The sequence below is a fragment of the Castanea sativa genome, chromosome 3, assembly GCF_040712315.1.
Source record: "Castanea sativa cultivar Marrone di Chiusa Pesio chromosome 3, ASM4071231v1".
Classification (NCBI taxonomy): Eukaryota; Viridiplantae; Streptophyta; class Magnoliopsida; order Fagales; family Fagaceae; genus Castanea; species Castanea sativa.
This window is the reverse complement of record NC_134015.1, coordinates 32630765-32688625: the sequence shown is the minus strand read 5'-3', so window position 1 is coordinate 32688625 and position 57861 is coordinate 32630765. Positions and strand designations below refer to the sequence as shown.

At 36.2% G+C, this 57861-nt stretch overlaps 2 protein-coding genes across 2 annotated transcripts; one reads left to right on the top strand and one right to left on the bottom strand.

Moving 5' to 3' along the window:
- Positions 1-30061: 30061 nt before the first annotated feature.
- LOC142629540 (E3 ubiquitin ligase BIG BROTHER-related-like) lies at positions 30062-35225 on the top strand. The gene is made up of 7 exons (XM_075803548.1): positions 30062-30550; positions 30742-31105; positions 31217-31266; positions 32315-32356; positions 32452-32576; positions 33482-33590; positions 34981-35225. The coding sequence occupies exons 1-7, from the start codon at positions 30287-30289 to the stop codon at positions 35026-35028; spliced, it is 1002 nt and encodes a 333-aa protein (XP_075659663.1). The 5' UTR covers positions 30062-30286; the 3' UTR covers positions 35029-35225.
- Positions 35226-50940: 15715 nt separating this feature from the next.
- Positions 50941-51492, bottom strand: LOC142628830 (uncharacterized). The gene has a single exon (XM_075802868.1). The coding sequence runs from the start codon at positions 51490-51492 to the stop codon at positions 50941-50943; it is 552 nt and encodes a 183-aa protein (XP_075658983.1).
- Between the last annotated feature and the right edge of the window lie 6369 nt (positions 51493-57861).

Here is a 57861-nt window from a genome sequence, read left to right as displayed (position 1 = left end):
CTGGGACCTTTAAATAGGAGTCCATCAATATCGTCGGGATTGATAAGGGGCCCACCATAGTACATATTTATATCAATCATCTTCAGTTGTGATTGTAAACCTATTAGAGTCAAGTGTAATATGTTAGTGACAAATTTTGTCTCTTTCATATCAATTACAAAACCTATTACAACTTGTTACAACATACAATACATGTATGAAATTATGTCCCAAGACCTTAACCAAATTTGCATATTGATGATGCACAAAAATCAGTAGGCTGAATGCTCCAAACTTTATTGACAGTTGGGTGACCTAAGAAGGAAGAAAGTAACTATCAAAGGTGATCAGGGTGAACCGGCCAAGGACCCTTCGACGATTATATCAATTTTCTTTCTAGAACACAAGGATAGTGAGTGAATGAATAGTAAAAATGTACCGTGGTTGGATGAGACTCGGTCCTTTTATAGAGAGTTCAGAGTGAGTCTACTTGTTGGGTGCCACTAGCATTATGGGAAATGTGTGGACTTAGTGGGGAAAGTGCAGCGAACTTCATGGAATTCACCCCACGTTTTGAGATGTGGGTTAGTGGTCTAACCATTTGAGATTTTAAAAAATACACAGAAATTTACTAAGTGTTTGTTGGTCATTCATACTTCAATATGGTATGGACAACCATACCTCCTTTGGATGACCAGATCCTTTTTGGACAACTGGCGACTTGCTCGTAAGTCCACATTTTATATTTGTGGTGCATATTTCTTCTTTCTCCTTTCTGGAGTCTGTTTTGGACGTTTCTAGTTATGGACGACCAATATGGACAAAGAGCTAATTATTTGATTTACCATCAGTTGCCCCCTCGTCCATAGGTTGTCCATACTCTCGTCTTTCTTGCTTTGTGTCGCTTTTTCTAGATTTTAATTTTTCTGATTTTTTTTTTATACGTGGAACTTTCTAATCCGTTGATGGGTTGTATACGTGGTGTCCTAATATTAGTTGGAATCAATCGATGTAGATGTTGACACATGGCTAGATCATAGCGACCAAGAGGTCATGTCGTTTGGTTTCAAGAGGAGGCTGCCACATTGAGCCTTCTGATTGGATCAAATCGCTTCAGTGACTCACGCAATCACCTATAAATAGCTCAATACCTCTCTTACCCTCTCACTTTCTCATATTTTCTCCTCTGACATTCTTATCTCCGTCATCCTTCACGCCTCGTCTAGCAGTTCTTTTCTGTCTTTAGTCCTCTTCGTCTAGCATCAGGTATCTTGTTCCTCTTCGTCTATAGGTTTTCTTTTAAGAATTCATTACAAATGGCTAAAATAGCAGTGTCTTTGTTTAGTAATAGGGATGATAGGGAGATAGACGTGTACTATAACAAGAGCAATAGTATAAAGGGTAGTAGTAGCAAAAGTATTTCTGAGAGTAGTTCCTTGGATGAGGTATATTCATCTGGGACCCCTGGGATTCCTTTAGAGGTATTCTAGGAAGAGATGAGGAGAAGGGCAGCGTCAGGATCATCTGTTGGCCTGTCTACCACTCATCCATCACCCATTTCTTCCATTGTTCAGCTAATAGATGATGCTATGGTCTGCTGTGCTTTGAACATACCATTTTCAATAGACACAAAAAGATTACACAAACTCAAGGGTAAATACCAAATCGTTAACGATATCCACACTCGTTTTGCAGCTACTAGGGAATGGTGTTGTGCTCCCAACTCCCCCGGGTTGGGCATATATTAGGCTTATATGTTAGGTGGTCTTAGACTTCCTTTGAACGCTTTTGCTAGGGAGATTTTAACTAGGTTAGACATTACCCCCAATCAACTTAACCGCAATGGCAGGTGAATCATCATGGTCATGTAAGTATTGTGGAGGGAAGCTTTTGAGGGGAATCCTCCTCTTACTATGGACGAGTTTCTCTATTGTTATAAACCTTCTAAAATCAGCCAATCCCTTGGCTTTTACCAGTTTTTTGCCAGACTGTAGGATGATAAGGTCTCTTCCTATTGATAGAGAGTGGAAGAATTCTATTTTTTTTTCCTGGTCTTTGGGCCAAAGACCCCATCGAGGTTGGTAGGGATACTTTCCCTCCACTAGTTGGTGATTAGGGTCGTTTCCCTCCCGAGGGTATGTAACCTCCCTTTTTTTTCAAACTCATCTAAATCTTCTTTTCTTTTCTCATTTAACTTCGCTTCTCTTTTTGAAGCTATAAATCATCCAAGCTTAAACAACGTGCTCTTAGATAGGGTTCAACGGGCTCGTTGCTCCCTGGATAGGAGTTTTCAATCTTTGACAACTCTACATCGTCTTGCTCGCTAGGATTTAGGTCTTGAGCCATCTGAGAAAGCTTTGTCATACAAGACTACAAGTCGTCGAAGTAAAATTTCTTTTCTTTACATTGCTTTGTATCATTTTTGTTTTATCAACCCATTCTGAGCTTGTTAGAAATGGCAATGATGAAGGAAAACAAATAGAAGGAACTTGTTGGTGGCAACTAGGTTGTCCAAACTGAGGACGTTGCCCCTATCCAAACTCAACCAAACGTCTCAAAGACGTTAAAGCTGGTGCCCCTTGGCTCCTCAGAGAATAGGAAGGCTAAGTCTAGGACGATTGATGTAGGGAATCTCCCCAGTCATTGAGATCCCAAAAGGCCTAATGGGGATTCGCCTAGCCATGGCAAAGCTCTTGTCATCGGGCTTGATCCTTCTTCAGTTGAAAATCCTATTGTAGTCCTTCCTTTTAATGTTCCTTCTTCTGAGGCTCCCTCTCATCCTAATCTAGAGCCTTCCACAATTCCCCCTGCAAAAAATCCTACTACTGCCTCTCACACTCCTCTAAGGAGTGAGGCTTTGGCCTGGAATAGGTTCAAGACGATGGTGAAGGAAAACAATGTCATGGCTTGCTATGACATGTCTGTGAAGGAGTTTGAATGCTTCACTGTCCATGATCTATTCAAGGTATTTTCCTCGTCTATAGCAAGTTATAAATTTCTTTTCTAAGTCAGGTTTTAACATTTTACTCTTTGCAAGTCATGTCCAAGTTTATGGCAACGTCTAGGCAAGCCACGAGCTTGGACAAGAAGAAAATTAGGCTGGACAAAAAAGTTCTTGCCATGAAGAGAGAGTTAAGCAAGCGAGCTAGGGAGAGGTTGAAGCTAGAGGACCAAGTAAAATGTCTAAAGTCCGAGGTGAAGGAGTTGAGAAACTTGGCTAGAACTGACATCATCAACAAGGAGTCTCGTCTAGATCACCTTCGAAACAAGAGTGACAAACTTTCCTCATCTATGAAGAAGGCCAAGGACGAGGCAATCAAAGAGTTCAAAGCTTCTAATGACTATACAAAACTCCAAGATGAGAATTATGTTGCTAAGTTTGAGGACTTCCATCAAGATGCATGTGAAGCTTTTCCTAGAGTAGATTTAGACTCCATAAGGCTTTGTGTTGTTGCTAAGAGTTCTTTACTCCCAAGCACCTTTAAAGATGTTGATATAGATGATGATGCAACGACCTTTGATAAGCCCAAAGACGATATTCAGCCTATGGATGCTGCTCAACCCAAGGACGATACCCCCACCAATTTATCCCAGTAATTTCTATCTTTTATTATAAGCAACTTTCTCTTTTTTTTTAAAAAAAATTTTAAAAATTTGGGGTCCGTCTTTTTGGACCATTTTTAATTTGCTTAAGTACATTCACTTCGTCCATGGTTTTGGACGTAAGTTTCATACATTTGCCTTTTCAGGCTTAACTTTCAAAGGTTTTTAAATGGTGGTCATCTACCCTTTTTATGAACAAGTTAATTTATGTTTGTTTGTCCATGATTGGACGATTATTTTCATCTCTTGATGTTTGTATATATTCATCTATGTTTTAGACTTGCTTGTTTAGGGATCTATGGACATTTGTCGTCCATGACTATTGTCTATTTTATTGCATGCTTTAATTCGTCTTTCACTTATTTAGCATCCACAAATATATGTGGGAGGTGTTTGTTCCTTCCCTCATTTTCTTTAAGGTTTTATAAACCTTTTTGGTGTTTTGCCTTTCCATTGTCTAAAGGTGGCTTGTGACAATACATCTCTGCGTCCAAAGATTTTACTCATCCATGGCTTTTAGCCTTTCTTATGGACTTTGATTTTGTAAGGGATTAAAAACACTTAGGTAGAAAATCCTAACTGCTTTATATACAAGCTAAGAACTTTGTACATAACCTAATAACATCCAAAAAAATTGCACATGCTAGTAGCTAGTGTTTTTTAGGGAATTCAAATACTAGAAAACATAAAATGCTGCTAGAAAATATAAGTGCTAAAAGATAACATAAATAGATAACTAGTAGTAACTAGCAGTCTATAGGGGTTAAGGTTGTTCATGCTAACCTTTTCGACGAGTCTTCACTAATAGTACTTCCTCAAGTGCTCAACGTTCCATGGATGCTCCAACCTTCGTCCATCCAAAGCTTTTAGGTAGTACGATTCTTGTCTTTTGGAGTTGATGACTCTATATGGTCCTTCCCAATTAGGTCCTAACTTTCCATGAATAGGACCCTTAGTAGCTAAGAACACCCTTTTTAGGACGAGGTCTCTAATGTTGAATTGTCTAGGTTTAACCATTGCATCGTGGTACTTGGTCATCAAATTCTTGTAGCGTGCTACCCTCTGTTTTGTATCCATCCTCACCTTGTCTATGAGATCGAGGCTCATACGAAGCTGCTCTCATTCTCTTTGTCTTCGTAGTGGGCCACCCTAAAGCTTATTAGTCCAACTTCTACGGGTATCACTGCATCAATTCCATATGCTAACTTGAAAAGAGTTTCTCATATGGGAGTCCTTACTATCATCATGTATGCCCAAAGGATTCTAGCTAGCTCATTAGGCCATATTCCTTTTGCCCCCTTAAGCCTAGTCCTGCTTATTTTAAGCAAGGATTGGTTTGTAACTTCTACTTGCTCGTTTGCCTAGGGATGGCAAGGTGAGGAGTAGTGATTCCTAATTCCAAGCTGTTCATAAAATTCTCTAGAGGGTTTGTCATTAAACTATCATCCATTGTCTAAGCACCCTAGGAATTCTAAAATGGCAAACGATGTTCTTCTAGACAAAGCTTTTGACGTTTTATTTAGTGATCTTTGCTAAAGGCTTTGCTTCCACCCATTTAGTGAAATAATCAATTCTCACCATTAAGAACTTCATTTGTCAAGTTCCCATTGGAAAAAGGACTAAAGATGCCAAGTCCCTATTGGCCAAAGGGCTATCATTGGGGTAATATACTCTGATGGTAGTCTAGGTATGTTACTAAAGCGCTGACATTTGTCACAAGCCTTGACATAAGCTTTGGCAACTGCTTGCATTGATGGTCAATAGTAACCTATGCAAACTATCTTTTGGACAAGGGACATTGCTTATGAATGATTTTCACATGCTCCTTCATGTACATCTCTCATAATGTCGTGAGACTCGTCTAGAGTCAAGCATCTCAAGTAAGGCTGAGAAAAACCCCTTTTATACAAGAATTTTGCTACTCTGACCCTTGGCTTCCTTGCTTTTTCTTTATCTTCAGGGAGGAGTCCATCTTTGAGATATGATTCTCATAGTGATGGAAATATGCATATACGCAGCGGAAAAATAACGGATCTACTTCATTCATAAAAGTTAACATGTATTATATAAGTTTCAGACTTTGAGTACAAGAGAGTGTACCTTAGAGTGGTGAATTTCAAAAACGAAGATCATAAGCACTTAGGAACACTTTCAATCTTCACTCCAATTCCACTAACGCCCAAAAAGTGTGGTCTCTCAATCAGTTCCAAAAGGAGAATGTCAAAGTGTCTAACACTTCTTACACCACTTCGCAATAGTGTTCTTACAATTCTCTACAGAAAATTCTGTATGTTTCATCCTTTGTATCTAACTGATTATCTAATTGGGCTAGCCTTTTGGGCCTTTTCAATTGGGCTTAAGTGTGTGGCTTGGAGTAGGACCAAAAGGGACCAATAAGACACTAGCTCCAATGGGCCTTGGGCTTTTCTGTCAACTCTTGACAAGTCCAAAGTTACCATTAACTATATTTAATACCACTATATAAATATAGTTGCACTCTAGGCCTTATTTATAAATTATATCCCAAGACTTTATTGTACATGCAACCCCTTCATAAAATATTTGTAGTAACACAAAGTCATAAATGTAGACTGCCACTTTGTAAATTATATCTTATCTTGAGTACCCGGTTTAATCCTTTAAGTTATTCATCATATATTTATGAAATCCAATTCCATAAATATATATTTCAGTAACTTCTTACCAAAGTGGTTAGGCCTAACTCTTTGAATAACAAACCCATTAAACTTATCTCAAAGGAATATTTTGTATCTCCATTAAGAGACTATGAATTCCATCTTGAGATTATATGCTCCATCAACACTAAATGTGGTTGCCCAACATACTGAGATTTTGACCGTTACTATAGATCTCACTCCTGATATATCAAAGCAACCTACACCTCATGATCAAGTCCATTATTCTCTCAAGATTAAGAGTTCATGCAAATATAAGTCGTGAGTTTATTATTCATTCGACAGTCGTTAGGAGAATAATAAATCCCACACCGGTCCAATTCAATATGTTTTAATTCTTAAAATATATCAACATATCAACTAGAAATCTCCATTTCCATGATCAAGACAAATTATCTTAGTTGATATGTTATAGTCTTCACAGATGAAATGCCCAATTTCATCACTGACTACGAACTAAAATTCTGAGTTTACAAAAAACTTGTGATTTATATCTTCTGTGACTAAATCACATACTATGCATCTCATGGACTATATGATAATGTCCCTATATTCATGTTACCATTATTATATATAATAATAAAACAATTTTATTAAACACAACATTAAGTCATACATAATAATATACATAGCATCATACAATAAGATTTAAGGGCACTAATCCTTATTATCTCCCACTTGCCCTAAAGACTATTGTGCACTAATCTAAATTCCATCTCCTCCAAATGTGACTCGAAAGTCCTTTGGGGTAAGGTTTTGGTAAAGGGATCCGCTAGATTCTTTGCACCATCAATCTTTGCTACAACTACATCTCATCGAGCAACAATGTCTCGAATGATGTGGTACTTTCTTTCAATGTACTTTCCTTTCTTGTGATTCCTTGGATCTTTGGATTGTGCAACTGCTCCACTATTGTAGCAAAACAATGTAATGGGAACTTGCTCAATTCTCATAACACCAAGATCAGAAAGGAATTTCTTGAGCCAAACAGCCTCTTTTGCTGCTTCACAAGCAGCAACATACTCGGCTTCCATGGTGGAGTCAGCAATACAAGATTGCTTAACACTCCTCCAACTTATGGCTCCACCTCCCAAGGTGAATACACAACCCAACGTGGATTTTTCTAAAATCTAGATCCGACTAAAAATCTGAATCTGTATAGCCAATGGGAATCAAATCCTCACACCAGTAAACAAGCATATAATCTCTCGTTCTCCGTAGATACTTGAGAATATGCTTTACAGCTTGCCAATGTTTAGGTCCTGAATTTGATTGATATCGGCTAACCATGCCAACTGAATAACAAATATCCGGTCTAGTACAAAGCATGCCATACATGAGACTTCCACAGCATAAGCATAGGGAACTTGTTTCATCATATTTTCTTCCTCTTAAGTCTTAGGCCTTTGGTCATCAAACAGAGTAACTCCATGTCTAAAAGGAAGTAATCATTTCTTGGAGTTTTGCATGCTAAACCGTTCTAGAACCTTATCTATATATCTAGCTTGTGACAAACCTAACATCCTATTCTTTCGATCTCACCAAAACTTGATCCCTAGAATATAGTTAGCTTCGCCTAAATCCTTCATATCAAATTGGCTTGACAACTATACTTTAATCGATGACATTACTCCTACATCATTTCCAATGAGTAGAATGTCATCTACATAAAACACTAGGAACATTACTACTTTGTCTTGATGTCTCTTGTACACACATGGTTCATCAAGATTTTGTTCAAAACCAAATGATTTGATTGCCTAATCAAATCTGATGTTCCATGACCTAGATGCTTGTTTAAGTCCATAAATGGACCTTCTCAACTTGCATACCATATGCTCTTAGTTCTTTGCTATGAAACCTTCCGGTTACAACATATAGATTTCTTCTTCAAAATTGCCATTTAGAAATGCAGTCTTGACATCTATTTGCCAAATCCCATAATCATAATGAGCAGCAATGGATAAGAGAATTCTGATAGATTTAAGCATGGCTACTAGCGAAAAAGTTTCATCATAGTCAATGCTTTCTTTCTGTGTATACCCTTTCGCCATTAGTCTTGCTTTAAAGGTTTCAACCTTTCCATCTATCCCTCTCTTCCTCTTGCAAACCCATTTGCAACCAACAGGTTTAATGTCGTTAGGTGCCTCTACAAGATCCCACACATGATTGGAATACATAGAATCCAATTCAGATTTCATAGCTTGGACCCAATAAAGTGCATCTATATCATTTATTGCTTCATCAAAAGAGTAAGGATCTAATTCAGCCTCTTCTGAGATAGCTTCATAAGTTTCTCCCAAACCTATAAATCTCACAGGAGGCCGAACAATTCTCCCATAACGACGAGGCACCTGTGTACTAGACATCTCATGAGTAGTATCTTGTGGTGTATCCAATACAACCACATCATCCCTAGTTTTATCCAACGGTTGTTGATCTATAGATTCATTCATTTCAGCCAATACAACTCTACTTCTAGGAGCAAAATTATTCATATAGTCATTTTCCACAAATCTAGCATTTGTACTAACAAAAACTTTGTTATCATTTCGACTATAGAATAAATAACCCCTAGTTTCTTTTGGATAACTCACAAGCAAACATACTTCTGATTTTGGTTCCAACTTATCAGGCTTCCCCTTTAGCACATGTGCTAGACAACGCCAAATGTGAAGATACCTCATACTAGGCTTATGCCCATTGCACAATTTCATGGGTGTTTTGGGAACAAATTTTGATGGAACTAAATTCAAAAGATGTATTGCTGTATCTAAAGCATACCCCCAAAAAGAAATTAGTAAAGTTGAATAACTTATTATGGACTTAACCATTTCCAAAAGAGTCCTATTCCTTCTCTCCGCTACACCATTTTGTTGAGGAGTTTTAAGTGCAGTCAATTGAGATATAATCTCATTTTGAATTAGGTAATCCTTAAAATCTCCAAGAAGGTATTCGCCACCTCAATCAAATTGAATGGCCTTTATGCGTTTGCCTAATTGATTCTCAACTTTAGCCCTAAACTCTTTAAACTTTTCAAAGGCTTTGGACTTCCATCTCATTAGGTACACATAACCATATCTTGAGTAATCATCCATAAAAGTGATGAAGTACTCATAACCTCCTTTTGCTTGGGTTGACATGGGACCACATACATCTGTATGAACTAATTCAAGCAACTCTAGGGCTCTTCTACCTTTTGCATTAAAATTTCGTTTGGTCATTTTACCTTCCAAACAAGATTCGCAAACAGAAAATTCATCAAAGTCCATGGGCTGTAAAAGTCCATCTTTGATTAGTCTTTGAATCATATTTGAATTAATATGACCCAAACGCAAGTGCCAAAGATATACATCATTAGAAGGAAACTTTCTCTTTAATGATTTTAAATGAGAGTTACTATCTAATTCAGATTTGTATAATTCATGCTTATCAGGAGTTAAAATATAAAGACCATCCACAATATTGCCAGAACAGATAAACATTTTATCCTTCTTTATTACAATATTATCTTTCAGGATAATACAATACCCATGTTTACCTAAATAAGTTGCAGAAATTAAATTCCTACGAACATTAGGTACAAACAGACAATCTTCCAACATTGAAACTCTAGAACTGAAACATAAATTAAGCACTCCAACAGATACAACTGGAACTCTACTCCCATCCACTAAGGTAAGAAACAATTCCCCTTCATTCAGCTTTCTGGTCTCCTGGAACCCTTGCAAAAAATTGCAGATATGATTAGTACAACCTGAATCCACACACTAGGAATCAATGGGATTCTGTACCAAACATATTTCAAGAAGAAAAGAACTTTTCATACCCTTATTCTTGACAGCTTTAAAACTTGGACAATTCCTCTTCCAATGTCCTTTCTCACTACAATGAAAACACTTTCCTTTGAGCTTCTTTCCCTTATTAGCAATTCCCAAGGCAATTTGTTTACCCTTTTGCTTAGTGAAGTCCTCCTTCTTCTTCTTCTTCTTCTTCTTACTTTTGCCTTTCGACTTAGGTTGAGAAGTAGAAGCTTCACCCACATTGGCTTCAACACTAGAAGTACCAAGGATGCCTTCCGCTGCCACTAACTCAATCATTAATTCAAACAAAGAATAAATGTTTTTGTTCATATTGTAATTGAGTCTGAATTCCTTGAACGATTCTAGTAGTGGCTGGAGTATCATATCCACTTAGGATTCTCCATCAATGTCGGCACCTAAAACCTCTAAAGTATTCAGATTAGAGATCATTGTAAGACAATGCTCTTTAACTGAAGTACCTTCAGCCATTTTGGTATTATAAATTGCCTCATAGTTTCTTGCCTTGCTGAATGGCCTTGCTCACCAAACATCTCCTTCAGACTATACATAATGTCCGAAACTAGTTCTACATCCTGCATTTGATGCTGTAGAACATTTGAGATAGATGCTAAGATATAGCACTTGGCCATTTCATTAGATTTCTGCCAACGATCATATCGTTGTTTTTCCTTAGAAGGAGCATCTAATGAAGGAAAGCTAGGACATGGTTGAGTAAGCACATATTTGTGCTCTTCAGCTGTTAAAACTATGTTCAAATTTCTTTTCCAGTCAACATAGTTGGATCTAGTCAGTTTGTTTTGATTAAGAATAGAAACAAGTGGGCTAAATGATGCCATGTTCAAATCTAAAAATAATAAACATGAATATAATAAGTAAACTGGACATTATCAATTTAGCATATAAACATATAGTATGGAACCTTAATAAAACCATAAAATAATATACACAACGACAACTCAATCCCATGTTTAAAATTCTTGGAAGCAAGTAAATTATAAACACTATGATTGATTGAGAACTATTCTCATTATTAGTGTTATCACGATAACTCTTATCAAACACTAATATTTTGCCATTTTTCCTTTAGCCTCTAAGTAATAATGACATAACTCCGAAGGGAGGTTAACATTAAACTTAGTCTAGTGTACACCATTGACTGAATTCTATGTAAGTCATTAAGTAACTCCACGGTAGCGTGGTCATTCTTAATGTAAAAACACATATTATTCATCATTAAGAAGTTTAATCTGTAGTACCATGAATTAAACACCCTTCGAAGGGAGCAAGGCATATACATCAAGGCGAGGTGCTTAATCACACTACTATAAACCAACAATGGAGGCCGTGAGATCCAACCCTTGTATCTCTCTCCCACTAGATGTTTTAAAATAAAGGTTTGTAAAATTTAAAACATGCATAATCTAATTACACATTGCCTTGCTCATTATATATGTAAAAAACACTTAGATAAAATTCTGAACCTTCAATCCTCGATCAATCGAGAAAAGTTCTGGTTGCTTGATTGATCCTCGACAGATTCTCGATCAATCGAGAAAAAGTTCTACAAAGCTCGATCGATTCTCGACAGATCCTTGATTGATCGAGAAAACTTCTGTCAACTCGATAGATGCTCGACAGATTCTCAATCGATCGAGTTTCGCAAATTTTGAATTTTCCAAAAAAAATTTCTAGACAGTTTTTAACGTTTTGATGTACAAAACAACCATCATATGATCATAATGAACATAAATTGATATGAAAACTGAATTACATTGATGCTATAGCCTTAAAGTTTAGTTTAACATACTTAAACTCAAAATTAAACAACATCATAACATATATATCAGTTTTTATCAAACAATAATTTCAACAACCATGCAGAAAACTAATTTCTAACAACATGAAACTATTGTCATTTATTCCAAAACTCAAAACATGTTAAACAAATATGAAAATGAAGACCGCTCTAATACCATTTGATGGAAATATGCATATACGCAGTGGAAAAATAACAGATTTACTTCATTCATAAAAGTTAACATATACTATATAAGTTTCAGACTTTGAAGACAAGAGAGTGTACCTTGGAGTGGTGAATTTCAAAAACGAAGATCAGAAGCACTTGGGAACACTTTCAATCTTCACTCCAATTCCACTAACGCCCACGATGTGTGGTCTCTCAATTAGTTCCAAAGGGAGAATGTTAAAGTGTCTAACACTTCTTACACCACTTCGCAATAGTGTTCTTACAATTCTCTACAGAAAATTATGTATGTTTTTCTCTTTATATCTAACTGATTATCTAATTGGGCTAGCCTTTTGGGCCTTTCCAATTGGGCTTAAGTGAGTGGCTTGGAGTGGAACCAAAAGGAACCAATAAGACACTAGCTCCAATAGGCCTTGGGCTTTTCTGTCAACTCTTGACAAGTTCAAAGTTACCATTAACTATATTTAATACCACTATATAAATATAGTTGCACTTTAGGCCTTATTTATAAATTATATCCCAAGACTTTATTGTACATGCAACCCCTTCATAAAATATTCGTAGTAACACAAAATTATAAATGTAAATTGCCACTTTGTAAATTACTACATCTTATCTTTGAGTACCCGGTTTAATCCTTTAAGTTATTCATCATATATTTATGAAATCCAATTCCTTAAATATATACTTTAGTAACTTCTTACCAAAGTGGTTAGGCCTAACTCTCTGAATAACAAACTCATTAAACTTATCTTAAAGGAATATTTTGTATCTTCATTAAGAGACTATGAATTCCATCTTGAGAATATATGTTTCATCAACACTAAATGTGGTTGCCCAACGTACTGAGATTTTGACCGCTACTATAAATCTCACTCCTGATATATCAAAGCAACCTACACCTTATGATCAAGTCCATTATTCTCTCAGGATTAAGAGTTCATGCAAATATAAGTCGTGAGTTTATTATTCATTTGACAGTCGTTAAGAGAATAATAAATCTCATACCGGTCCAATTCAATATATTGTAATTCTTAAAACATATTAACATATCAACTAGAAATCTCCATTTCCATGATCAAAACAAATCATCTTAGTTGATATGTTATAGTCTTCGCAGATGAAATGCCCAATTTCATCACCGACTACGAACTAAAATTCTGAGTTTACAAAGAACTTGTGATTTATATCTTCTGTGACTAAATCACATAAATCACATACTATGCATCTCATGGATTATATGATAATGTCTCTATATTCATGTTACCATTATTTTAGATAATAATAAAACAATTTTATTAAACACAACATTAAGTCATACATAATAACATATATAGCATCATACAATAGGATTTAAGGGCACTAATCCTAACACATAGTCCAATTAGCTTCTTTGTCTATCTGATGCACCTCGAGAATGTTTTATACTTGGGATGTATTGGACTTCAATCTGTTCATCAACCAATTCATTTGCGGAGGCTGTTTTAGCTAGACCATCTGCTTCCACGTTTTCTTCCCTTGGAATCTGATGAAACTTTGCCGTTGTGAAGCCTTTGATGCAATGCTTGACTTTGTTCAAATATCTTTTCATTTGTTCTTCCTTGACTTCACACGTTCCATTCACATGACTTATGATCAGTTATGAATCTCCTTGAACGACCACCAATTTGGCTCCCAATGCCTTAGCCAAATCTAAGCCCTTAATTAGAGTTTTATACTCAGCTTCATTATTAGTCATCAAAAACTATAGACAAACAGCCCACTCTAGACAATCCCCTTCGAGTGATTGTAATATTAGTCCAACTCCTCTTACATGTCGAGTGGACGAACCATCCCATGGACGATCCATTCGTTTGCCCCTTGGTCTCTAGTCTATTGGTCATAGGCTAGAGTGAACTCTACAATGAAATTTGAAAGTGCTTGGGCTTTTATTGCTTCCTTTGGTTGATACCTTACGTCAAACTCACTAAGTTCAACTACCCACTGGATCAGTCGTCCAACTGCTTCTAGCTTGTTCATGGCCTTCTTGAGTGGATAATCTATCAGGACGTTGATGATATGAGCTTGGAAGTAAGGCCTGAGCTTCCTTACTACTATCACCAACGAAAAGGCCAACTACTCTTAAGGCCGACTCTACAACTTTGGGGGCCTTAGGTGAAAATTTTAAATTGGGCCTTTTTTATATTTAAACATTAGTCAAATAAAATATATTGAATTTTTTTATTTAAAATCTATTTTTCTTGCTTTTTGAAATGCAAAATTACTAATTAAGTTTTATTATTTAAGTTCCTTTAACATTTCTTTTTCAATTGATAATATAGCTAATCCACTTAATCTTTCTTTTTCAATTTATAAAACACAATTTATAATTAAAAATGATAATTTAACTAAAAATAAATTTTAAAGTATAGAATAATAGAACTTGGTTATTGCAATTTTTCTAAAGCCATGACCAATTTAAAGTCTAAATCTACACATATAAAAATTAATTTATTACATGGTTCAATAAATTAGTGTCACTATAATACAAATGAGTTGATATGATACACATCAAATTATTAATTGGTATGATAATTTATAATAATTGATAAATTAAGAAAACATGTTGTCCTATGACTGTGGGCTGTGCAGCCTATGTAGCTTGTGCAGTGTGCAACTGTGCAGCCTGTGCTGCTGTGCAGTACGCAACTGTGCAGCCTGTGCTACTGTGCAGTGCGCAACTATGCAAAAAATGTGTTGTCCAGTCTGTTCTATGGCTATGTGCAAAAAATGTGTTTTCCTATGACTCTATCAATCAATCATGCTGTGAAATAGACTAAAAATATATATATAATTTAAATTGAATAAATAGCAGGCTCCTCAACTTCATTTACGAAAAGATAGAGAGGGGGAGAAGATTACCTTTGGTATGTCCAGCCCACGTTGCCTCTTTTCAATTTTGAATTTACTGTGAATTGAAGGGAATCAACAAAGAAAGATTTCAGGCTGGACTGAGTTTATAAAAAAAGATCAAGAATCAAAATGAAGAAAAGAAAGGTAAGAATATAGATGGAAAGGTAGAGAGATAGGGATGAGAGATTTTTCTTTTGTTTTTGAAATTTATAATATCTATTTTAGCATATTTCAAGACAATTACGTTGTATTATTAATGAATTTGTCTGATATTAATTTTGATTTTAGCATATTTCAAGAATGAGTTAATAAATTTGTCTCCTAAAATTTAATTTTGTTAGCTGAAGTTTGACTATTTTTGTTTTTTTCCTTTTTAATCTTCTACATTTTAGGATATAATGGGGCCTTTTTAATGCATTTTATTGACCAATAAAAGCACTTAAATTTTTTTAAAATTGAAATATATAGATAAATATATTATGTATATAATTTTTTTTTATAAGTGGGGGCCCACTACAAAAAAAAATGCCTATTAGCGACCAAAAATTTTTGACGGACTCAAAAAGCCCTCTCAAAAAATCTTATTTGTGATGGCAAAATAAAGCCCTCACAAATACTTGGTAAAATGTGAAATATTTGTGACCAACAAAGAAAGGTGTCGCAATCACGTGTTATAGCCGTCACAAATACTAATATTTTGGAGGGAAATTTTCCCTCCATATTATTTGCGAGGGAAAATTAAAAATCTCTCACAAAAAGTGTATTATTTGTGACGGTTAAAAAAAAAAACCGTCACTAATACTAAATTATTTGCGAGGGCTAGGATCGACCTTCACAAATAATCATTAAAATGTCAAAAATTTTAAAGGGAAATGTTCCCACCAAATTATTTCCGAGGGACAATAAAAATTCCTCGCAAAAAGTTTATTTTTTGTGTGGGTTAAAAATATGCCCTTACTAATACTAAATTATTTGTGAGGGCCACAATTGACCTTTGCAAAAAATCATTAAAATATTTTTTTTTTTTGTGATAAAAGTTATTCTAAAATTCAAAGAAAAATAAAAAGAAACGCATAAAAGTTATAACACTTTGTATTCTTTAGATGAACCTTTTGTTTACAATCCTAAAAATAAAAATAAAAAAAACCTTTTATATATATCCTATATAAGAAAAGGTTTGTCCTTATTTTATAAACAATTGTATCCATAAAAAAAATGATAGCACTTTCAACTTCAAAATGGTAGCTTAAAATTCAAGAATTTCAGCCTTTTGCTCGCTCTCTATCTATCTCTCTCTCTCTCTCTCTCAAAAGTGAATAAAAATTTCTTCCCATTAAAATAATGCATAAAAGATGAGTTCATAGATCAAATGGTAAATTACATCCAATTGGCATGAAAATTACCATGCATGTTAAAAACGTATAGAACATGTAATCGAATGGTTGGATTTTCAATATATGAATTCAATAATAAGTTATTGGGTGATGTAACATTTTTTAGAGTTACATCACGTGTAACTTGAACCCAACTCTATATTTCTTAATTCAATGTGAATTTTGACAAATCTACCGTTAGATTACATTATCTTCATATATTTTTCATGCTTATAAAATTTCAAGGTGATCAAATATTAATTGCTATGTCATCAATCAATTGTTTAAATTCAAGTTTTTGTAATTTAAAATAATGCATAAAAGATGAGTTTGTAGATCAAATGGTAAATTACATCCGATTGGCATGAAAATTAGCATGCATGTTAAGAACATATAGTGCATGTAATCCAATGGTTGGATTTTCAAAATATGAATTCAATAATAAGTTATTGGACGGTGTAACTTTTTTAGAATTACATCAGGTGTAACTTGAACTCAACCCTATATTTCTTAATTCGATGTGAATATTGACAAATCTACCGTGAGATTACATTATCTTCATATATTCATGCTTACAAATTTTTCAAGGTGATCAAAGATTAATAGGCAGTCATCAATCAATTGTCTAGATTCAAGTTTTAGTAGTTTAAAATAATGCATAAAAGATGAGTTTATAGATCAAATGGTAAATTACATCCGATTGACGTGCTAATTGGCATGCATGTTAAGAACATATAGAAAATGTAATCCAACGGTTGGATTTTCAAAATATGAATTCAATAATAAATTATTGGTTAGTGTAACATTTTTTTAGAGTTATATTAGGTGTAACTCGAACCCAACTCTATATTTCTTAATTCGATGTAAATTTTGAAAAATTTACTGTTAGAATACATTATCTTTATATATTTTTCATGCTTACAACATTTCAAAGTGATCAAAGATTAATAGTCATGTCATCAATCAATTGTTTGGATTCAAGTTTTAGTAGTTTAAAATAATGCATACAATATGAGTTTTTAGATCAAATGGTAAATTACATTCGATTGGCATTAAAATTGGCATGCATGTTAAGACCATATAGAACATGTAATCCAATGGTTGGATTTTCAAAATATATATTCAATAATAAGTTATTGGGTGGTGGAACATTTTTTAGAGTTACGTTAGGTGTAACTTGAACCCAACTCTATATTTCTTAATTCAATATGAATTTTGATAAATATACCGTTAGATTACATTATCCTCATATACTTTTCATGCTTACAAAATTTCAAGGTGGTCAAAGATTAATAGGCATGTCATCAATCAATTGTCTAAATTCAAGTTTTTGTAGTTTAAAAAAATGCACAAAGATGAGCTTAAAGATCAAATGATAAATTACATCCGATTGGCATGAAAATTGGTATGCATGTTAAGAACATATAGAACATGTAATCCATCGGTTGGATTTTCAAAATATGAATTCAATAATAAGTTATTGGGTGGTGTAACATTTTTTAGAGTTACATCAGATGTAACTTGAACTCAGTCCTATATTTCTTAATTCAATGTGAATTTTGACAAATTTACTGTTAGATTACATTATCTTCATATATTTTTTATGCTTACAAAATTTCAAGGTAATCAAAGATTAATAGCCACGTTATCAATCAATTGATTTTATATTTGTTGTTCTAATTAATTTTTTTTTCTAATTTTAGATTGTGTTTGTGTTTTGATTGTGTTACGTTACACATGAGAGAGAGAAATGAGTTCGGTTGAGAAGGGAGAGAGTGAACAAAGAGGAAAGGAGCTGATTTTTTGGATTTGCTCTCCCAAAAATGACTTTGGCTAGTCTAGTGGAGATCATGGTTTTCAAACCTGAACCGTTTAATGAATCGTAAAAGGGAGAGGTTCAAGGTTTTTTTAAGGTTGGATCAAGGTCAAACTGAGGTCAAATCGTGATGATATCATAATTAATTTAATAATTATTTAAATATAAATTAATATATCAAATTAATATAAATACAAAATTTGACTTAAATAATCCCTAAATAAATATAAAGATCTATATTGCAAATGTATTTTTCATATGATAAATTAAAAAAATTAAATCAAAAGCAAACATAATAAATAAGCAAGTATATAAGTACATAACAATGTCATAATTTTTTTTTTTTTTTAAGTTTCTAGGGTATTTCGGTCATTTTTTGGCTTAGGGTGTATATTGGTCATTTTTTAATGCCTAGGGGGTATTTGATTCATTTTTAGTTGCTAGGGGTATTTTGGTCATCATCTTAGGCTAAAGGAGTATTTTTAGTCATTTTTAGGTTTCAGTGGTTTTTTGGTCTTTTTTTAGGTTTCAATGGTATTTGGCCTTTTTTTAGGCTTCAAAGGTATATTAGTTCTTTTTCATGTTTTGGAAATATTTCAGGCATTTTTTGGGTGGTAGGGTTGTTTCGGTCATTTTTTAGGTTTATCGGGCAAGTTGGCCTTTTTTTAGTCTTAGGGGTATTTTAGTCATTTTCAAGGATTACTAAATTATATTTTATTAATTTCGGTCTTTTTAGGCTTCAAGGGTATTTTGGTCATTTTTCATATTGTAGGGATATTTCAGTCATTTTTGGGTGGTATGTGTGTTTTAGTCTTTTTTTTAAGTTTGTGGGGGTATCTTGCCCTTTTTTTAGTCTTAGGGGTATTTCATTCATTTTAATGATTATTAAATTATATTTTATTAATTTTGGTCCTTGAGTTTCATCTTATATTTTTATTAATTATTAAATTATATTTTGTTAATTTTTAGTATTAAATTATATTTTATTACTTTTAGTGCTAGGAAAAAAATCCCTAAAGGCCTATTACGGCGGTTTTAAAACCGCTGCTATTGGTCTGAAGTAAAAAGATAGGACTTCAAAATTTTCAAAAAATTTTTAAAATTTCATGACTTATTGTGGCAGTTTAAAGTCGTTGCAATAAGTGAAAAAGTCGCCATAATAGGTTTCAAAATTATTACAACGGTGTTTTTCGATGCAATAAGTTCCATTTTCGTCACAATAAGTGTCTCGTACTACTTAAAAATTTTCAAACTTCCCACTTATTTTTTTCAGCTTCCCACCACTTTGGCCTCTCATTTTTGTCTCCCACTTCTTTACTTCAAATATTTTCCTCTCAACCACATTTTCTCTCCCTCTCCCCCTCTCTCTCTCTCTCTCTCTCATGGATCTTAGCCCACTTCCCCTCCTCTCTTCTTCTTTACTCAAAACCCACCATTTCTTTTCCAAAATTTCAAACACAAAAATACTACCCAAAACCACAAACCCTACCCAAAGCAAGGTAAGTCTCTCTAGCACTTACCAGCTCTCTCACTTGTATCTAGCTTCCAAGTATCCAACCAGTGGAGACCATTTTTTGGAAGAAAAAGACTCTTCCTTTCGGTGAAGCAAGGTTGGAGGGTAAGTCCTTTTTTCTTCTTCTTCTTTGAATCTATGGGTAGGAAAATCATGTTTTGGACTGAAAATTTGTGGGTTTAAATCAGAGACCCTGATTGGGATAAAAAGTTTTTTAAAAAGCATTATTCTTGATGTGGACAACACTATATGGGCACAAAGAAAATGAGAAATTCGATTTTCTCCTTTTGTATCTAGGAATGAAAGTGGGTTTAAGTTATGCCTACCATCTGTTCAACGAAATGCTCCAATAACTCGCTCTCTTTTGTAATGTAGAGCATGTGATGCTTTGTTTTTTTTGTTCCTATCATACTTTAGAGTTGAACGAACAAACAAGTTTCTTTTTTTCTTTTTCTTTTTTTTTTTTTAATTTTTTTCAGTGTGACTTGTTTTGAAAATTTAAGCTAGCTTATTAGAATCAGTATTACATAGTTGTAGCTTTTGTAGTGCATTTAAGTTTCTTTTTATTCATTAATGATTTACAGGTTTCAACTGACCTAGTCTTAGTTTCATTGATCTCTGAGTTTTGGTAGTGGAAGAATAACAAGAAAGAAAAATGGATGGTAAGGGAAAGCTACTACAACTTTATAGATTTCTCATATGTTGTTCTTCAGTGAATTTTATTTGAATATATGGATAACTACTTCTGAATTGCTCATTATATGAATTTGTTTTCTTGAGAAGTTTAGGGGTTAGTGTTTTATGCAAGGAAGTCAATACCGTACCGGAGGTTGTACCGGTTTGGCCACCGGTACGATATATTTCGGATACCGGTCAATACCGGTGTACTGTTTCGGGTTTACCGCTATTTTATATATATATATATATATATATATATATATATATACACACACACACACACACACCAAAATCTCTAGAACCATGTTTATAAACATATAATATTTCACTTATATTATAGTAAATATAAAAGTTTATCATAAAATATTACCTTAATTCAGAACAAATTATTCATAGTTTTAGACTTTAGTATCAATTAAAAGAAAAAAAAAACACAATATAAAAAATAAAAGCTTAGTTGTTCATTGTATACTAAGAAAACAAATAATACTAATAAGTTACCATTATGTCCTTACAAAAATTCAAAAATTACAAAACTAAAAAAAAAAAAGCTTTTTTCTGTACCGACCGGTACACCCGGTACCGGCCAGTATTGCCCGAAATTGGCCGGTACGTGGCCGGTATGGCCGGTATTTTTTCCAGTACAATATAGAAGTGTACTGGTACTGGTGCACTAGCCGGTATGGTATGTACCGGCCGGTACCGGTACAGTATCGACCACCCTGGTTTTATGTAAAGTTGTATTTGTCGCTTAAAAAACATTTATGTGCCATCTGACATAATCTACAAGTTGTTGGAAATCTGAACATGAAATGTACTTGCTCCATCATTTAATATGTATGATTAAAAGAACAAGAACTAAATTGATGACCAAAGAAACATGTTTACTAGCTTGGGGTTCTAGTAATTAAGGTACTTTGGGTGTAAAAAACTTATGCTCAGTTGGCTCTTAAGCATTGCCAAAACAAACATCAGCAACAGAGGATTATAATTTTTGTGGGAAGGTAAAAAATCTGAGCTTTGAGTAGCTCATTCATTTTTGTTTATATCTAACATTTTATTTTCTGCCCTGTGTTTAGTCTTGTCAAATATGACAAGCAGGCGTTGGAGACAATTGGCAAGAAATTAAAAAAGAACAGTGTAGCTCTTGATATCATTGACTTTGGAGGAGAGGATGATGAGAAACCTGAGAAGCTGGAGGCCCTCCTTGCTATTGTTAATGCTAATGACAGCAGTCATATAGTTCATGCTCCTTCCAGTGCAAATGCTCTTTCTGATGTGCTTATCAGGTGGGATCTTGTTCTTTTCTTTTCTTTTTTTTGTAAAATATTATTAGAATTTTTTTTATTGGAATAATTTGGAAATTTATATTTGGATGTCAACATATATTAGTAAGAAAAATCTATTAGAAAAAGTTTTGAGGGAACGAAGGGAAAACATGGTGAGGGAGGTGCATTAATGCTAGGAGAAGGCAAACCAAGTGAAGCTCAGAGCCCAATTGGTAGGATTGTGACAAAGGCCACATACAAATTAATTGGGGGCCCAAATACCATTGTTTAAGCAGGATTTGGTGCTCACAGCATGTATGAGACCATGGGACATATGTCCTCGAGATTGGGCAAGAGTCTTGTTTAATCTATGTTGCACACATTTTAAAAGGACAATCAAAATTAGGTCTTGATTATGGTTAGGCCCCTAGTGATGAAAAAAAATTGAGGGAGAGTGAATTGAGATGCTTTGATTATGTTCATACATGGGTAGCTTATGCATTAGTAAAAAAGAGCGAGTTGATTCAAGTTGAGCAATCAAAAAAAGGTTGAGGAAGACCAAAAACAACATTAGAATAAATAGTAAAACATGACATGTCAATTAAAGTTCTTTTTTATTTTTAATTTTTTTAGAAAAATAAACAAACTAAAGTTAATTTCACCAATCGTGATATGCCATATATTTGATTTTTTTTTTTCACTTAAAAACTTTAGTTATTTTATAAAGAAAGTTAAATAAATATATAGCAAGTTTTGATTATAGGAACATAAAAAATAGTAGTACAAGGACTTATATTGGAAGTCCAAAACTTGTTACATAGTGTGTGCAACTACTAATAATGTCATCAATAAATTTTGGACTTTACGGCCTTTTGTGATTAAAATCTTGGATTAATGAGTTTGCCAAGTATTTATATCTTTTTATTTAAGTCAAGTATAAATGAGATTGATACTCTCTCATCGAAAAAAGTATAAATAATATTTCTTCTAAAAATAAAAGTATAAATAAGATGGACTTTAAATACTTCAAACCATAGATTATGTTGAAAGATAGTCCCCTTCTAAATAAACATGTTGTTTATCTATTTCTTTGGCAAAATTTAACTCGTGTATATCTACAATTGCCTATGTATATATATCACGAGGCAAATATATATATATATTTTTTTTTTTAGAAAGGTAAATGATATCTTTACCTTAATATAATAAAAATATATATGCATCTATTCTCAAAACTGGGCATATCTATAATTTAAAAATATAATAATAAATAAGAGCATTCACAATTAATACAATATATGCCAAATGTAAGGAAAATTTAGCATGTGAGGACCAAAGCAGCACAGCAGTCGGAATGCTAAACATGTAAACTTGTAAAAAAAATTTGCCATAGTGCCACCGTTCTAAAAATTCTAATATATTTTAATCCCAAAATATCTCTCTTCACAACCTCTCATCCCCAAACCCAGCCTCTCTCTTCCTCTCTCTCTCTGTGTCTGTCTCTGTCTCTCATTCAATCCTCACTATCTATCTCACGGTGGTAGTGGTGTTTTTTTGGGTGATTTTTTGTGGTGATATTGGTGTGGGTCTAGTGGTTTGCTTGCAAGATCGGCGAGGATCTGATGGTCTGGTAGTTTTGGTGATGGGTTTTGGCTGTGGGTTTGATGATTTGCTTGCGAGATCGGCGTGGGTCTATCAGGTTGCTTGCGAGACTGGCGTGGGGCTAATGACTTGTACACAGTTAACGTTTTATGTCACTATGGTGACTTAAACCACATTATACCATTTTGAGCCGGAACACATTTCACACATTAGTAAAATCCTTAATAATATCGTTGAGTTGCTAAGTTGTTATCTGTAGAAATATGAATCCTTGAGGTGATTAGTGTTGAAATAAAGTTAGTTTACATAAATTTACTTCTAGTGAGCAATGTTAAGTTTACAGTAAAAAATTACATTCTTTCGATAATATGTTGGGGTGGCAAGTTGTAATTGATGGAAGTTTGTCAGCTTTGGTAAAATAGGTTGCATGTGTCTTAGACAAGTGAATAACTTTTGTAGCTGTGTTCATAATCAGTGGGGGAAAACATCAAAATTGAATTCAAATATGTCACACATTAGTTTTGACTATGGTATTATCATTGTTTTTAGGAATATGAATATTGTAATTGGCATAATCAATTGCTAATTAGGACAGTCTTATTGTAATTGTTTTGTCATAGCACAATGCGTATTGCTCATTCTAGCTAATTTAGAGATGGGTGAGGATTTGAATAGAAACAAATATTTCTATGCAGTTAGCATTTTTTTTTTGGTTTTAAATAAGCTTTAAAATGTTAATAAAGTTGCATTATAACAAAAATTTGGAAGGGAAATTCACAGAAAACGGCTTGTTTGTTCTGAACTATGTAAATGGTTTTGAAATGAATTAGTTTGTAATGTGTTCCTTAAGAGACCCAGAATTCCAGCACTTGGCTAGTTGCTTACAAGCTTCAACCTTGCCTAGGATTCTGGGTCTGATCTGATGAATGATGGCATTGATTCTCTGATAACCCTGTTGGCCTGCTTTTGATTTGCATGCGAGATTCGTACGGAGATTTGCAAGTAGCTAGCTAGCTACCAATTCACTTTGATTCACAAAAATAGCAATTTGATAATTAATAGTATTGGCCAAGGTTTGCATTGGGTGAACCTATTGTAACCAGTGGCTAGGTTTGGACTTGAAGTTTCACTTTTGTTAACTTCAAGGGCCAAGATATATTTTTCTGACTTCAAGCTTTGGATTATATATAGGGTCTTGTTGACTGTTGCACATAAATCCGGAATTGTTATATTATTTTAATTTATATTTAATTTTTATAGTGGTTTAAGTAATCAAATTAAGTTATTATCGTTGTTAAATTAAAAAAAAAAAGTTATTACTGTTGTTTATGATATATTATTATATGATTAGATTTGATATAGTAATATGTGTACTTATTTATTGAAGCATTGATACAAATACAAATTCACTTTAATTGTTTCATTTTAACTCATGTTTAATGCTTTTTTTTAAAATTATTTATTTATTTATTTTAAGGATGGTACTACCAAAGATGAAGAGTACAACTCAAACAATGATAAGGAGGTCGAAAACAGCTTGGAGGGTGACTCAGAGGAAGACTAATATAGATCTTGGCATAATTCTAGTTGTTTAAGTTTAAAATAAGGTTTAATTTCAGGATTTCTTTGTATATTCTATATTTTAAAGTTTGAACTTATATGAATTTTTATCTTTCGATGGATCATTTTGAGTAATTATTGTACTATTGTATCAATTTTTAGTAATTATTGTACTATTGTAATATGGTAGTTTAACAAAAATGATATAAAATAAATTAAAAATAAATAAATAATAAAATATTTCAAAAATTATATAAAATATTATCATTGATGACATAAAAATTTGGTCATAAATGAATTTATAGTGACAACAAAGTCCCTCGCAATTTAAAGAATAGTGACGCCCTTTAACCCCATGCAAAAACGTTTTAAGTGACAGCTTAATGTCGTCACTATTATTATTCCTAGCTAAATGCGAGGGGTTAAAATCCCTTAAAAATAAATTTTAGCGACGACATTATTTGTCTTGTCATTAATTTGAAATTCGGAAATAACTAATTGCGAGGGTATAAAGGTCCTCACAAATAGTTATTAACGATGACTGTTTTCTCTCGCTAAAAATAAGTTACGAGGGGTTAAAAGCCCTCACAAATAAATTTTAGCAATACCATTATTTGTCACTAAAAAGTTATGTTGTCAATTTAGAATTTGCAAATAACTAATTGTGAGGGTATAAAGGTCCTCACAAATAGTTTTTAACGACGACTGCTTCCCCTTGCTAAAAATAAGTCGTCGAATTTTCTCGTCGTTTGGTAATATATTTGTGAGGGCAGATTTGTTCAGTAATGACAGTGGATTGCCCTCGCAAATTATCTATTTGCGAAGGTATGGTCGCAAAATCTCTTTTAGCAACAAGAGCAAATACGACGGCCTTCGAGGGCCATATGCCCTCGCTAATAACTTTTTGCGACGATATTTGAATTTTTGTGAGGGTATTCTATCCTCGCTAGTAGACTCTTTTTTTGTAGTGGCCTTCTTTTATTTGGGGGCCTTAGGCGATTGCATCAATTGCATCACCTATTGAGCCGGCCTTGACTACTCTATTGGGGGGTATCATCCTTTAGCTCCTCTTAACGTCTTGCTGGTGTAGTAGACGGGCTTCTGGGCCTTTCCTTCTTCTTTGACTAAGGCTTAGCTCACTGCATAAGGAGAAACTACTAAATAGAGGTACAGTTCCTCACTTGACTTGGACGGGCTCAACAAGGGAGTTGTTGTGAGATACGTCTTGAGTTCTTTGAATGCTTGCTGACACTCGTTCGTCCAATTGAAAGCTTTCCTTAACACCCTAAATAATGGCAAACACTTGTCAGTAGCCTTTGAGACAAATCTGTTAAAAGCTGCTACTCGTCCAGTGAGACTTTGCACTTCTTTGACATTCTTTTGTGGCTCCATGCTTAGTATCGCTCGGATCTTATCACGGTTTGCTTCAATTCCCCTTTGTGAGACCATGAAACCAAGGAACTTTCCTAATGAAACTCTGAAGGTGCATTTGCTTGGATTCAACTTCATGTTGTATCATCTAAGTGTGTTAAAAGTCTCCTAGAGGTCATCTAGGTGCTGTGTCTTCTTTGCGCTTTTAACCAGCATGTCGTCCATATATACTTTAACATTTCAGCCAATTTATGGATGAAACATATGATTAACCACCTGCATTTTTCAAACCAAAAGGTATTACTTTATAGCAAAACAAACCTTTGCTTGTGATGATGGATGTTTTCTCCTAGTCTGCCTCGTTCATCTTGATCTGGTTGGACCCTAAGAATTCATCCATGGAGCTTAGTAATTGGTGCCCAGCTGTTGAATCTACCAGCTAGTCAATGTGTGGAGGGGGATAATTATCCTTAAGGCATACTTTGTTCAAATCTATGAAGTCCACACATGTCCTCCATTTGCCATTAGCCTTTTTTACCATCATTACATTTGCTAGCCAATCAGGGTAGTAGACTTCACGGATGAATTCCGTTGTTACCAACTCCTGGACTTTTTCTTTGATGGCATTGTCTCATTCTGGGGCGAACACTCTTCTTTTCTGACAGACGGGCTTGTAGGATGAGGACACATATAAATGTTGAGTAATTACACTTGGGTTAATCCCAGGCATGTCTTCATGGCTCCAAGCAAACACATCCTTGCTTTTCTTGAGGAATTGGACGAGATCTTGCTTCGTCTTCTCCCTGATTCTAGTAAACTTTTCCGGGTTGGATTCGTCCAAGGGAACATCTTCCAATACTTCAATTACCTTGACAACTATTTTTCTTTCTTCAATATTCATCATCTGCATCTTCCCGTCCATTGCTAACATAGCCAAGTAACATTCTCTAGCCACCAGCTAGTCTCCTTGTACTTCTTCTATGCCGTATTCCATCGGGAATTTAATAAACAAGTGATAAGTAGATGTTGCAACTCTCCAACTATTCAAAATTGGCCGTCTTATGATAGCATTATATGAGGACAAGCAATCTACAACGAGGAAGTTTGCTTCCTTATTGATCTGTCATGGGTAAGAGCCGTGCCTATTGGTAGAACCTTCATTCCTCCAAACCTAATCCAAGGCACATTCACAATGAAGTAATTCCTTGCTAATCCTCATCTGCTGAAAGGCCAGATAGTAGAGGATATTTGCAAAACTCCCATTATCTACTAACACTCTTCTTGTTGTGTAATTTGCAATCGTCAAAGTAATAACGATCGCATCGTTATGAGGATGATGTAATCTCCTTGCATCTTCATCTATGAAAGTGATAGCTAGCTCGTCTGCCTTGGACATCCTTGGCGAGCGGCCAATGAGTTGAACATTTTGAACTACCCGTAAGTAAGTCTTTTTGGCTTTAAACGAGCTTCTGGTTGATATTCCTCCCACAATAACCATTATTTCTCCTAGTGGTTGACGCATTAGTTCTTCTACTTTGCCCTTTTAATGGTAGCCTTTCATCCTTGTGGTCTTGTCCAAGGAAATTCTTCAACTTTCCCTGCTTCATAAGAACTTTAATTTGCTGCTTTAAGTCGTAACACTCATCCATGTCGTGTCCATGATCTCTATGAAAATGGCAATACTTACTCTTATTTCACTTACCGGGATCCCCCTTCATCTTCTCTAGCCACTTCAAGGAAAGATCACCCTTGATCTGCATCAGCACTTGGTTGAGCAGGGCATTCAAGGATGTATAGATCGAGTATTGTCCTGAGAAAGATCCTGCTTTCTTGCCATCTCTATCTCTCTTTTCTCTTGTTTTGGCCTTCTTTGGATAAAGGCCCTGCTCTAGATGACGTGCATACTCAGCATTTGCTCCTTCAGCCTTTTTCTTCTATTTAGCAATGATCGCTTCTTTTGAATTCATGAAACTTTGGGCTGAATGAATCAACTCGACCATCGTCTGTGGCTCTTGGTCATACAACTTGTGAATGAACAGATCTAAAGTGACTCTGTTATGGAAGGCTGCCAACAAGATTTTGTTGTCCATCTCATCTACCAACAAGGCTTCTCTATTAAAATGATTGATGAAAGATCGCAGACTCGCGTTCTTCCCTTGCTCCATGTTCAACAAATTGGACGAGGAGCGCGTATGCCTTTGACCTCCGACAAAGCTGTTGATGAACAACTTACTTAACTCCTAGAAGGAAGTTATAGTATTTGGTGATATTTTGCCGAACCATACTTAGGCTAAGCCTTTAAGTGTGGTAGGAAAAACTTTGCACATTATCTCATCTAAAAATCCTTGGAGATGTATAGTTGTCTTGAATGTGGTGATATGATCCCGCATTCCTTCATATGAGTCTAAGGTGGGCATTTTGAACTTGGATGACAAGGGGTGACTAGTGATGGACACGGTGAAGGGAGAGTTAGTTTTGTGGACAAGATCCTCCACATGGTTCGTCCTTTTTATGAAGTCCCTCATCTCTTCCATGGCCTTCTTCATTTGATACATCTCCTTCTCCAAATGTGGCACCCTACGTGTGATGATGTCTCCTGACTAATCTCTGCCTTCAACATTATTCTTCATTTCTTTAGCCTTTGAGTTCTGCCCAAGGCCTTCAGTATAACGCGGACAACGTTGCTTATGTTTGTTAACTTCTCGAGTTAACTCTTGGTTTTGGTGTGTTAAGTCTGCCATTGACTACAACTGTTGCTAGATGGACACTGGTAGCGGAGCAGATGCTAGTGGTGGTGCACGATTGGGATTACTGGAAGCGTTTCCACTCTCCTGGTGCTCTTGACTCGTGGTCATTGACCTAGTCCGAACCATGCAACCTTTTGTCTTAGAAAACAAAGTGGTTAACACTTAGAAACTTCCTATAGACGGCGCCAACTGATGATGCTCAAAAATTAGTAGGCTGAATGCTCCGGACTTTATTGACGGTTGGGTGACCTGAGAAGGTAGAAAGTAACTATCGAAGGTGACTGAGGTGAATCGGTCAAGGACACCCTAACAGTTAAGTCAGTTTTCTCTCTAGAACACGAGGATAGTGAGTGAATGAATAGTAAAAATGTACCTTGGTTGGATGAGGTCGGTCCTTTTATAGAGAGTTCGGAGTTGATTTACTTGTTGGGTGCCACTAGCATCATAGGAGTTGTATGGTTTTAGTGGGGAGAGTAGAGCGAACTTCGGAGAATTCACCCCACGTTCTGAGATGTGGGTTAGTGGTCTAACCATTTGAGATTGTAGAAATCACACAAAAATTTAGTAAGTCTTTGTTGGTCAGTTATACTTGAATATGGTATGGATGATTGTACCTTCTTTGGATGACCAGATCCCTGTTGGACTACCGGTGACTTGCTCGTAAGTCCACATTTTATATTTGTGGTCCATATTTCTTCTTTCTCCTTTCTGGAGGTTGTTTTGGATGTTTTTGGTTATGGACGACAACATGGATGAAGAGCTATTTTTTTGATTTACAATCACATATGCTAACCCCGCATCACATACAAACACACTCATTATCCATTTCATACTCATTAAAATTTTCATTAAATCTAATATAAGTTTTGTTAAACAAAAATATCATACCCATTACAAAAATATAAAACCAAACCATAAAAAAGACTCATGATCCACATACCCATGATAAAAACTTAACAATACTAAATATCTTAAATAATTTTTATTTTTTATAAAAACATTTAAGATGTTAGTTTTTTAAATAGTTTGAAAACATTGTTACAAAGTTCTTTCAACTAAGTGTTATTTTCTATTTTTTTCTCAAAAAAAAAAAAAAAAAAAGAAGAAAAAAGAAGAAGGGTTATATCATATGAGAGAGTAAAATATATTGATACTACGCTCTCTCTATCTTTTTCCGTTTGTCTTCTCTTTCTATCGGCGCCTCCTCAGACGGATAGATTCTTGAATAATCCCTTAATATTCCCTCCATTCCAAAAGAAAAGAAAAGAATAGCACTCTCTCCTTTTCGATATTTAGATCTCTCCTCCAAATTCCAATTCCTGTTTGTTTTTTTGAATTCTCTCTGTGTGTCTTTGCTTTCTATCTATCTTTCTATCTATGGAGAATAAGGATTCCCAGGACAAATTAAATAATACCCAACAAGAACAAGAACAAGAACAAGAACACAACCCTAATTCTTCTATCAATCTTGTTGTTGAGGAACAGCAACAAGAAGAAGAAAGAAATGGATCCGACGTGGACCAACCCCCTCAGTCGCCACGTCAGCCCTCATCATCAACAACAACAACAACAAGAACTCCCTTTACTAATCTCAGTCAGGTCGATGCTGACCTCGCTCTTGCTCGTACCCTTCAGGAACAGGTCTCTCTCTCAATTGGGTTTTATTTTATTTTTTTCTTATACATATAAATGGGTCTCTTGTAATTTCTGATGCTATTTGAATTTTGGACCCAACTTCTTGTCCTATAAATTACTGCTAGTAGAGTAGAGTAGAGTAGAGTAGTTATCTGTTCTGTTGTGGTTGAATTGGCCTTGATTGGTTTGTGGAGTAGGAAAGGGCATACATGATGCTCCGAATCAACAATGAAGGTAGTGATTATGGAAGTTGGGAGGCTGGAAGCTATGTCCTTGATGATGATGATGACGACGAGGACGATGAGGATGAAGATTTTAATGATCCACATGACGAGACTGACGATGAGAGAATTGATGGTGCTGATGACAATGATGAAGATGCTTTCGATGTCCATGCTCATGCTCATGGCAACAACGACTTAGCTGGAGAAGAAAATAACCCCAGTATTGAATTCGACCCTGCTGTCTTCTCTAGCGATGAGGCCTATGCAAGAGCTCTACAGGATGCTGAAGACAGAGATATGGCTGCTAGATTGTTGGCTCTTGCTGGGATAAATGATTGTGGGTGTTCCTTCCTCCTATCTTACCTATTTTACTACTCTCGTCTTGTTATATTTTGCTCCTTTCGCAATGACTACTAGAGCTTCTAAGAGCTTTTTGTTTGTGTTGTAGTGGAAGCTGATGAGGATGAGGACATAGAGGATCATGGTGGCAACTCTCAGGTATCTATCTCTATCACTGTGGAAGCTGAAACCATGACTTTGATTCCGCACACTCACCACATCTCAGCACTTTTAATCTAACCTATCTACATTTAAAATTATTGCCTAGCATCGTGTAATGGTGGATCCTTTTTATTTTGTTCTTGGAATCATGAGTAGATAGGAGTACTTAATAACGTAAGATAGGATACGAAATCTAATGCTTTAATCCAATGTCCTATTCCCTCATAATAGATAATTAAAGGTTGACAGAATCATCTCAATTATATGTATTGAAATATATACAGGGTCAGCTTTTGCTAACATATCAGAATTTCTGGTTTGATTTCCCCCCATAAAAACAGCCAAAAAAGGAAAAAAAAAAAAAAGGATGTTTTTTCACGTGTCAGGTCATATAGATTTAATTAAGCAAGTTATTTAATTTATTATCAGATCCTATTCAACTTGGAATTTATTATTTTTCTACACTTCAAAGAAAAATGGTATTTTCACCAAGGGTTGTGTTAATGTGATCTAATCAGGGTTCTAACTTCTAAGGCTGGTAATATTGTTTGTTTTTGAATTCTACATTATGTAGGAGTAGCTCTTATACTCTCCTTGCTAATCGTGAATCATGGTTATTGTTACTCATTGTCATTTGAATCAATATTTTCATACGATACTTTTGTGAGATGTATGATGATTGTATGAAAAGCTCATTCATTGCTCTTGTGATTAGTCTAGACAGTTAGATTGCAGCAGTGGATGTATTATGGAGTCCCTTTTTGGTTTCATTATTTACTGTTTGATCATCCCTATACTATATCAAAGTTAAATTTTTTTACTTCCTGGTTTTGTGTGGCCTCTAGCTTATGTTGGGTTCCACATCTTAAAAATGAGACTGGTTTTAAAGCTTGCCTTTTGTAAAGCATAAGACCACATTTGTATTATTTTATTCTTCCTTCTCTTCTTCTTACTGTCGCTACTAGCGTGTTGGTCTTTTTATTTATTTTTTGATTTTTAGTTAAGTCTTCCTAACGCCCAATTCATGTTATCTACTCTTTTGAAGGATACATGGGAGGAGGTCGATCCTGATGAACTATCCTATGAGGTAAACTGGGTTTTGGATCCAGGTGCCTTTGGTGGAGCTTTGTTTTTTCCTAGCCTTTTTTAACCCTTACCCTAAGGTTATGATTATTATTTCAGGAGTTGCTTGCATTGGGCGATGTAGTTGGAACAGAGAGCAGAGGGCTTTCAGCTGATATAATTGCTTCTTTGCCTTCAATAAATTACAAGTCAGGAAGCAGTCAGAATGGAAGCAGCAATGATTCGTATGCACACTAAACCTTTTTTTTTTTTTTTTTGCATGAGTATGTAGTGAATTTTTATTAAAAAATAGAATTACTTTATGTTCACGATGATGAACACAAAGATCCTTACAAATAATGATATAGAGAAATTAAGAAAGTTATGAAACTTAAAACTATGTTGCGTGAATCCCCAAGCCCGTGCCTACTGAAACAGTACTTAGAAAGTAGGATTTCAAATGCTCTAGAGATTTCTCTATGTATTCAAATGTCCAAGAATTGTGCTCCTTCAATACTAGCCACATTAAACATGATGGCACCATATTCCATATTCCTGAAGATCTTTTTACAAACCAGCTCCTCCAACCACAAAGAAGGGATGTCACTGTAGGAGACATCACCCAATAAACCCCTAACATCTGGAACGCGTCACTCCACAATGCATAAGCAACCTCACAATGGAGTTAGTTAGTGGTTCACTGTTTATCCGTTACAACAACATAAACACTAGCCAACTAATGAAAAACCCCTCTTTTTGAGAATGAGGTTGTCAATAGTAAGAATTTACCCCATGCTGCTGTCCACATAAAGAATGACACCCTCCTTGGAGACTCCTCCTTGTAGACTTAACCCACCATATGCTCTTCCATGGGAATTAATTTCCATGGGTACCCTGGATAGCTTTATAATAGGATCTAACATCAAAGTTACCATTTCCATTCAATCACCATCTCATCCTATCAACCTCACCCCCCCTAGGCATTTGAGGGTAAATATGATCTAAGAAGGAATTCGCAGATTCCAATTCCCAATCATGAAAGTCTCTGTGGAAACGAACATTCCATCTCAGTAAATATGATCTAAACCCTTTTTTTTAAAAGGTTACATACAAGTTTCAGTACAACTAATTTTGTGTGCTCCTGTTTCAGCTGTGTTATTTGTCGGTTGGACTATGAGGATGGTGAAACCTTGACAGTGCTTTCTTGCAAACATTCCTACCATCCTGAGTGTATTAATAATTGGTTGAATATAAACAAGGTATGTGCATATGATTTTTGTTCCCTGTGAATGCATTAATCATAGTTCTGCATTGAAAGTCTGGTTGATTTCTCATTCTCATCATTCTACTCTCTCGGCAAGTATGCCTGCAGATTTACTATGGTATAAAGCTTGATGCATTCCTGTTGAATTGAAGTTCTGATACTACTGCTCTCCTTACCTGTGCTTTATATTTGCAGCCTTTTTTAGATCTGCGAGATTTTTTAGTGGTCTCTTTAAGTGTTATGTCATTCCTTAACAATCACCATTCATAGTTATTGATTCCATGCAAGAATTTTTATTTCCCCTACTTCTACAGAGCCAAGTGAAATTTAAGTATGCAGTTATTAGTTTTAGTAATTGAGAGAGAGATGGATATATAATTTTTTATGAGTGGCAAATTTCTTTTCTCCTCAAATGTTGTGATTGAGGGTGGGTTTTGCAAAGAAAATATTTCTCTCCAAACTAGTTTGGAAAAACCTTTTCAAATTCGTCTTATATCTTTTCATTGTATGTGAATTTTGAATTACTAACTATTGGATTGCATGTTCTTAGTACATTCTCCATGCTTGTAAAATTTTAAAGAAGGTCAAAGATGAATAGCAATGTTAACAATCAAATGTTTAAATTTTTAGCTTTTGTGGTCTTAGATTATGTATAAAAAATAAGTTTATTGGTCGCATAGTAAATAAAATTTGACTTGAACGAAATTTGACATGCATGTTAAGAACATAAAAAACATATAATAGCAGTTAGATTTTCAAAATTCACATATAATATACTGATATAGGGCGAGTTTAAAGGTTTTCAGGAAACTAGTTTGGAGAGAAACCTTGTTCGTTTTGCAGAGAGGTACCCCTTTTTTTGTGTTGACAAAGTGCCGTTTGATATAAGAACACTTGTTTAGGACAATTCTTTTATGTTGGTACATGATGCTTCAAATGACCTGTTTTCTAGGTGCTAGAAAGATGTATGTACTGTTTTAAATGTAGACGCCTTTTAAATGTATCTACTGTTTTTTTGTGTTGACAAAGTGCCGTTTGATATAAGAACACTTGTTTAGGACAATTCTTTTATGTTGGTACATGATGCTTCAAATGACCTGTTTTCTAGGTGCTGGAAAGATGTATGTACTGTTTTAAATGTAGACACCTTTTATCTTTTGGGTTATTGTAATATCTCTCACTCTCTCAAGGCAGGTTCTATTCTCTTTGCTTTTTGTACAATAACTCTGATATGTTAATGTTGTATCATGTATGGGTTTTAATACATTACTAATGTGTGCTCTAAAATGTATTAGGTGCTACAGCAGAATGACTGCTGCATTATGAATTGCTCTATGAATTGGGTTTTTTTTTTTTTATTCAAATGACTTGCTCTGTGATTGCAGGTCTGCCCTGTTTGCAGTGCTGAGGTTTCCGTATGTGGCAACAGCTAGTACAATATATGGATCGTCTTCTTCTACAAATCAGAGACCATTTGCATAAGTTTGGATGCAATATAAGCTTTTTTTGTTATGCACACAATTTTATCAGCTAGTGTAACATGCCTGGTTGTATCTATGTTTTGAAGTAAAATCCATAATTGGGACTAGTTTACTATATTATATTAGATAGGGCCTTTCTCTTTATTGAATTGCCGAGCATAGTAGCAAAGTTTTTATTGCATCTTTTATGGTAACCCCCTTTATATATATATATATATATATATATATTGAAGATGGTTAGTTTTGCTAATGGATAAATAGTATATATTGCTTGTTGCCTCCTTTGCACTTTCGATTAATATTTATGATGCCCAACACCTTAGGGTTTTTTTTATTTTTTTTTAGATACCACAGAAAACAGTTACAAGACACACAAGTTAAGTTACATTTGGAGAGATCCAATGATTTTCTAAGCTCGCTAAACGCCCTATAAGTAGTAGATCGGATTTTGAACAGCTAGAGAAGCGACATCCAACACATTACACAAGATAAGTTTTGGTACAAAAATGATGCAGAAAGTTAGACCCTGTTGAATTAGAAAGCACAGGTCTGTCATCATAGGAATCTCCTGCCATCTTGGTTGACTCTTTCCATTGCAAACCTGGATAATTCTGTTGCAATTACTTAGGAACAAAATCCGTCTAAAGTCAAGATCTCTAGCTTTTATTGTTGCTTCAACGATAGCATCCTGAACTGCTGTTGGAAAGGAAGAAGAGGCTGCTAGCTCCCCAACTGAAAATTAGCTTTCCTTTCAAGTCCTTTGCCTCGTAAGCATTGCCACTTCGTTTGCATTTCTTCTTCTTGCCACTAGCAACTTTGATAATAAGCGACCAATTCCTGGTAACAGCATTAGTCTGAGCTGGTGTGTCATGGTCTTGAGATTGGGATTGATCATTTCTAAAGGCCTCTTGGAACCTGCAAACAAGAGATTGGGTAGTGAGAACGACATTCATTGGGTTTGGATTGATCCTTCCATGAACCACTTTATTTCTATTGTTCCACCGGGACTAGAGAACACCTTAGGTTGTTAAGATAATAAGAACTTGGAAATTGGGTGAGCATGTTTTCTCACTCCTTTCCGATACTAAGGAATGACAGGTCTTATATTGTTTTCTGTTTCATTTCATCCAAATTCTTTCTAAGACATGGATTGTTAGAGCATTCACATCTGATTTCTAAAAAAATCTTGTTTTACCATCTCAAGAGTTATTTTATCATTTATATCATACTATTTTACAATACACCTAACATCTTAAATTCTCTTTTTTCCCAATTTATTTAAATATTCTTTTTTTTTACTATTTCTCTCTCTTCCTTTTCCTCTCTTTCTCCTTCTACCTCTAGGCACCAGCCACAAAAAAAAAAAAAAAAAAAAAAAAAACACACACACACACAGAAACCCAGAAGCAACCACTCCATTACATCGGCCACAAGCCCAAAGATTACAAAGAAAAAAAACACACACAACAACCAAAATAGTCCACATCAGCCACCGCAATCACAATAGTCGCCACCACACCACCACCATGCCACCCACTATAAAAAAAAGTCAACAAACAACTATAACAACACACTGCTGCCCCTACATATCCCAGCACCACCCACCTATCCACCAAAAATTTCCAATCACCTCCCACTGATCCACCATCAACACCACCACCCATTGATCCACCATCAACAACACAACCACCACCCACCACATCACAGTGTCACTATCGGAAACAACAAGCAAACCCACCAAACACCAGAGCCATTACCGAAACTCAACCCTAGACCCACCATGCCACCACGACCCACCACACTAAACCACCATGATCCTCAGCCCCAGACCCATTAAGCAAACCCACCAAACACCAGATCCACCACCAAAACTTAACCCCAAGCCCACAGAAAAAATCGATTAGAAACCTATCACCACCCACAACCACGCCGATCTCACTGCCGCAACAACCATTAAATCCTTGACCACGCTAGTCTCGCCCAGAGAGAATGATGAGAAAATGGGTGGAGGGGCTAGTGAGAGGCATGGGGAAAGAAAGGGTCATCGGCAGAGGCATGAGAGAGAGAGAGAGAGAGAGAGAGAGAACAAAAGGTAAAAAGGGAATAAAATAAAATATTTTGGTTTACAATTGTGCTACAGTGCCATTATACATTTAGGATGACACTATAGCACAATTGCAAATTTTTTTTACAATTGCAAGATTTTGCAAGACCGAGTAATGGACTATTTTTGTGCCTTGATGTAAAATATACCAACATATGGCATATGAAAGACCGAGTGCGAATCCTTAAAGCATTCTCATCGCTCTTTGAAAAATATTAGGTACGTTTTCACTATAGAAATTCACTTTTGTAGTATATACTACATTCCATTCTTCATCTTCCAAAATACTCTATTAAACTATTCTTTAATTCGTTTTTTTTTTTAATCACTTCGCATCTAATCGGTTGCGCGCACACCCTGGTTTATTGCCAAAATCCAATGGCATTTTGAGGCTCAAGCTGAGCTCCTTGAACATGGCACTTTATATATATATATATATATATATAAAGAAAACTTTGATGTATTGCATTTGGTTTCTCGTATTTCGTTTATTTTCTGTGTTATTGGGGTTTATGCATGATGGATAGGGTCTTTGTTTTTTTAACATTATATCAACTTATGTGGTCTGTTTTTGTGATGGGTAGGTGTATTAAAAAAAAAAAAAATGTATGAACGTTTTGTGTTTAATTTTGAGTTTTGCGTGACGGGAGAGTGTATTTATCAAAATTATTTGCTTTTGATTTCTCAAAATAATATCACTAAAGGCGGGTTAGGTTGACCACTCAATTCTGACGCTGTGTGAAAGAGAGAGATTACAAATTCTTTTGCTAAATCATGGTTGAAATACATTCTATCAGAAGGTGTATCCATTTTCGGTGAAAGTCCATTTTAGTCATAAAAGTCTTTAAAAAAATGCCATCTTATCCTGTTCTGAGTTTTGTTCACGTCGAGTTTAAGACTTGAGAGTCATATTCCTTACTTTTATCCGTTGGCTTTCATATGATGCATAGTGTCAAAAGCCACAAAAAACATTGTCGATTATTTTGTGTCGTGGGAAAAGTAAACTCTGAAATTATGATATGATAGGGAGAAGTATGTGTTTAAGTTGGTTAACAAGCACCTTTGACACAAGTTTATATGTTACTTTGCACAAGCTAATGGGACAATATTGTTAGGACATATGTGATTCATGTTAGAAACATATGTCATCATGTATTGGCCAATTCTTTGATAAAACATACTTTACTTGTAATTGAATAGATCTAGAATGTGTTTAATGCTTTAAGGAACAATGTTTCAAGTTCAAGTGTTAAAGCTATGCAAGTCTGTCCAAGAATCAAGTGATGAAGTGCTGGATTTTAAATCTCGACAGCTAGTATCTATTGAGGTTTAAAAAGCTGTTCTAGCCCAAATCTCGATGGCTGCTCGACAGATAGGGTATCTATCAAGAATTATGAAAATTAGATTTTTAGTTTTGTTTTCATTCCAATTCGTGAATAGATATTTGGGTTTTATTTTCTCATAACCTTAAACATATATAAAGATTGTTTTAAGGGCCGTCATAGTTGATGCACATCAATGCAAAAGTTCTTCACAAGCATATTGTGAACTGGAGACATATGCCCTAGTTCATCTTTCTCTTGAAGAAACTGCCAAAAGAGTACTTCGGGAGGTTGTTTCTACCATGGTAACAACCTTGTCTCTTGGATGAGCAAGAAACAAAACTTTGTGTCTCTTTCTATGGCTGAAGCTGAATACATAGCCGTTGGAAGTTGCTGCACACAACTCCTTTGGATAAAGAAGCTACTTCATGACTATGGGATTCCTTAAGATATAATGTGTGTTTTCTGTGATAACACCAGTGCCATAAATCTCTCCAAGAACCCAGTTCAGCATTCAAAGTCAAAACACATAGAGATACGCTACCACTTCTTCCGAGATTTGGTGGAAGATAAAGTTGTGTGTCTTGAGTTCATACACACTAACAATCAAAAGGCGGACATCTTCACCAAACCTCTCGATGGTCCACGGTTTGAATCACTTCGTAAGACCATTGGTGTTGGTACAATTCCTTGAAACTCTTATGTGTTGTGTGTTCTTCCTCTCTATTTTTTTATAGAACACACATTCCTTTGTTGGCTAGTTGTATAGCATGCTCTGTTTGTTTGCTACTTTCTTTACATGTTTAACATTGTTTTTGATCAGTTTTTTGTTTTTGTGTCAAAAATCCAAAAACATATAAAAAGTAGAAAATCCTAAAAGTTTGATCATTTTGTTGAGTTTTGTCTCAAAACATTTTTCGCCTTGTACATTTGTACTAATGGCGTTGTGCATCTTCGAGCATGGCTTGTTCCCTACGCACTCATATCATTATGGGAGAAATCTTGACATCTATGTGATTGTTGTAAATAGATCTTCAAGCTTGTCATGAATGATTAGTGAATGGTTTTGTTGATCTTGAAACATGCATAGACTTGTGCCTATATATCTTCCCACTCTTTTATTTATTGTTTTTGCTTAAAAGAGCTCACCAAATGTAAATCTCCAAATGAAAAGAGATTTTGAGCTGCAAAAGCCTTTCGCACATACTAGTATTTGACTAGGAAAAGGGAAAGCAACCTTTATAAATAGTATGATGCCCAAAAAGCCAAAGGCTATCTCTTCAATTGAAATATCAAAATTTCTGGCATCGATCTCACAATCAGATGTACTGATTCAAAAAGTTCAAATGATATAATGTATATGAAGCCAAATGAAAAGCTTCATTCTTATGCTATCAAGTTTTGTGGGAGGTCATATATGCATACTTCTATAATTGAGATGGGTCACATTATCTAGTGCAAATTGTGCATGCCTTCGGTGAATTGATCATTGGACCCTCACATTAGACTAAGGACTATCTCATTTTTGATTCCCACACACATCACACAAGTCTATGATCAATGAATGCCATATTCATTTGTGTGATTGTACTTGATTAAAAGTGTTTTCACTTACTCAATCTATGTTGATCAAACACAAAAAGATTTTTGAGTTTTTTTAAGTTGTGTTTGGAAAGTATTTTGTTCTTTCAAAAATGTCAAAATTTCAAAAACAGTATTGCCCTATTTTGGCAACTCAATCACGAGTTGATCCAGTCGCGAGCCCATACAGAGATTTCTCGCGACTCTCTGGCGGGTCATTGTCCCAGTCACGAAAAATACTTAGAATATTTCTTAAAATTTGGGTCTTTATGTTTTTCGCGGCTCCAAGTGGTGACTTGTTTGTGGGTGGAAGGTCTAGTCACGAGGGGTACACAAAGATTTTTGCGGCTTACTTCGTGACTTCCTTGATGGTAGAACTTTCAGTCGCGAAAAACACTTAAACAATTTCTTCAAAATGTTTGTTTTTAAGTATTCTGGTGACTAGTTCTGGCGACTCGCATGCGACTTGACTCAGTCGCGAAAAACACTTGTTTTGCACAATGAAGTTCTTTTTCTGGAAATGGTTTCAACAACTTTTCATCTTCCATTGCATTTCTCGAGTTTTTGTCTTCTCTTCTTTCAAAACCATTGTGTTCTCACACAAAATCTCCATATTCTTCCTCACTTGTTCACCTATCTTCTAGAAAAGGTATGGTTTCCATTTCTATCTCATTCTATCACTTTTCTTGACCAACTTTTCTTGGATTGGGTTTTCTTGTGGACATTTGTGTCTTTAATGTGTGCATATGGGTATTTGTTGATTTGAATAGATTTTCATATAGGTTGTGTTGGATATGCATTGTTTCTCTCTGTCTTTGGGTGTACGTTTTATTGTTGTTCTCGTATATTATGTGACATGCTTGTGATCCTAATCTCATGTTTTTAGGGTTTTCCACAATATTCCTATTTTTGGAACTAACTCTGAGCTAATAGAGTTTGTTGTCTTGTGTTGTCTATGTTGCTCTTTGTTGTAACACGATGCAGTGTGAAAATGACTCCTTTCAAAAGAGCAGCTGTGAAAGGAGGCAGCAGCAAAGGGAAAGAGCTTGTGATTGATGTTGATGATCTATCTCCAAAGCCAAAAAGGACCCGATTCCCTACAGGATTGTATGATTCATACAATTTCAGATCTTATGTTGCTTTTCAGACTTATGAGAACTACTTCAAAGATGTCACTCCATTGATTGAAAGAGTTGTTGACCAACTGTCTCTTTAGGACACCAAAATCCCTGAATGGTTTGTCACCAAGGATTGGAATTTTCTTCTCTCCAACCTTGATGATGCATTCGAGAATTTGGTGAAATAATTCTATGCTAATGCCATTATTGAGGGAGAGGAACTCAAATGCTGGGTTAGAGGAAAGATTTTCTCAGTAACTCCCACTTATCTGGCAGAAATTCTACACATCAACCAGCCAATATTCACCAAGCCACTGGTGTATGATGAGTTGAATCCAGAGGAAGATTTACTTCGGGATGCTCTTGGAAGAAACTTGGACTTCTCACACTCTGGGAACTCAATCAGTGTTTCCTCCCTATCCCCAAAACTAAGGGTACTTACAATAATTATGTTCAACAATTTGTATCCTTTATCCAGCACCAGCTACATGAATCTAGGGAGGGCCTTGTTCTTACATGATCTGATTACTGATGAAGAGATCGGCATTTGTGCTCATATCTTTGATATTCTGCGTAAAACTGTTGCAAGAACTAACTCAAGGACATGCATTCCTTTTTGTTGCCTCATTTCAAGGATATTGAAACTTAAAGACATTTATCCATCAGCTGATGAGTCTCCCTACACGAAGCCTAGTCCAATCAACATTCGTACACTTAATGCTAGCATTGGACATAGTCAGAAGGGAATCAAGACAGAGGCTTCAACACCTCATAATGGTTCTCGCACCAGCTCCTCCTCCTATGATGAGACATTAGACAACATTTTGACATCCGTCCATGACATAGGCACTAAGATGTTAGGACTAGTCTCTCTTCTGCACCATCACACTTTTCGTTGTGATACGAAGTTCACTTCTCTCCAAACCCAATTAGAAATTCAAAGGAAGCTTTAGGACAATGAGGACTAGCTATTCCATGACAAAAAGGGGGAGATGATGTTGATAGGGGGAGACAGAGCGCTATCAAAGGGGGAGCTTTGATGTTTGACATGTTGCTTCAATTTATCATACATCAGGACTTACTTTGTGTATTTTAACTTTCTGCTTTATGTTTTGTTTGTACCCATGTGCTTTTGTAAGCTTTTAGGGTTTGTTTTCTATATTTTATAGGCTTTTACAGTTTGTACCATGCTTATGCATCTTTTATGTTCCTATGCTTTGTAGCTTATGTACTTGATGTTATGCTATGCACTACTTCAAGTACATCACTTTTGTGCCCTAGTAGTATCTTGTTCCTAGATGCATATACTTCATGTATTGTGCATTTGTTGAGTGTTGGACATGCAAATGGTACTTTGCATTTAAGCTTAATAGCTTACATGTCTAGATGTTCATTCCAAGTGTGAATGAGCATTGTGGTCACTACTTTATAGTGATTGCCTGTATGGTCAAGCTTTGGTTTATTACTTTACTTCATTGTGCTTGATCGCATTGTGCTTGTCTCATATGCATTACAAGTTTTTCTGCATGCAATGATCATATTATGTTGTTGTGTTTCAAGAGACACTTGTTCTTATGTTTCAAGAGCTACACAGATTCTAGAGTTAGGTGTGAGTGAGTTTTGTTCAACTGTTCCCAACTCACATGTTAAGTCTAGAGTTTGTTTTAGGGTTTTTTCACGGAATAGCCAAAGGGGGAGATTGTAAGGTTGAAATTTATCAACCATTTTGTTGGCTTTATTTCGTGCCAATTTGCTTGTAATTCAGCACTTAAAAACCCTGTATTTAGGTGGGATTCATGTAAGGGTAGTGTGTGAAAGAGTGTGAAGAAATGCTCAAGACTGTGCAGTGAAGCAGTGACTCGCGGTTGGATCTTGCGGGTGGCTCACGGCTTGCAAGCCGCCAGATGATGCACACGAGTGAAGCATGCAGAGAAGATGAACAGTCACGCCAACTGGAGCACTACAGGGCAAAAAGTCCAGTCTGGCCATTCTATTTGCTCGCGGCTTGAACTCGTGACTCAGTCAAGTTGCGAGGCCAAGTCGCCACCCAGCTCTGTTTGGAAAAACCTGACTCTTCGCATTCCATTCTTACTCTAGTATAAATTCCCCTTATACCCACGAAATGTAGAGTGCTTCTAGAGAGAATTTTGAGAGAGAAACCCTAGAGAAAAACAAGATTGACTCATCCACAAGCTTCACATAGAGACTCTTCAAATTCCTATACTCTCTTCCTCTCCATTGTTACATCCTTGAGAGGTTCATTACCAAAACCTTTTCTCACCAAACCCATATCTGTGAGAAGGCTGTTTGGTGCTTTGGGAAGTAGTTAGGAAGGGACCAATTTCATATTGGTTGATGCTATGGGCTATAGCGGAATTCGGTAAGCTAAAGAAGAAATATGTTCGGCGCAACCTCATTGGAGTAGGAGCTTAGAGGGCTTAGGTACACTAGGTAGATTAGGCTTGGAGGGTCTTCTGCTATCCATACATTCTTTAGTGGATTATTGACCGCTTGGAGGGCGGCGAAGAGGTTTTACGCCGAAGGCTTCGGTTTCCTCTTTGATAACATATCGTTGTGTTGTCCTTGTGTTTGCATCTCTCTTCTCTTAATCTTTTCCATTTAATTTCTACTGTGGATGTGATTTTATTTGGTTTTAGATTATTTATCAATTTTGTTATAAGCTTGTGTTCATTTTCCGCACATACCTTGTTTGATATTAAGCTTGAATTGGTATTTTATAATTTGGGGGTCTAAACGTTCAAAGGTGTTTTACACGCTTTTTGAACTTTCACCAGGAATGAGGCTAAGGTTAAGGCCAACCTTCGCGCTGAGACTAGCAAGGCCTTGGGTACAGCTGAGAAGAAGAGTTAAGAGCTCACTAAGCGGACCTCTGAGGAGAGGGCGCAAAAGGGTGCTGAGGTCGGCTTGAAGAATGCCTAGGACCAGGCTGAGGACTAGCGCAAAAAGCTCTGTCACATAAGATAGAGCTGGCTACAGCGAAGTAGTAAGTCCTAGAGCTGAAGGCAGAGCTGGAGCAAGCCAAGGCAGCTGCTCGGATGGTCAAGGAAGCTGTAGAGGCCTCGAAGTAGGCTACGACCTTGGGGTACAAGAGACCGAGGTCCGTCTGGCAGAGGAGGCCTTCAACCTGGCAAAAGTCCCTATTGCCGCTGAGTGGAGGAAGGCTGAGAACGTCTACTACCCTCCAGACATTCATGAAGTTCCAGTTGCACTCCCACCTCTTGCTGCCTTTACACCAATCTCTTCTGAGCAACCCCTTATCACCCAGGCCTCTCTTCCTCCTCTCGAGGTCTCTAAAGGGCCTGACCAAGCTGGTGACCAAGGTCAGGGGGTTGAGGTGGCTAAGGATAAGGGCAAGGGCAAGGAGGTCAAGCCCCTATCAGAGACTAAGGCAAATAAGGCTAAGACCAAGGATGTCGCTTTTAAGGCCAAGGATGCTGCGTCTAAGGCAAAGGTGGCTGAGACCAAACCCAAGGAGGCTGATCCCAAGGCCGCTGACCCACCTATCTCTCAGCCGGGCGGCAAGGAAGACCCTCATTTCGGCCAAGGCTTAGTTTAGGATCTCTTGTATTTTTACTTTTTTATTTATTTATTTTTTACATGTAATCTTCCTTGGTCATGGCCATTTGCCAAGTTTGATGTGTATCCCCTTTTTTATTAATGAAAAGACTTGGATTTTTGTTCTATTGCAAGTGAACTTTGTCTTTCTTTTTTCCCCCTTTACAATATTCGCATCTAAGTAGCTATGATGGATGTTCCACCTTTGGCTGAGGAGTTAGGTTAATGGGACTTCTAAGGGTGAAAACCCATGTCTTGACAGAAGGCTAATCAGTAATGCATGGTTGTTAATTTAAATAAATCAAACCCATGTGAACAGTAAGGAGAATAACTATGGGTTGGTACTAAAAACTGCATAATCAACAGGAATGTTTAAGTCCTTAGGAACAAGCAAAACACTTAGTAGAAAGAAGGGGACATTTGGGGTCCCTTATATTAGGAGCTCCCTATAAGTGTAACTTTAGAGCCTTTTGACCAAAGCCCTAGGTGAGTCATTGTCTCCTGGTAATCATTGTTCTGTTTAACACTTAGTTAAATAATAATCAGTATTAATTTACCTAAGGTGTCAGACATGACCAAGGTTCTGTTTAACACTTAGTTAAATAATAGGCAGTATTAATTTACCCAAGGTATGTGGTCTGAGGAGCCAAGCATGACCAAAGTTCTATTTAACACTTAGTTAAATAATAGGCAGTACTAATTTATCCAAGGTATGTGGTCTGAGAAGCTAGGCATGACCAAGGTTCTGTTTAACACTTAATGAGATAACAAGAGGTATTAATTTACCCAAGTAATGTGGTCCGAGGAGCCAGGCATGACCAAGGTTCTATTTAACACTTAGTTAAATAATAAGCAGTATTAATTTACCCAAGGTATGTGGTTTGAGGAGCCAGACATGACTAATGTTCTGTTTAACTCTTAATGAGATAATAAGAGGTATTAATTTACCCAAGGTATGTGATCCGAGATGCCAGGCATGAACAAGGTTCTGTTTAACATTTAATAAGATAACAAAAGGTGTTAATTTACCCAAGGTATGTGGCCCAAGGAGCCAGGCATGACCAAGGTTCTATTTAACACTTAGTTAAATAATAAGCAGTATTAATTTACCCAAGGTATGTGGTCCGATAAGCCAGGCTTGACCAAGATTTTGTTTAACATTCATACAGGTAGTCATCGGGTCAAATAATATCATGAGTAAAAATATGGCAGAAATGCCTTGCATTAATAGTAATACCTTTGCAAGTTATTTACATTCTAGGGGCATGGTACAACTTTTTCATCTAGATCTTCCAGGAAGTATGCTCCTATACCAGCCACCAAGGTGATGCGGTATGGTCCTTCCCAATTGGGCCTTAACTTCCCCCATGCTGGGTTCTTTGTAGAGCCTAAAACCTTTCGCAATACCAAGTCTCTAGGAGTTAATGGCCTTAACTTCACATTTGAGTCATACCCCTACTCAAGCTTCTGCAGATAATTCGCCAACTAAACCATGGCAGTATCTCTTCGCTCTTCAATCAAATCCAACCTCTTCTCTAATAACCTGTCATTATTGTCTGTAGTAAACAAGCTCGTCCTTAACGTTGGTAATCCAATTTCCAGGGAAATTACAGCCTTGGCCCTATAAGTAAAAGAAAAGGGGGTTTCCCCCCTGGACCTAAAAGGGGTAGTTTGATATGTCCAAAGAACATGTGACAGCTCTTCCACCCATTTGCCCTTGGAATCACCCAACCTCTTTTTGAGCCTATTAACATTGACTTTATTCATTGCCTCGGCCTATCCATTTCTTTGAGGATAAGCCGGAGTTAAATATTTGTTCTTGATACCCATTTCACAACAATACCTCCTAAAAGCCTTGCTATCAAACTGAAGCCCATTGTCCGAGATGAGGGCGTGAGGAATCCTAAACCGCGTGACGATATTTTTCCACATAAATCTCTTAGCATCACATCTCTAATGCTTGCCAAGGGCTCGGCTTCAACCCATTTGGTAAAGTAATTAGTGCGACCAAGAGCCACCTTCTATTCCCCACTGCCTTGAGGAAAGGTCCTACGATATCCAAGCCCCATTGAGCAAAAGGTCAGGGACTAGACAGAGGGTTAAGTACATCTCCTGGCTAATGGATGTTCGGTGCAAATATTTAGCATTGGTCACACTTCTTCACGTATTCTTATGCCTCCCTTTGCATGTCTGGCCACTAATATCCTTGAGTGAGAGCCCTGTGAGACCCTACCTGCCTTCCGTATAGCTCCCACACATCCCCTCATGTAGCTCCTCTAAGAGTGGCTTTACCACCTCAGGGTAGACGCACAGCAAATATGGTCCAGAGAAAAAGCACTTGTATAACTTCTAATCTTCAGATAACCAAAACTGAGGAGCTCTTCTCCGTACTTTATCAGCTTTGCCCTTTTCCTCGGGCAAAATGTCGACCTTGAGAAATAGCACAATAGGATCCATCCAACTTGGCCCCACCCTCGTCAGGTGGATAAGGACGTTCTACTTTCTTGTCTTGGTCAGCTTGTACTGATCCTCAACCAGGATGATTCGAGATAAACTCTGTGCCGAGGAGGTTGCAAGGGTGGCGAGAGAGTCAGCATGCGTGTTTCTACTCCTTGGGATTTGTTGTAGGGAGAAGGATTCAACCCTGATTGCAAGTGCCTAACTTGATTCAAGTATTCCTACATTCTCGTGTCCCCGGCTTCCAGTTCTCCCTTTACTTAGCCTACATCCAACCTCGAATCTGAAAACATCTCCACTATTCTTCCTCCCATTTTCTAAACCATAGCCATTCAAACCAACAAAGCCTTGTACTCGGCCACATTGTTCGTGGCCGAGAAGTCTAGCCTTAAGGATTTCTCGATGGTGATCCTTTCAGGAGATACTACAACTAGCCCCACTCCTAATCCCCTTTGTTTTGTTGTGTCGTCAAAATACACCTTCCAAGATAGGGGTTCTGCCAAGGAGATCATCCCAACTGATTTTTCATCCATGTCCGGCCCTCCACCATTCTCCTCTAAGGATGGCTTAGCAAACTTGGCCACCAAATCTGCAAGAACTTAGCCCTTCATAGAAGTGCAGGGCATGTACTTGATATCAAAAGCTCCTATAATCGTTCCTCATTTTGCAATCCTCCCTATGTAATCAGCTTTTCGAAGCAGTGATCAAAGAGGGAGTTGGGTTAGAACCATAATAGTGTGGGCCTGGAAGTAGTGAGGGAGCTTCTGTGTAGCATGTACTATTCCCAAGATGGCCTTCTCGAATGGTAAGTAGCGAACCTCTACCTCATTTAGTGATTTGCTCACATAATAAACTGGTTTCTGTACCCCATTATCAACTCGTATCAACATTAGACTTACAGCAATGTAGGTGAACAGAACATCCTCCTCCTCGGGTTTGGACATAATAGATGGCCAAGAAAGATACTTCTTCAACTGCTGGAAGGCTGAGAAATATTCCTCTGACCATTCAAATCCCTTCCACTTATGCAACAACTTGAAGAAAGGCCTATACCTGTCTGCTAATCAGGAAATGAATCGGTTCAAGGTGGCAGTCATTCCAGTCAACTTCTAGACTTCTTTGGGATTTCGAAGAGGTTGTAGGTTGTTAATTGCCTTGATCTGGTTAGGGTCAACTTCAATTTTACGGTGGGTAACCATATAGCCCAGGAACTTGCCAGAGCCTATGCCAAAAGAACACTTGGCGACATTAAGGCGTAATTTGTGCTTTCTCAGTATTTCGAAGATATTCCCAAGGTCATCTATATGCTCGTACTCTGATTCACTCTTTACAACCATGTCGTCTATATACACCTTAATAGTTTTGCCCAACTGAGGCTCAATCATCTTGGTCATCATCCTTTGATAAGTAGACCCCGCATTTTTCAATCCAAAGGGCATTACCTTGTAGTGGTAATTCCCAGTGGGTGTGAGGAAAGCGGTCTTTTTCTGATCGTCCAGAGCTAAAGGTATCTGGTGGTAGCCTTGGAAGGCATCCAAAAAGCTCATCTGAGGATGACCAGTTGTTGCGTCCACCAATTGATCTATCCGAGGTAGGGGAAAGGGTCCTTTGGGCAAGCTTTGTTCAAATCTATAAAGTCAACACATACTCGCCACTTCCCAGTTTTCTTTCTCACCACCACTGTGTTGGCCAGCCACTCGTGGTAAAACACGTCCTTTATGGCCCTAGCTTTGTTTGAGCTTGAGTACTTTGCCCTTGACAACATTAGAATGTTCCTTAGATGAGTATCGAGGTGGTTGCCTCTTAGGGATGGTAGAGGGATTGATGTTTAAATGATGGCAAATGAAGTTCAAATCCACCCCAAGGGCTTCATAGGCACTCCATGCAAACACGTTAATAAGTCTTTTGAGAAAAACTATCAGCTCTTGGCTTTCCCGAGGAAGTAGCTGAACTCCGACTTGAAAGAACTTCTTCTCGTTGTTGCCAATGACAAATCTTTCTAATTGCTCACATTTTGCCCTTTCTCTCTCTACCTTCGTGGATTGCACTGGCACCTTTGATTGTTATAAGTTCGGCCCCGCGTAGGCTGAGGACTCACGCTCGGCTTGATCTCTAATTGTGGCCACCATGCATTGCCGAGCCATAGATTGGCTCCCTACCAACTCCCTAACCCGATCCCTAGACAGGTACTTCACCTTTAGGTGTAGGGTGGAAGGTACGGCTCCTATGGCATGAAGCCAAGGCCTTCCCACAATAGTAGTGTAGGGGGAGCAAGCATCTGAAGGAAAAATGCATGTGCGCAGCGGAAAAATAATGGATCTACTTCATTCATAAAAGTTAACATGTACTAAAAAAAAAGTTTCAGAACTTTAAGAACAAGAGAGTGTACCTTGGAGCGGTGAATTTCAAAACTGAAGATCAAAATCGCTTGGGAACACTTTCAATCTTCACTCTAATTCCACTAACGCCCAAGATGTGTGGTCTCTCAATTAGTTCCAAAGGGAGAATGTCAAAGTATCTAATACTTACATACACCACTTCACAATGATGTTCTTCCAAAAAACTCTACAGAAAATTCTGTATGTTTTCCTTTTGTGTCTAACTGATTATCTAATTGGGCTGGCCTTTTGGGCCTTTCCAATTAGGCTTAAGTGTGTGGCTTGGGGTGGGATCAAAAGGGACCAATAAGACACTAGCTCCAATGGGCCTTGGGCTTTTCTGTCAACTCTTGACAAGTCCAAAGTTACCATTAACTATATTTAATGCCACTATATAAATATAGTTGCACTCTAGGCCTTATCTATAAATTATATCCCAAGACTTTATTATACATGCAACCCCTTCATAAAATATTCGTAGTAACACAAAGTTATGAATGTAGACTACCACTTTGTAAATTACTATATCTTATCCTTAAGTACCCGGTTTAATCCTTTAAGTTATTTATCATATATTTATGAAATCTAATTTCATAAATATATACTCTAGTAACTATTTACTAAAGTAGTTAGGCCTAACATTCTGAATAACAAACCCATTAAACTTATCTCAAGGGAATATTTTGTATCTTCGTTAAGAGACTATGAATTCCATCTTGAGAATATATGTTTCATCAACATTAAATGTGGTTGCCCAACATACTAAGGTTTTGACTGTAACTCTAGATCTCACTCCTGGTATATCAAAACAACCTACACGTCATGATCAAGTCCATTATTCTCTCAGGATTAAGAGTTCATGCAAATATAAGTCGTGAGTTTGTTATTCATTTGACAGTCGTTAGAAGAATAATAAATCTCACACGGTCCAGTTCAATATGTTTTAACTCTTAAAACATATCAACATACCAACTAGAAATCTTTATTTCCATGATCAAGACAAATCATCTTAGTTGATATGTTATAGTCTTCGCAGATGAAATGCCCAATTTTCATCACCGACTACGAACTACATTTTGAGTTTACAAGGAACTTGTGATTTACATCTTCTGTGATTAAATCACATAAATCACATACAATACATCTCATGGACTATATGATAATGTCCCAATATTCATGTTACCATTATTTTTAGATAATAATAAAACAACTTTATTAAACACAACATTAAGTCATACATAATGTCATACATAATAAAATACATAACATCATACAATAGGATTTAAGGGCACAAATCCTAACAGCATCCACCACGATGAAGTTTACCTCTATGACCTCCGTCCCCATCTGAACAAGCATCCACGATGAAGTTTATCAGTAATCTCCATAGTTTCTTTCTCAAGATGCAAGATGTAGACAAATTCAAATGAAGTTAAACTATCATAAGCTGACTCTGCTTCTGCCTGATGTTCTCCATCAATTGCATTATCAGTTATATTTTGTACAACTTCAAGAGTTAGAGTAAACATCCTTAATAAGCTAGAAACTGATCTAAAATGTGGACTCCAACATGTTTCTACAGGTCGTTGTAAAGTGCCAATTTGATTAAGTCCACTTCCAATCTTAAGCTCTTCAAGATCAATCAAACATGTTATTTCATTAGCATTGGCAACTTTCAATTGCTCATTACGCTTGCATGAAGCATTAACAATTTTGATTAGAAAAAAAAGCAATGGAAGAAAAAACCCACTAATGGGGTTAACTTGTTTTGATGCTTTTACTAATGCCAATTGTAAGCGATGTGCAAAACAATGAATGAAGTAAGCATATGGGCAATCATTCAAAATCAAAGCTTGTAATCCATTCCACATACCTCGCATGTTGCTTACTCCATCATATCCTTGCCCTCAAATATTTTGTATATCTAATCAATGTTGAGATAACAAAGAATATATCCCTTTCTTTAGAGTCAAAGCCGCAGTGTCAACAACATGAATAAGCCCAAAAAAACGTTCTTTCACAAAGCCTTCTACATCAACATATCTAAAAACCACAGCCATTTGCTCTTTCATGGACTTATCATGAGCTTCATAAACCATTATGAAAAACTTTGCATTACCAATTTCTTCCTGAATGGCCTTCTTCACTTTAGCTAAGAAAATATGTAGAATTTCCTTTTGAATCTTAGGTGATGTGTAGGTTGCATTTTTGGGAGTTTTTTCTATTATTTTAGCAACCTCCTTATTCCAAAAAGTCACAATACCCAATGATTCAAAAAAGTTCCCATGATTTAATGAATTAAAACTTTCATCTTTACCTCTAAAAGCTATAGCTTGAAAGGCAAGATATCGGACAATAAAATTGAGGCCTTCAGTTGCAACCGATTATTTGCAATTTGTTCAGTAGTGAACTGATTAACTACCCTTTGTAAATGCTGCGATTGGTTCATCAAATCCTTACACATTTGCTCAACAACTCTATGAGCTGAATTATGATATTTTCCTATATGACCTTGAAAATAACAATCTTTGCATCCAACTTTTTCCCAATTTCTAAATCCACCAACAGTGAATGTATTTTGTCCCACGACCCCATTTGGACTATGAAAGACAAAACAAGGTAGACAATAAGCTGCATCTGTCGTAGGAAAATATTCAAGCCATGATTTATTATTTTCAAACCAAGAAGCTTGAAAGCTACGATTGTGCTTTCCACTTTTTTTGTTTTTCCTTAGAGGAGGTTGGTGCGGACCTTTTGTAATGTAAGCTCGTCGAATTTCATCACGTTGATTAACATGATATTCCCATATTTGTTTGCGTGTTCCAGGATCATAATCCAAAGAATCAAGATCAACTCTTTGAAATTGTGTTTGAGAGATTGGAACATTGACATTTTCTGGAATTGGGGAATGCACACTTTCTAGAATTGGAACATCCACATTTTCTAGAATTGGAATAGCAACATTAGTTGTTGGCAATCCCACGTTGACTTCAAAAGAACTTGAATCTTTTCTTTTGAAAAAATCAAGCATTGTAGTTGATTTTTTCATGATCTACAAATAAAATAAGAATCATATATATTAAATTTGTGTGACAATTTTCTTAAATTTGTGTGACAATTTTCTATATTATATGATTTGTTTGTTTTTTTTTTTTTTGTCTTTAGTCTGCCTTTATTTATCTTTGTCTTTGTGTTTTCTCCATTTTTCTGACATAGACCCACTAACCCAATCCCACTACGGCACTACTGACACTCTTTATTTATTCTACACAGGTAACACAGCACTGGCTGCACTGCTAATAAAAACTTTTGTTAACTTTTTTTTATTTTTTTTTATTTGTGACTTGTCCCTATTATGCCCAACTATCAGTCAACAAAGCACAAAGTTTGTGCTTTGTTGACTGGTAGTTGTGCCACAAACAAACAAACAGAAACAGTCAATGAGTCAAAAAAGGAAAGAAATATTATCTCTCTTATCTATATATAATACAAGAGACAGAGAGAGAGTCACAATTCACAAACACAGAGTGACAGTCACAAAGCCAAAAACCCAAAAAAAAAAAAAAACCACAAGCCGCAGCAGTGCACAGATTCAATTCTTGAAGGAGAAAGGATCATAGATTTAAGTACCTGAGATTGTGAAGGCTCAAGCCTCAAGCAACCGGCGGCGGTGACAGTTGAGGAGGGCTTGCAACTAGCATGATGATGGCGTGTCAGCGTCGACGTCGGCGTCGGCGTGGGTGGGTACTCAATGGCTCACTCAGCCTCGTCGCGTCGCACCTCTCTATCTCTCTGCCTCGTCACACTCGCGCCTCACTATCTCTCTGTTCTGTTTCGTTTCTTTTCTTTTCTTTTCCTTTGGCTTTCACTTTCTCCGTTAGGCGTTAGGTTTTCTGCTGAGTTTTTTTTTTCTTTTTTTTGGATTTACATGGGTCATGGCATGGGCTCTTGCCTCTGGGCTGGACAGCCGGGCTTGGAACTCTTGAATTTTAGGAGGGGGCCTGAGCAAAAAACTAAAGGGGGCCCAATTCTTTTTTTTTTTTGAAAAATTTAAGCTGCTAAAAAATTTTTTTTTTTGGGCCCAGGGGGGGCCCAGGCCCCTTTAGGCCCCCACCTGGGTTCGTCCCTGGCCTTGGCGTATATGCCTTGCTCCCTACGGAGGGTGTTTAATTCATGGTACTATATATTAAACTTCAAATGATGGATGAAGTGAGTTTTTACATTGAGAACAATCACGCTACCATGGAGTTACTTGGTGACTCACATAGAGTCTAGGCAATAGTGTACACTAGACTAAGGGTAATGTTAATCTTCCAACGGAGCTATGTCATTATTACTTAAATTCTAAGGGAAGAGCGGCAAGTTATTTTTGTTTGGTAGGAGTTACCATGATAGCATTAATAATGAGAATAGTTCTCGCCTGATCATAGTGATTGGTATGACCTCGCTACCAAGGAACATTAATTGAGGGATTGGGTTATTACACCTAAAATAATATGGTTTTAGGGTTCCATATTATATGGTTATAGATGCAAAATATAATGTCCTTGTAATTATGTTCATAGTCTCAAATTAAAGTTGTCATAATTTTTTGTTCTCTAGCTACTATTTTAATCGAATCACATTGACTAAGAAACAATTTTGGACATTGTGCTTAAAGGATCTGAAGTACATAAATATGTTTCGATTCAGCATTGCTTATGATGTAATCATAGTCTCATTAAGATGATAAAATGTTACATTGATTTCTATCTCAATTGTGCTACAACATGAGTTGCAAAAGTAAGCACTAGGTTTAGACTTTATATTAAGTCTAAATGAGATGCTTGGTATGAATCGTATTGAGTGCTAAGAAAATCTTAAGAAGTTCCAATTCTATATCATTTTACAAAAATATTTTCATCTTTAAATGAATTGGAATTCTTGGATGTAGAGTGATAGGCCAAACACGTATTGACCTCTTGTGATGAATTAACCAATTAATTAGTCAAGTGAATTAATTAGGTTCAATTACATGCAATGAGCATGGTAGCACAAACAAATCACCAAATAACTAAATATGCAGTGGAAATTAAATGACACAGTGATTTGTTTTCGAATGGGGAAAACCTACACGGCAAAATCCCTACCGGATGATTTTAAGGTCACCACTCCCGAGAATTCATTATTATCAAAACAAGCGGTTACAAGTAAAGGAATCTCAGTACCTTATACCAACCTACAGTTGAACCCCTACCCTAATACCCAATTGGACTTGTTCTGTAGTGACAATATCTTCCTGTATTGCACGACTCCCAATACATGACTAACCAATAGATATGCAGATCCCAATACGCGACTTGATCACCAACTTGAGGATGTTGGCTGCAAAGTTCTTCTTTTCATCACACGATGAAGATCATAAAGTTTCTTGGTCACAAAACCCTATGGTGTACAAACACAACAGCTTCTTCAAGAGAAAGAAGAACTAGGGCAAATATTGTCTTCGGTCACAATTTGCATGAACAAGACTTTGCTTAATACTTGCGCAACCCTAGACGGCTCTTAAAATTATCCTTATATATGTTTAGGGTTGTGAGAAAAGAAAGCCCAAACACATACTCACGGATTGGATGAAAAATAGTCCTGAAAAACTGAGTTTCATAAACCTCAATAGATACCTTAGCTATCGAGCTACTGTCGAGCCTCGGGCTGAATAGCTCTTTTAAACCTCGATTGATACTAGTTTTCGAGCTAGCTGTCGAAATTTAATAAACAACACTTTGTCACTTGATTCTTGGCCAGACTTGCATGGCTTTAACACTTGAACTTGAAATCTTGTTTCTTGAAGTTTAAACACATCCTAGATCTACCCATATACAAGTAAAGTGCGTTTTGTCAAAGGATTAGCCAATTACATAAAATGTTGACATGTTCCTAACATCAATCACATATGTCCTAACAATCTCCCCCTTTGGCAATCCATGACAAAACCACAACAAACAAATGAACATAAGAGAGGAGTCATAAATCACTCAACTCATATTCACTTGTTAAGTACAATAAAATCTATCCTAACACAAACTCTTGAAAAACTTTGCAAAAAGAGAGTTTATGGCAAGGAAGACTTTGACAACCTGTATTTTTGAAACACTTAAACAAAACTCATCAAGGCATCTTAGTGTGAGACAGAAATAAAAGATTGCATACAATAAATAAGAATCATATGTATAAAGAGAGAAAAGAAACAACACATGTAAAGATAGGTGAAAGAACTGTAATAACAACCTCAAATGTATATATCAATAAATACAAGGTTTGATATCATAGTATGATCACAAGATCTAAGGTACATGAACAATGTATCTAAAATAGAAAGAAAAAAAAATACAACGAAATCCTCAATTTTTGCCATAAGGGGCCAACATCCAAAGCAAATTAACATTTAATACATAGCCCAATCAAAAAGATTGACAAAAAAATAAGTTTTTCAACTCCCATTTGAAAAAATCCCAACTATGAACATAAAACCCCCAAAAACATAATCTAAGGATCAAAATCAATGAAAAGAGTTAAAGATTACCTTAGAGATGTTTATGGAATGTAAAACAATTGAAATTAGCTGGGTTTTGATGTTGAATCATTAAAATAAGAGTTTGGGAGAAGATGGGAGAAGTTTAAAACAAATGTCCCATGAAATGCCCTTTAAAAAGCTGATCTAGGAATCTTCGTGGGAAGTTTCACTGGTTACATACCCGCGAAATTTCGCTATTATCTCGCTAGTAAGTTTTACTCACGAAACAGTCGTGAAACTATTTGTCCAAAGTTGAAAAACTTTAGAATTGGACCCTTTAACTCGTGATTGAGCTTACATCACGAAAACACCCAGAAAACATGTTTCTCACACAAAAACAACTTGAAAAACTTTGAAAAAATGAGCGATACAAATCACTTCCAAAAAACAAACAAAAAGAACAAAAATCTTTTTGGTTTGATCCACATATGGTTGAGCACACACACATCACATTTGAACATGTACAAACACACAAATGAAATAGGCATTCATTGAACATTAGACTTGTGTGTTGTGTGTGTGTGTATCAAATGTGGAATAGCCCTTAGTCTAGAGTGAAGCTTCAATAATCAATTCAATCAAGTCATACACAACTAGTACTAAGTCAACTAGACTATCTCAATTATAGAAATGAACATTTGTGATCTCCCACAAGAAAATGATTACATATCTTTGAAGCTTTTCATTTGGCTTCTTTACAAATCATAACATTTGATCATTTTGAACAAAATACATCTCATTTTGAGATCGATGCCTAAAATTTTTATATTTCAACTTTATGAGTAAGCCTTTGGCTTTTTGAGGCACCATACATTTCAATACAAGTTGCTTTCCCTTTTTTCTAGTCAAATACTAGTATGTGCGACGGCTTTTGCAGCTCAATATCTCTTTTCATTTTGAGATTTACATTTGTTGAGCTCTTTAAGCAAAAACATAAAAACGTGGGAAAAGATATAGGCACAAGTCTATGCATGTATCAAGACCAACAAGACTATTGACTAATCATTCATAAAAAGCTTGAAGATCGATTTACAACAATCACACAGAGATTTGAAGATTTTTCCCACAAAGATAGATGTGCATACAAAACAAGCTAAGCTCGTAAATGCACTACGCTATTAGTACGAAAGTACTAGGCCAAACTCACATGTGATATACATAACCCAAACGATCAAATTTTTGAAGATTTTTCAATTTTTATGAGTTTTTGAATTTTTTCAACACACTAAAAAACATAGCAAGAAAAGTAAGATTAACAAAAAAAAACAATGCATATAAAGAGATGCATGATGCACAAATACATGACAATAAAGCATCTAATGCATGAAGGGTCCTACAAAGATCAAAAGAATTAGATCAAGGACCAAAGGAGCAAAAACTCAACCATAGGAACCCTTCCTCATCCAAACGGATGATTGTTTGGAATGAGTGTCTCATGAGAAGTGAGACGAGGGTTGGAAGAATGAGAACTGGAGATGCACATAGACAAGGAGGTAAGAACATTAAAAACTTTCTTCAACAACTTACCATTTTCCCCCAAAGCCAGCTTTGCTTTCATAGCACAACTTCCAAGAAGCTCAAGTTTCTCTTTTATTTTGATTCTTTTAAGAGCTTGAAACTTAGAGTAATGAGGTCTAAGATGACCAAAGCCACCACAATGGTGACAAACAATGGGGTTAGGTCCATTAGGATTTTT

What these genes read in the sequence shown, in the direction of transcription:
- LOC142628830 (XM_075802868.1), bottom strand. Translation starts at nt 51,492, where the DNA reads ATGCGAGGTATGTGGAATGGATTACAAGCTTTGATTTTGAATGATTGC.
- LOC142629540 (XM_075803548.1), top strand. Translation starts at nt 30,287, where the DNA reads ATGGAGAATAAGGATTCCCAGGACAAATTAAATAATACCCAACAAGAA. An exon ending in ATCATGGTGGCAACTCTCAG is followed by an intron (nt 31,267 to 32,314) that starts GTATCTATCTCT and finishes ACTCTTTTGAAG; the next exon opens with GATACATGGGAGGAGGTCGA. An exon ending in AATGGAAGCAGCAATGATTC is followed by an intron (nt 32,577 to 33,481) that starts GTATGCACACTA and finishes CTCCTGTTTCAG; the next exon opens with CTGTGTTATTTGTCGGTTGG.